The sequence below is a fragment of the Vicia villosa genome, linkage group LG6, assembly GCF_029867415.1.
Source record: "Vicia villosa cultivar HV-30 ecotype Madison, WI linkage group LG6, Vvil1.0, whole genome shotgun sequence".
Taxonomy (NCBI): domain Eukaryota; kingdom Viridiplantae; phylum Streptophyta; class Magnoliopsida; order Fabales; family Fabaceae; genus Vicia; species Vicia villosa.
In genome coordinates, this window is record NC_081185.1 from 137,361,386 (window position 1) to 137,433,474 (window position 72,089).

The 72,089-nt window shown below is 31.7% G+C and overlaps 5 protein-coding genes across 6 annotated transcripts; 4 read left to right on the plus strand and 1 right to left on the minus strand.

Annotated features, from left to right (window-relative positions):
* The first annotated feature begins 1,437 nt into the window (after positions 1-1,437).
* Positions 1,438-4,666, plus strand: LOC131610181 (uncharacterized). The gene is made up of 5 exons (XM_058882064.1): positions 1,438-1,691; positions 1,858-2,041; positions 2,465-2,891; positions 3,555-3,635; positions 3,965-4,666. Exons 1-5 carry the CDS (start codon positions 1,614-1,616, stop codon positions 4,455-4,457), a joined length of 1,263 nt encoding a protein of 420 aa, XP_058738047.1. The 5' UTR covers positions 1,438-1,613; the 3' UTR covers positions 4,458-4,666.
* A 1,635-nt stretch (positions 4,667-6,301) lies between these two features.
* LOC131610180 (elongation factor Tu, mitochondrial-like) lies at positions 6,302-10,859 on the minus strand. Its single transcript, XM_058882063.1, has 12 exons — positions 10,570-10,859; positions 10,418-10,493; positions 10,250-10,342; positions 10,074-10,148; positions 8,736-8,840; positions 8,535-8,625; positions 8,204-8,409; positions 7,749-7,832; positions 7,479-7,544; positions 7,340-7,402; positions 6,932-7,172; positions 6,302-6,722 (listed from the first exon to the last, which is right to left on the minus strand). The coding sequence occupies exons 1-12, from the start codon at positions 10,755-10,757 to the stop codon at positions 6,652-6,654; spliced, it is 1,359 nt and encodes a 452-aa protein (XP_058738046.1). The 5' UTR covers positions 10,758-10,859; the 3' UTR covers positions 6,302-6,651.
* Positions 10,860-18,817: 7,958 nt separating this feature from the next.
* On the plus strand, positions 18,818-22,345 carry LOC131610182 (sugar transporter ERD6-like 7). Of its 2 annotated transcripts, XM_058882065.1 has the most exons (18): positions 18,818-19,084; positions 19,231-19,293; positions 19,478-19,567; positions 19,667-19,726; positions 19,823-19,888; positions 20,005-20,070; positions 20,180-20,255; positions 20,322-20,386; positions 20,476-20,568; positions 20,675-20,755; positions 20,890-20,974; positions 21,131-21,174; positions 21,271-21,333; positions 21,425-21,484; positions 21,553-21,606; positions 21,704-21,763; positions 21,890-22,004; positions 22,086-22,345. In XM_058882065.1, the coding sequence occupies exons 1-18, from the start codon at positions 18,905-18,907 to the stop codon at positions 22,199-22,201; spliced, it is 1,437 nt and encodes a 478-aa protein (XP_058738048.1). In that variant the 5' UTR covers positions 18,818-18,904; the 3' UTR covers positions 22,202-22,345. The 2 variants fall into 2 exon arrangements, with proteins under 2 accessions (XP_058738048.1, XP_058738049.1); XM_058882066.1 differs by lacking the exon at positions 21,553-21,606.
* A 93-nt stretch (positions 22,346-22,438) lies between these two features.
* LOC131610183 (sugar transporter ERD6-like 7) lies at positions 22,439-30,563 on the plus strand. Its single transcript, XM_058882067.1, has 17 exons — positions 22,439-23,254; positions 23,380-23,442; positions 23,567-23,656; positions 23,766-23,825; positions 27,988-28,119; positions 28,252-28,327; positions 28,453-28,517; positions 28,615-28,707; positions 28,818-28,898; positions 29,040-29,124; positions 29,275-29,318; positions 29,407-29,469; positions 29,556-29,615; positions 29,702-29,755; positions 29,860-29,919; positions 30,048-30,162; positions 30,247-30,563. The coding sequence occupies exons 1-17, from the start codon at positions 23,075-23,077 to the stop codon at positions 30,360-30,362; spliced, it is 1,437 nt and encodes a 478-aa protein (XP_058738050.1). The 5' UTR covers positions 22,439-23,074; the 3' UTR covers positions 30,363-30,563.
* An 11,583-nt stretch (positions 30,564-42,146) lies between these two features.
* LOC131614777 (uncharacterized) lies at positions 42,147-43,379 on the plus strand. Its single transcript, XM_058886332.1, has one exon. The coding sequence runs from the start codon at positions 42,147-42,149 to the stop codon at positions 43,377-43,379; it is 1,233 nt and encodes a 410-aa protein (XP_058742315.1).
* Positions 43,380-72,089: the final 28,710 nt, after the last annotated feature.

Below are 72,089 nucleotides of genomic sequence, written 5' to 3' on the forward strand. Positions count from 1 at the left end.
TATTTTATAGTTAATATTGATTATGTGTCTATTTTTTTAATTGATGTGTGATTTATGAAAAGTGATAAATTATCATATAAAAATTTCTTTTTAGGTTCGGGTATAAGAGATGAAACCCACAATATTTAATACTTTAGTTCTCCCATCAGCAGTTTTCTTTACTTTTAAATAATTGACACCTTATCAATTTTGTCAAGAGGTGAAAATATTTATAAAGTAAAATATATAAATTATATGTTATTAAAAATAAACACATTATTAAATTTTAGTACAATAATTAAAAAAAAATAAAACCGTTTAAATTTAAAATATGGTGATAGTTATATTCTAGAAGTGAAATAAAAAGAATTAAAAAAAGAAAAAATAGGAGATGTATTGACGACGTACAATTAACTACAATGAACGATGTGCATTCTGACAAATCCTAAGAATATTTTTAAAACGAAATAGATAATTTGTCAAATTGATATTTTTTTATTGGACGACCGTGTAAAATTTCTTCATATTAATTATGCATGTCCATTAAACTCGTTAATAAAAGAATATAATAACCTCCTCTCTCATTTTTTTAACTTAAACATTTTCTTAGGTAATGCTAACTTGTGCCCCTAGGGCATAAGTTAATAATTAATTGAAAAAAAGAATATTTTAAAAATTGTACATTGATTTTAATAAAATTATATTTTTAATTAATTTTTTAATATAAATTTTTTATAAGTGAGTTTCTTAACTGTGTCAAGTTACCATTACCCTGTTTTTATAATAGAGAAGACCGTCCTAATTCCAAAAGAAGAACTACAATAAAACAAAATAACCCAAAAAAAGAAACTCCTAATTTTAATGAAGTTAGAAACATCATCAATAAAAACATTAACAAGTGCATTTGCACACTTGTTGACTTCCATACACGAATGAACTACTTTTACTTATTCTCGTCATGCTTGTCTTTTAGGGTATGCTTGGATTGATGATATGTGATGGAATAGAATAAGTAGAGTTGTAACTAATGAGATTTCATTATTTGAATTAGTTAATAATGAATTGAACATAATGGAATACATTCCACCCCATTCTATTAAATTCTTTCATTTTTTGTTCTATCCAATTTGGAGGTATATGTGATTGAATGAGATATTTTTAAAAAACTAACTAAATAATAAAGTAGAATATATATTTCATTCCGCTCCGTTGCGTTGTATTCCACTCCCTTCCTTTATATTCCATCAATCATCAATGCTTTAACTTAAACATGTTGTCCCTATAATAATCTCCTCCTATTTTCATTTTCTCTTTTTTATATTTATATATTAGGAAATATAAATAATTAAAATTAAAATTAAAATTAATTATTAAAAAATAGCAATATCGTCGACTCTAGGATTCCAATGCCAATGTCGACTCCGTCGCTCATACATACCCGTCACCGGTTCAACTTCATTGGAAGTTTGTGGAGAAACAAGTGGATGATATAAATTTATTAAAAATCCTATTCTTTTATAACCAGAGCCACCCAAATATGAATATCATAACAAAATCTCCCTCTGGAATTACAGAACAAGTGCTGTAAGGGATTAGTGGATGGGGTGCTGCTAGTTTCTCATTTCCTTCCAAAAATGGTGCCCAGACTCTCTCTAATGGCTTCTCACCATATCTACCCTTCACCCCTTGCCTTCCCCAAAACAAACATCAAGGTAACAACATATCCAAATCTCTTCATCTTTTCCAATTCTAATTGCTCCCCATGCTTTTCTTGTTATCGTAATGGTGTTATTGTTTTGTAAACTAGGGTTTTTATAAGCATACGTATAAGGTTTGTTTATTAATGCGTAAGTTTTCAATTGGTTCTTTTTATGATAGGAGTGTCAAAGTTTTTCACCTTCTTTGGCAAAACCAGACATGCTCAATTATCAGTATCCTTTTCTTAAGTCAAGTCTATTTGTAGAGCCGATGAAAACACAAAATACATGGTTTGATGAAAGTCAGTTTGTCAATGTTGATTCCTCACCTCAATGGCCTGTATCAATTGATGCACAATCACAAGGTATGTCTCATCTAACCATTTTGTGGCTAATTTTTCTGTAGTGCTGCTTGATTATCGATTCATCGTTATCATATATTAGACTCAATAAAGGTTGACTTTGTCCAGAGCTGTGGCCCTGTGTAGGTTAGTCACGATTCAATATTAACTAAACAACAAGCGGCTTTATTTGTACATGGTTTAGCGTTGACAAATCTATTATGAGGTCTTGTTTAGCCAGAGTTTAATCGTGGAAAATTTAAGGTCCTGTGTTATAGTCCATGTTGCGCACCCTCATACATTATTTATCTCCATTTTGATTCATTGATGTAAGAAATAGGAGAGAAGATGAATGCATGAGATTATTTATATTGCTAGGTTATTTGTTTTTTATGTTGTATCTAATTGTGTCTTCTGAGTAACATTATTTACCTTTCATTTTTACAGAATCCTGCTCAAATGCAGTACTTTTAGGGTTTGGCATTGTTGAGCGATGCACTAAGCACGATACAGTTTCAAATCTCCTAAAATCCGGAACTGCTGAATCGTGTACAGATGGTGCAAACATATCCTTGTTATTAGACTTGATGAAGTTGCAGTTGTCAGCCATTAATGAACCTCAACAACCATTCTCATCTGACTCCGCATCTCTTTTATACCTTAATGACGAATTCAACATCAAGAAGCCTTTGCTGTATTTTCTTCAAGATACAGCTCTTACTTCAAAGGTTACCGTTCATCTTGATGGCCAAATCACATTTATGGGTGCTGAGATTCAGATGAAAGATCTTCTTTCTGTAGTTGCTGAGTCATATTTGTCAAAGAGCTTACATAAGGGTGAAAAGCACTCAGTGCTTGTTCCACACTTCAGCAGGTAAAAACAGAATTATCATCTAATTTAGTTTGTAATCTATGTTGATTAAGAACTGCATTATGTTTGCAAAAGATATGTCTTTCTCTAGTATATTGTCAAATTTTATCCTTTTAGATGTTGTGCAAATATGGCAATCAAAAAAAGATGTTGTGCAAATATTAGAGTCGTCCCAAATAGGTGGTTCGGGGTTGAGATAAGAGACACTATAGGTATTAGAACCGACTATGATGTTATGTTATTTAAGATACTTTAATTTAAGTTAAATTAAATTATTGGTTCTTATACTACACACTTGTTTTCAATTGAACCCATCTGTGATAAAAAATAATGATCAAGTACCTGCACACAAACACGCCTACGCACACATGAATGTAGATATAAGAACTTAATTATAACCTTTTTCTAATCAGGAGTCTCATGTACTAGGACCAACTGTAGATTTTAACCTTTAAATCATTATAGCTGAATCAACTTGCTTCTAGAGCTGTTTGCATGGAATTGAACAATTAAATAGTTAAATACATTTGTGAAACTGTGGTATTATTATTTTATTTTATTTTTTATTCGGTAAAGGAAACTAACTTGACAGTGTCCTGATTTGACATTTTAACATTGTTAGTTTTGTTTCAAGAAACTGATTTTACTGAGATTCTATATGGACAGGGTGAGTATCAATGAAGTAGAAGTACAGAGTCATTCATCTACAATGAATATGCAATCTACCTTAACTGTTCCTTTAAGGAGGTATGCAGAATATACTTTTCCTTTTTGTTGATCTTATTTCTTGCTGTAATATGCTCTGACTCTGTTTAGGCTAGAGAAATCACATGCTAGAGAAAATAATTGCTGTTGTATTTAAGCTTAACTTGTGTTTAAATAATTGGGTAAAAAACTGCTTTTTAAGTCTGTATGGAAACAATGAAAAATATTCTGGTCACGGAAATAGCTTTTTATCTTCTATAGAATAATAATCAATTCTCAAGAACAAATCAAATGAGAAAGGATTATCTTCTTTTAGACTTTCTTTTGCTCAAGATATAGAAAGTTAATGTTTTTTTCTCTTTCCCCTGCAGCCCTGAGAAAGTCAAACTCAAACCATCAAAAAAGAAGAATAAGAAAAACAACAGAGAAAGAGATATCTACAAGAACTATTCACATGCATGTGAGAGCCTTCTGTCCTTGATGTTCAACAAGAAACAACATCGGAAAACAATAATTCCTTCGCTGAAGAAATCCGGCCCCGAGCTTCCTGAGCTTCTTATGCAAATTTCTGCTGGGATTGCTGGGACTGGCATTGCTGTCCTACTATCTGTTATGTGTAAGCTAGCTTGTGGAAGGGTTATTGTTTCTGCATCCAGTTTTTTCACTACCGGGTTGGGATTTGGGTTGGTTTGGCTTTCTTGGGCGGTAAGTAAGCTAAGGGCCACAATCTTTAGCATCAGCAAGAATGCGGGAAAGTCGGGTTTGAAAGAAGAGGTAATGATTCAGAAACTCGATAAGAGGATTAGAGATATTTACTTTGGCTCCGCAGCATTACTAGCAGTGGCAGTGCTAAGTATTGCTTGAGTAACATCTCCCAAAATGTAGTTTGTTGAACTGTAAATGTGGATGTCTATAGTTATGACTAAACAGTTCCAGTAAGAAATATTTGAAGGTATCAATTGATCAACAATCGAATGTAGTTAATGTGTCATAGTTTCAGGAAGCATTGTTTGGTATTGTAGTTTGTAATGTAGAATTTTGCTATGGAATCAAGCAATTGGCTTTCTCTAGTACTCATTACTCCAAGAATAATAAAATTAGTGCTAAGGTAAAAACTGAATTGTCAAAATATTGCTTAAAGTTGTTTGAGGACTCAAGTTTAACAGGGAGTACACTTGCTTCTGCTCCGAGAGATTCTACAATTAAATTACAAAAGACTATGATCCCACATTACAATATATAGCTGCTTACAGAAGGTTGATAGAGAGATTGTTGTATTTGGCTACCACTTCTCTGATTATAGCCTTTGCAACTCAATAATTGAGTCAATTCCCGGCTTCTCCAATTGAAGAGCACTATAAGCAATCTTTGAGAGTTCTCAAATACCTCAAACATTCACTAGACAGAGGCATTTTCTTTTCTTGTACTTCGAAATTTCATTGCTTGTACCACTCAAGATCTTCAGTGGGATATCCTTTTTATTGTGTGATCTGATGCAAAACGCCACTAACTTATCTGCTTTTTACTGGGGCTATTAGTTTCACATACAATTCATATTGTTGTAGATCCTGTGTTTCATGAGTGTACGAAACATCTTGAAATTTATTGTCATTTAGTTTATGATGAACTCCAATCTAAACTGAAAAAGTTGTTTCCAGTGGCTTCTCAGAACCAAATAATAAATATCTTCACCATGACTACAAGCTTGTAATGCTGGACATATAGCACCCTCTAACTTGTAAGGGGTATCAAACTATACCATCTAGGATGAAAAAATTGACTAGAGTGTGTACTCAGACTTTAACTTATAATTAGAACCTGTATAGACTGACTTATTTAAGTCTTTTTTACGACCATAAATAAGTTTTGCAACACTTTGAGAGACTTTATCAAAACATTAAGATATCTTTTGTGAATTATTTTTTAATTTATTTTTTAAAATTTTCAAAATAGCTTAAAAAAAATTACTTATAGGATATATTAAAACAATTTAAATTTATTTTATCTTTAATTGTAAAAATAACTTATACAAACTTAAACTATTTATCCAAACAATAACAACTAATAAGCTTATCATCCAAACAGTCTCATAACCACTAGTGAATTGAATGTCAGAGTATATATAAGTTAAATTAGGATTGTATTCATGTTCTTCTCTGATACTTTGAACTACCCTAAAAATGTAACCATCTGTAAAAAGATATTTTGATAAGTTAAGTTTCATTTATTTAAAATTGCATAAGTTGAGCACTATAAAATGTGAAAATCTCATTCCTCTCGAGTTTCGTCGCTGATGAACTTCTATAAATGACCAGATTCTATAAAACATTTACGTTACCCGGTTACCACAAATGCTAATGGTTCAAACCTGAGGATTAAACTACATATAGCTCAGATAGACAGATTCTATAAAACATTTACGGTTACCCGGTTACCACAAACGCTAATGGTTCAAACCTGAGGATTAAACTATATATAGCTCAGATAGACGGCCAATATATAGTAAAGATGAAAGATCTACAGACATGTTAGAATCAATCTTACAATCATGTTAACTTTGTTGCAGACATGTTAGAATCAATCTTACAATCTTACATAAATTTCAAGCTATATATATAGATGCACACTACTATATCCATAAACACTGTCTAACAATCATGTTAACTTATTGATATAACGGAAATCAATAGAAATAGAGAGCAATAGTCTTAAAGCACAATGAATAATAATAATTTAAGATAAAAAAGACTGCAAAATCCAACATCTATGACTTAGACTGTTAACGTATAAAGAGATTACTCATTCACATATTATTTTTCATAAAGCAGGAAGAGTCTGCAGCTATTGAGCTTCTTTTTTTTGTGAACCAATGTTGACAATATGAACTAAAAAAATGAACCATGAAGATGAGCTTCTCTATAATTTACTCAAATCATCATCCAACCACCACCGAGTATTAATTGGTTATCACAGGGATTGTATTTTCAATAGATTAATCGGATCCCGGGGTTGAAACCCCCCCTTTGCAAATGTGACGGACTAAATTTTTTTAATGACTTCAGTTCAGCACTTTTGATACCACACCTGCACCAACTGTTCTGCCACCCTCTCTCAAAGCAAATCTTTGCCCTGTAAAATCAAATGACAAACAGTAAACTTTCCATACTCCAGCATAATGTGCATAATAAATTCAGCCTATGTGAGGATACATCGCAGCATATTGGAAAATGTGTGTGAGGAGATTAACATGCAGAAAATAATGACATCCTTCTTCTCCCTTTTGTAAATTATAATTAAATAATAATAATGTTATCCTTGTAGTTAAATAATATACTGACCTGTTTCAAGTGGAACTGGTAAAATCAATTCAAACACAGCAGTAACATTGTCTCCAGGCATAACCATTTTAACATTTTCAGGCAACTCTACTTTTCCAGTAATATCAGCAGTCCTCAAGTAAAATTGAGGTCTATAGTTAGAAAAGAAAGCAGTGTGTCGTCCACCCTCATCCTTTGTGAGTACATATATCTCTGCCTCAAATTTCTTGGAAGTTTTTACAGAACCGGGTTTAGCAATGACCTTATAAAAACAAGACAAAGTTAGTAAATTGGTTTCTCGATTCTAGCATTTTAATATGAGAACTCGAAAAATATCTACTGAAACAAGTGAAGATTAATATAAAGTTCTCAGGAATCCTGCATCCTGCAACAGTGTCCAAGAGGAAAAGCTAGATCATTGCTTCTAACCTGACCACGTTGTATGTCTTCACGTTTCAGCCCACGGAGAAGAAGACCAACATTATCACCGGCCTAAGAAATGTAAAAAACCAAGTTTAATGTATGCTCTGTAAATATCCCTCAATATGAAGATAAAAAAAAGGCTTACTTGTCCTTGATCCAAGATCTTCTTGAACATCTCAACTCCAGTGACTGTTGTTTTAAGAGGACCACCCTACCATGGAAAACTTAGTTTTAGCAAACAACGTTGCAATGCATGAAATTTATCAAAACTCTAATACTAAAAAACAGACCAATGTCCAAACAAGAGCAAAATATTAATCTTTTGCCAATAGCAACTAAGATATAGAAGCAATCAATTGATTAAGGAACTATGAGAATTCAAAGGGTAATCCAGGAAATGACTCGGTCAACATACCTGCATCAGACCTAAAATCTCAACTTCATCACCAACTTTGATGATCCCTTGTTCAACACGGCCAGTAGCAACTGTTCCTCGTCCCTTGAACACAAATTAAAAATATAAATCAGCAGACATGACATTCTGGATATCAATGTTTCTAATTATGATTCTGCTTTGCAATATACAAGATGAAATCAAGGCAGATTGTGATACTTCGATATTAATATTTTTTAAATAAAACAAAAAAGAGACAACATTGTTTTTCAAGGTTTCATATCCAACTGAAATTAGCTTGAAGCCAGCAGTGTGTTAAGTCAACATCAACATCAAGGCTTAACAATAAATTATAAAAAGTACCTCACAACTAACAAGTATTGTAAGAATACAATAACCAAGCATGTACTTATTTCAATGAGTTGTCACTCTTCAAAAGTGTAAGAAAAAACAAAATAGAATCCAAGCCCTTTTACCTGAATTGAGAACACATCTTCAATGGGCATCAAGAAAGGCTTATCAAGCTGACGAACAGGGTCAGGGATGTATTCATCTACAGCATCCATTAATTTTAGAATGGCCTTGCTGCCAATCTCTTCATTAGTACCATTTAAAGCAGACAGTGCTGAACCTCTAATGATAGGGATGTCATCCCCAGGGAACTTGTAGAAGCTCAGAAGCTCTGCCAGATTAACAAAAATTCACTTCAAAATTTACCAAATAGGAGGACTACAGAAAGTTACAAAGGTGCGTTCTTATCATGAATACTAAAAGGGAGGGAAGGCACATTGTTAGAGAAACACTCACCACGAAGCTCCATTTCTACAAGCTCTAACAATTCTGGATCATCGACAGCATCAACTTTATTTAAAAAGCACACAAGAGACGGCACACCAACCTGCACAATTCATGTAACGGTAAATGAGTGTTAATCTAGAAGCAAGCAAGTAATGGTAGACCTAAAAGTTTACTTCTATTGTTTACAAACCACTTCAATAGAATACCTACTTGGCGAGCTAGAAGAATGTGCTCCTTGGTTTGAGGCATTGGTCCATCAGGTGCAGATACAACAAGGATACCACCATCCATTTGGGCAGCTCCAGTAATCATATTCTGCAAAGCAAACAATTGTTAAATATGTGCAATAACTAAACAAGCACAAAACAGAAGAAACATGTTTCATAAAATAGTGTTGATGGTTGAGTAAGAACTATTTTGTACTTTACTTAAAACTTAAAAGAAAACTGATAAGAGAAATGCCTAATAGTACATTAAGGCATGTTGTAGTACTAAAGTCACGTCAGACAAAGCAGTTTATCTGAGAGGAGCAGCAAAGCCATGGCAAATTTTTGAGTGACTAATTTATTTTTCTTTACATATTTTGGTTATATAATTAAAAATTGATACTAATCTGCATATTCAATTTCAATAGAGGATGGAGCTACACACGCACCCAACTAGACAATATCGAGAATTCTGTAATAACTTACAACAACAACAACAATAACAATCAAGTTGTACCCCCACTAAGATGAGTCAGCTACATGGATCAAACAACGACATAAATTCATTCATATATAGTATCTCCATTCTACTAACTAATCTCTGTCTTTCTTAATAATTCCTTTGAGTTTTTCTAGGTCTTCCTTTGCCTTTAGTGATTTGGCTACCCTCTATCTAATTTACCCTCCTTACTACATAGTCTATATATCTTCCCTTCACGAGCCCAGACCAACTAAAAGTGATATTCCACCATCTTTTCTATAACAAGTGCTACCTCAACTCTCTCTAATGTTTTTATTCATGATCCTATCTTGTCTAATCTTATCTTACCATACATCCATCCGTTGCAACATACATATCTATGCTACATTCATTTTATTCTCGTGATGATTTTTTCATGCCCAACACTTTGTCTCAAGACCTCATAAAAGGAAAGGGTTCTGTTAGGAAGTCAACAACCAACGCAAAGCTTAATCAATTTTCTCTGACATGGATCAAATACGTGATTCTGTCAAAGCTTAAAATCACTCAATTTCATTCCACCACCTTTAGATATTAACAATCCTAAGTAAAAAACATTCAACCATTTCTTAAAGCTTAATCATCGTGTTTCTATTAATTAATTAATAACATGTATACTAAAAATAAAAATGGATGACGTAAAACATGATGTCCAATCCTTTCTCATTGCCTTGAAACATCGTAACATGACTACTGAAAACCTATTTTCAATGTCCCAAGAAAGTGTAAAACATATTTATAAAGTCACTGTATAATTACTAATAAATTAAATCCTAAACACTACAACTCTAGGCTATGTTTAAGACCAAATTCAAAGCTTACTTTGACATAATCTGCATGTCCAGGACAGTCTACATGAGCATAATGTCGTTTAGCAGTCTCATACTCAACATGTGCCTGAAAATTGTAGCACCAAACAATTCCTTCCATTTTTATACAAATTGATTCACAGAAGCCCGGAAAAAAAGAAGTAATAAGCAATAAAAACAAATCCTAACCGTAGCAATTGTAATTCCTCTTTTCTTCTCTTCAGGCGCCTTATCAATTTCATCAAAAGCAATAGCCTTAGCTTTCCCTTCATCAGCAAGCACCTGCAATCAACCAAAACCACATCAGCTCAAAAACCTAATCGATTGAAACCTAAGCTTTATTTGACTTGATTTTACTCTGGTGATTGCAGCAGTGAGTGTGGTTTTGCCGTGATCTACGTGGCCGATAGTTCCAACGTTAACATGAGGCTTCCTGTAAGCAAAGCAACAAGACATCGTGAATAAATAATTTGCAAAATTGAAGAGTGAGAGAGAGATAAGATAGTTACGTTCTGGTGAAAGTAGCCATGGATCTCCACCAAGGGTTTGAGGAAGAAGGAGATGTATTGTCATTGGTGAGAGGGGATTGAGATTGAGGTGAACGAGTGAGGGAAGTGTGGAATTGAGAGTAGAAGAGAAGAGGAGAAAGACGTTTGGAAGATGAAGATGAGTTTCGGAGAAGAAGCGTAGTAGCCATTGATTTGGAGTGAAGAAGGTGAAGGTTGAGGAGGCGAGGGTTTTAGATGCAGAGAGAGAATAACGTTAAAAAAGTGAGAAATGAAATGACAAGGGTTTTAGAATGGGCGCCCAACACCGACCCGGAATATTTGCAAGGCCCAAATTATTTGCAGCTCTTAGTTTATCAGCAGCATCAGTCAACAACACCATTGGAATATTTATTTTTATTTTTATTTTTATGAGAAAAGAAAGAATTTGTCGATAGACCCCTTGAATCTCCTAGCCACCTGGTAAAATTCCAATTATGTCCCTTGCTTTTTAGATGTGCATTCTAAAGTACATTTTTTTCATTTTTTTTTGTAGGTGCATCTACGGAACGTGTTAAAACAGAGTGTTCCGTAGATGCACCTACGGAACAATCTGCGGTCTTTTAGGGTCTGTTTGGTTCAAATGAGAGGGAGGGGATGAGAGAGATTTTAATGGAGGGAAGGGAAGGAGAGGGGAGGGGAGGGGAGGGATATTAATAATAATTTACATTTTTATCCTTGTAATTTTATATAAGTGGGAGGGATATAATAATTTACATTTTTATCCTTGTAATTTTATATAAGTGATATGATATTCAATTGTAAAAATTTCATAAATATTTTTTTGGAAATAATATTTGTATAACTGAGTGATTAAAAAGTCTTAACTTATAGCATAATATTAAAAAAATTGAGCACACTTGATTCGTATTATATCTCTCGACACAATATAAACTATGCGTTGATAACAACTCCTGAATACATAAAATAAATTATAATAAAAAATAAAAAACTATAGTAGTTGTAAGTTTTATTAAATAAAAAAACAAAAAATAACTTGAAGGTGAAAAATAATTATAATAAGTTAATGGAAGGCTTGGAAGCAATAGAGAAAAAATCACAAAAAGAAAAGTAGGAACATGAAAGAAAATAATATTTTTAAAATAATAAAATAAAATTGAGGATATTTTAGTAAATATATTAATTTAATTAATATTAAAACTCAGATCCCCTCCCCTCCCCTCCGAATCCCCCCGATTCGGAGGAACGCAAAAAGTGTCATTTGGAGGGATTTTGCTCCCCTCCCCTCCTCTCCCCTCCTAAAAATTGAACCAAACACGTTTCATTTTAAATATTCCCTCCCCTCCCCTCCCCTCCCCTCCCCTCCCCTCGCTCTACCTCGAACCAAACACACCCTTAAAATCACAAAAACTCAATTTTTGTAACAACAATGTAAAACTCCATTCCAGTCAATCAAAGTAATGCGATTTAAAGGCAACGAGTAAATAGTACACCAAAAATAAATATAGTATAAATCGTCGGCCAATAATGTTGAATACATATATCAAATCCTCGTGCAAAAATGAAATCAAAATACAGAGATGAAATAAATCAGTCGGCATTACTACTATGTGTGACGTACATCATCCTGCGCCTCTCTGCTGCCTCTGGCCTCGCCTCCACGTCCCCCGCGCCGTCTGCTGGCTACTCTGCCTCTACCCTCGAGTGTCCCACATGTCCTGGAACGGTTTTAACAGTACAAAAATGCCTCATATGCCACCCTAAGGATACCCTCCTCAAGACGCAGACCAGCAGACCCCTCAGGGAATAAACCATCGGTAATGCCTGCCCACGCCATGTCAGCTATCTCATGACACCGAGGAAGAACATTCTAAGTGTGGTCCATCTAAGCCTCATGAGCCTGTAGAATCTCCTCATGGGCTGGTTTGGGCGGTGATCCAGGTGCGGTGGGAAGCATGTATGGGTGCGACACTTTGTAGTACCAGGTGATGTACCCGTCGATGCAGCTCCAGTCCCTCTTTGATGTGGTCGCCCGAGCCTCGGCAGGAACCAAGTGGTGCTTCCAGTCAATAAAGACCTCATCTAGCTACCGACGGGTCACAGCGATAGGAGCGGAGTCAGAAGGGTGGCGAGGTATTGTCTGCTGGTAGCCGAACTGACGTAAGACGCACTCCGGAAGATAATAGACAATGATGGTCGAATTGGCATCCAATCATCCAGAATATAGTACGAAATGGAACCGTCTCACGGTAATAAGCATAATAGTTACATTGGATGTCCTCAACAGCCACGCGGTCAAGACATTGCTTGTAAGGATCCGACACCTGGTTCCCTCTAAGGGGGGCATAGGCTCTGGCACGCGGCTTATCTTCAGTGTAATCCGGCACCTCTCCCCAGGTAGTCGGTATTAATGAGTCTTCTTGATGTACATATATTGTCATTGCATAAGTTGTTGTAGCATGTCGGTCTTGTATGCATTTTATAGCGATGTGGCTTTAATGGCAAAGGACGATGTGGCCTTAATGGCAAGTGACGATGTGGCCTAAATGGCAAATAGCAATGTGGCCTAAATGGAAAAAAGTGACGTGATATGGTACCACATGCATAGTGTTAGTGAAGTAGGTCTCATGGCATTTATGATGTTGTCGGTGAATAAGATGTGAATTGTATGAATACTTGTTGTAAATATTGTGTATGTGATGTGTATTGTTGATCAGTGTTGATGCGCGAAAAATGAATAATATGATTATGCATGTTATACTTTATCTACTTATTATCAAGCTTTCATTTATATTGTTATGATATCTCACCCCTTCTGTTTGAATGTTACCTTTACGTGAGTAATGTGCAGGTGATCCACAATAGATGAAGTTAGCCGTTATTTATTTCGAGTCGGCGTTTTGCTTTGATACGTAACACTGAGGATGAACGCTTGCTTGTTTTGCTTAGTTGTTATTTCTTTTTGTTTGAAGAATTGTGGGAGTGTGTAAACTTTCTTTTATTTGGTTAAATGTTGGTTATGATTAATTGAGATGTTAAATAATGAACATGATTTCTTTTCTGTTGCGATAATAAAGAAATTGAAGTTTGAGGACTATGTTGAAAATGTTGTCGGTTCATCCGAAAGTGTGTTATGTATCTATTTATTTACATCTGAGCAAATTTGTGATATGTTGGAAGATGTGACATCCTATTCTTGATGATTTAATTTAAAAATTTATTTACTCTGATTTTGTTAAACTACTGATGGGGAAAATAGGGTGTTATAGTAAATATTGGGAATACTATGAAGATCATTGTTGGCAGACCAAATCCCTTCATTCAACCAAGGTTCGGGTCTTTTTATATTTGTTTTGATGGTTGTAAAAAAGGATTCATTAATGGTTGTAGACCCTTTATTGGAGTTGATGGATGCCATTTGAAAATTAAGGATTAAGGAGTGTGGTGAAGATGTGCTATAAGGAGATTGCCTGGTTTGTCTTATAGGTGCATAAAACGTGACAAGTTTGGTCACAATGCTCATTCATATAAAAGCACAACACAAGGTCCAAATGGGCTGAAAAGAAATGTATAATAAGTGTATGTTAATTTATTGTGTATGTTGTATGTCAACATATGTATCTTAACTTATTATGCATGTCATGTAATCTCGTAGAAAAAGGTCAAGGCTATAACAGGCAATCCAACTAAAGTGGAATAAAAGTATATCAACCTTGTGAACACAACCAACCGAGGTATTTATGTGTTACCTTGTGTTTTGCCTGTGTTTTAAGTGATACCTTATTTTACGTGTTGCCTGGTTTTTAGATGGATGCAAATTAACCATGTGAAGGAACAACATAAACTGACTTCTTTGGTGACATTTCTGATGAGCTTATTTCAAGCATTCCTGAGATAAACACAACACATACTGGAATCCCACTTGTTGCAAATCAGCCACCTACTGCAGAAGAGAAAGATGCCACAAAGGCAAAAAAATGGAAATCTAAACTCAATCAATAAGGAGGCAAACCAATAAGAAGGAGGTCAAGTGAGAGAATCAAACTCATGTGGTTTCAAAAACCAATCACATGATATGGTTTAAACCCTGAATAACCTATGTATTTGACAGAAGAAGAGAGAAGTATTTTGACACAAGAAGGCATTGGATCTCAACATGCAAAGAAGAAAATTAAGAAGTAGTTTTATGTCTTTATGGATGTATTTAAGTTATGACTTGGTTTTATGTCTGTTTTAACCTTTATGTATGACTTTATTGTTATTTCTTTTGTAATGGCTTCTGCCGTTTTGAATTTGGCTTCTATCCTTTTGTAATGACTTATGCTCTTTTGTAATGAATTATGTTAGCATGTAATGACTTATGAAGTATTAATCTAGTTGCCTTTTTACCATTTTTATTAAATGACAGAAAAAGACAACTTCCATAAACTAACTCAACTAGAGCAATGTGGTTTACAACATCAGTTCATAATAGACATCAAACTTCCTATTTCATTACTGAAACAGTAAAATACATCACTGAGCCAAACATTAAACTTCATATTGCATAAACTTGTATAATACTGCAAACATAAACCAAGACACCAAAATTTCCATCTTGAAATGGAAATTTTTTCCTCTTCATAACAACAATCTTCAACTTGGTTTTTTCTAGCTTATTTGTTGTCATTTCTAACTTCACCATTGCCACAGTTTTTACAACAAGTTTCAATCTTTATGAATTCATTCATGGAGTGAGAAACTTCATCATCCCAAATAAATAGGTCACAACTATTCCCCATTTACATACACAAACAACATTAATGGCATAACCTTCAATAATCACAATGTGACAAATGTTTTTCGCAAAACTCATGGATTCAAGCACTTACCCCTACGTTATGACATTTTCAAAACATTCGATTACAGTTTTGAACAGTGTTCACACCACATCTTCATCGGACGATGGCATCCACACCTGGGTACTAGGGATGACAATGGGCAGGGTACTATAGTCATGTCCCCATACCCGCAGTTAATTTTTTTTGTACCCGAGCCCATACCCGTGTGGCCACCAATGTTCATACCTGTACCCGTACCCTATGGGTACCTCAATACTCGTCCCTGTCCCTGTGCCCGTTTACCCGCGTTTGTGATAAAGTTAAATTGATTAATTATAAAAATATATAATTTTAAGTTTTTTTAACAATATTAAAAAAAATATATGCATGTTATTGTTGAGTTCAGAAATAAATAAACACTTTTATTAAAATGTGTAATAGTTTAATAACGTTCTTGTGTAAAAACTTAGTATAGGTGGAGCTTGCTCTTTGAGGTAAGGGAAGCTATGGAACACGAGGATGTTGTGATTGACTTAGGGGATTTAGAAGTAGTGTACTGTATACTTTGTTCCAAGAATGAGTGTCTTGCTTATCCCTTTGGCAGTAGGCCCTTTTATAGCCTTGATTTGGTCCTTAGAACCTCATTAAAGAGGTGTCTTTTGGACTTTCCATCGTTACAAACGTTATCCACGTCTTTATGATCAAGCCATGAATGACATATTTAAGTTTCAGTTATGGCCGAGTTGTATGTAACAGCTAAGCGTTACGCCCAAGCTGTGTTGCGACCCCTCATGTATCCTTGGTACGCGACCTTCACATCTACCCCGCTTCATCTAGCCAACTGACTAGGGTACTCGCATACTGACCAAAGGATAGTCCTCGACTGGCTTTCGTAGATGTCTTTCCATCCAAGATTCAATCTAGACCGCGTCCTCACAAGCATCCCGAGTATGGAACAAATAGCAATATTTTTTTTTAAATTGATAAACATGCGTTTTTATATAATAATATAAATGATATTATATAAATATGTAGTGCGACTATGGGGCGGGGTGGGTAGTAAGATACTTGTGCCCGCACCCATACCCGCTTATTTTAATGGGTAATTACCCGTGCCCATGCCCAATTTGCGGGTTTTTACCCTACTTGTTATGACCATTTTTTGTGGGTACTCATAGGGTATGGGCCAAATTGCCATCCCTACTGGGTACAATTGAAATTTCAAATGAGTTATTGCTTCCAACACTGTTACTTCCAACCATTTTTAGGTTTTAGAGTTTCTCGAATCTAACACGAAAGAAGGATAGATAGAAGAAGTAGCAGATAAAAGAATTTTTTTTATGGAAAAACGATAATGAATAGATAAAAGAAGAAGGTTCAGAGGGAACCCTAACATTAAACAAGGTCCAACGTGACAAAGAAAGCACAGTCAACAAAACCTAAGTGGCCACACAAGATAATTATAGAGAATCTTGAACCAAATTTTGCATCAAAGTGTTTTTTTAGGGAATATGAAAATGTTGAGGGATCACAACAAATTTTTTTATTGGACATATAATTTTTTGGATGGAATTTAAACTATTTTTTTTGAAAAATGGATGGTAATTAAAATAAATAATATATTCGAATATACATATATGAATTAATCTTGAATGAATTTAGAGATGTATCTTCAAACTAATTTTTTTTATAAAAAATAATATATTAAAAGATATATCTCTAAATTCATTCAAAGATATTTTCAAATTTTTAGAGATGCTCTCTATTGTACAAGGGCGCAATATTTGCCTAAGGGTGGAATAATTGCCAAATAAAAAATGTTTACTACAACAACATCTTGATTTGCAATAAAATTGAATGGTGATAATGAATAGCACTTGAGGTACTGAAGCAATATTTTGATTTATTGGTATCAAATTGACATTATATATTTTGTACTAATTGTTTATTTTATTTTTTATTTATAAATTATATTTATTTAAAAATGTTATATTTATTTTCTTTCTACAATTTCAATTTTTTTTACTTTTTAATTTCTCTCACAATCTTTTCTCTCTATTTTTTATTTTCAAAATTTATTTATTTTACTATTAATTTAAATAAATTAAATTATTATTTTAAATTAATAAAATTATATATATATATATATATATATATATATATATATATATATATATATATATATATATATATATATATATATATATATATATATATATATATATATATATATATATATATATATATATAGCATATCTTATGAGAATGAATAAGTTATATGAGAATGTGAGAAAGAATCTGAATATATAGCATATCTTATGAGAATGAATAAGTTATATGAGAATGTGAAAATGAATCTGAACCATTAGATTTTAAAATAAATGGTAGAGATTATTTGTCATTGTTTTTTTTTCTCTCCTCCATCATTTATTTTAATAATGGAAGAGAGAGAAAAAAAAATTAACACATAATCCCTACCTTTTATTTTAAAATCTAATAGTCCAGATTTATTCTCATATTTTCATATAAAAATGTCATTCTCATATATAAAATAAAAATGTGAGACTTTAAAATTGTACACTTAAAATTAAATGAATTGTGTTAACATGATATACAAGTTGTACAACTTATTTGTTTAGTTTTTTATATTTCAAAGTAGGTGGCAATCCTAAATTCTTTTTTAGTTTGTTCATCACAACTATTTTCAATTAAAAATATCATCAAAGATTATGTCAAACTTATAATTATAATAATTTAATCTCCATAACTACACTAATTTATTTTTTTTTGGTTACAATTTTTTTTTTTATAAATTTTTTATTAATGTCGATAACTAGTAACTACACTAAGTTATTATACATATTAATGTCGCAAACATTGTCAAATATATGTTTTTTCTTTTATATAAATTTTGGTTTTAATTCCCATTTAATAATAGGGAGAAATAAATTTAAATATTTATTAAAATTATTTAGCTCAACCATATACATTTAGATTTCCAACAATTTTAGACATATGATTATAATTTTTAGGGTTAATAGGTATTTTTGTTGGTAATATATATATATATATATATATATATATATATATATATATATATATATATATATGGTTGGTATTATAATTATAATATAATTTAAATATTATAATATATATATATATAATATATAATATATATAATTGAATAGAAGCAAGCAACCAAGTGGTAGATGATATCCCTTGCAATCATTGTTCAACATTGGTGGGAGACAAAATTTTAAACTTTTATATTTAACCTTTTTATCATGAGGTGGCAAAACGGAAATAAGGTGATTAAAAAGGATAATTATAATTTTTTTAAAATATATTTACCATTTAAATTTTATTCTATAATTAAAAGATTTGCAAAGTAATCCACCATAAATAAATTGCAAAAAATTAGAATATGGTTCCTTGCAGTCAAGTGATTTGGTTTTTCTTACTATATATAGAGAGAGTCACTATCATAGATTCATAGTTATCAGTCCCCCAAGGAACTAATGATGATGGAAATCAAAGATGATGTTGAGGATGGTAAACACAAAGGAATTAGAGAACCATTGATAGGGGAAAACAACAACCAACTTCTCCATGAAACCAAAGATCATAATCATCATCCATGGATGCTTTACTTCATAACATTCATTGCAGTTTGTGGTTCTTTTGAATTTGGTGTTTGTGTAAGTCTTTACTTACTATAAAGTTGTTCCATAGATGAAAATCAGCAAAAATAAGCACTTTTCTTTGTACAAGATGTGCTTGCTAGTTTAGTTGACCAAGATTTTTATACAATAATTGTTGTTTTTGTTTTTGTTTTGTTTTTCAGGTTGGATATTCATCTCCAACTCAAGATGCTATCAGGAAGGATCTTAATCTGTCTCTGGCAGAGGTTAGCCAAAAATGCTTGAAACTTAGATTTTTCTTCACTATCCTTAGATTAATGATAACATAGGAAAATGATTAACTATTTTAAATAAACATTGTCAAGTTTGCATAACTTCTACTCAGTGGATCTGATTCCTGTGGTAGATTTGATGTTGTTTTCTTTGCTTTCTCTGATTGAATGTATGCAGTACTCCTTGTTTGGCTCCATCTTGACATTCGGTGCAATGATTGGCGCAATAACAAGTGGTCCTATTGCTGATTTTGTTGGACGAAAGAGGGTAATTTCCAGCAAAATGATGATGGTTGTTTTGGAATTAACTTCCAAATTTTATTATTTGGAGTATTCATAAAAAGTTGGTTTTGGAATATATATGTAGGCAATGAGAGTATCAAGTGCTTTCTGTATTGCAGGATGGCTTGTTATTTATTTTTCAAAGGTTCTTACTACAAAGCCTATGTGATTTTTTTGTCATAACTGTTCTCCAAGGATTAACTGAGTGGCTTTTCTCTTGTTCTCTTACATATATATTTAGGGTCCAGTTCCTTTGGATATTGGGAGACTAGCAACAGGATATGGAATGGGAGTCTTTTCATTTGTGGTTCGTTGTAGTTCTACTAGTTCAATCAATTGATTCTCAAATTTTCATTTTTAAACAATTGCATATGTTCAACTTATTCAAGTGTGCCTTTATATTCAATGTGTTATTATATAAAGGTTCCTGTCTTCATAGCAGAAATTGCGCCAAAAGAACGCCGAGGAGTCTTGACTACCTTAAATCAGGCATAGTTTTACTACAAATTGTAACTCTAGTGTCATGAAAACAACTTATATACAAGTAATTGCAATGAAGGTAGCACTGACATATAAGCTTGTTTTTCTTCTTTTGTAGTTCATGATTGTTATTGGGGGATCCGCGTCATTCATATTAGGAACAGTACTTTCATGGAGGGCTTTATCTATAATCGGTAAAAGTTTCTTTGAAATTTGAACTTAGATGATGGCTGGTACTAAATAAGTGTTTGCAATTGTAGGCCTTATTCCCACTGCTGTTTTACTTTTCGGTCTATTCTTCATTCCAGAGTCTCCTAGATGGTTGGTAAGTAATAAATTCTCGTACCAAAATTCTCGTACCAACCAAGCAGTTAACTGATTAGGTGCTAAGTACCAACCAAATAATGACTTCAGGCAAGGAGAGGTCGCACGAAAGATTTTATGGCTACATTGCAAATACTTCGCGGTAAAGATGCTGATATATCTCAAGAAGCAGCAGAAATTCAGGTTACTATATGTTTGTGACTTTGCCATCATGTATAATACTAAAGAGTAAAGACGAAGCTTTCCAATATAACGCAATTAAGCTTATGTATATGTTACTGCCGCATAGGATTATATAACTAGTTTAGAGCTGCTTGCAAAACCGAAGATGCTGGATTTATTTGAAAGAAGATATTTGCGCTCACTCACGGTAGGTAACTATAACTCCACTATTGATATGAGTTCATTTTCTTTAAGGGTGTGTGTGGAAAATGATAGTTCAATTTCCACCTTGTCATGTTATTGTTGTATTAAGAAAAAAGTTAAGGATGTATTCATGACTAGATTGGAGTAGGGCTTATGGTGTGCCAGCAATTTGGTGGAATCAATGGAGTTGGTTTTTATGCTAGCAGTGTTTTTGACCAAGCAGGTAGTTACTTCTCTAATTGCAAATCTTTATTCAAAGTCTGTCATTTGCATAGAAACGGTAGTTCCCAATGAAAATCATGTTTTAAAACTTAACTTCATGAAGAACTCAGATTTTTATTTTTGTTTTGGCGTATTGTGTAATTTAATCCTGTTGTAGGATTTCCTTCCGCGACCGGTACTATACTTTTTGCTATCCTTCAGGTTCTTATTTCTAATTTATCCAATCATTCATGAAAAATCTAATTTTTTTCACCCTTCAAATTCCAACCAACTCAACTATGTTTTTTAATTTCGCAGATTGTGGTCACAGGTGTTGGAGTAGCCCTCGTAGACAAAGCAGGCAGGAAGCCTCTACTATTGGTAAATTCAAAACAACTTATCTTCAAACTTTACTTATATACTCTTCATGTATTGTATGATATTGTTATTGTTATTTCTTTGTTTCAATTAGGTATCTGGATCAGGACTGGTTACAGGAAGTATATTTACCGCAGTTGCATTCTATCTAAAGGTACATCCCGACTAAAAATATTACAGCTTCAAGTTTTTAATCCAGATATTTATGTAAAATTGATATAGGCTCATGATGTGTGTGCTGGAGCAGTTCCAGCTCTTGCCCTAGCCGGTTTACTGGTATGGCTGCTACGTTTTCTCTAGTGATGTTTTTTCTATGCATCTCAAAAATATGAACTCATTCTCCAAACGATATTTAATCTTTCTATGATATTAGGTCTACATAGGATCATTTGCAATAGGAATGGGAGCAGTTCCATGGGTTGTGATGTCTGAGGTACGTCCCGATCCCTTCGATTCGTCAGTTATAAAATATGTCTGGTATATCAGAATTAGTATGATTTTAATTGGCTAAAGGATGGCACAAATTTGACTGAATTATTACCTTTATCTTGTGTTGCAGATATTTCCTGTGAATATTAAAGGACAGGCTGGAAGCATAGCCACATTGGTGAACTGGTTTGGTGCATGGCTATGCTCCTATACTTTCAACTTTCTCATGAGTTGGAGCTCCTATGGTAAATGCATTTTTTTCAGCTTTATTTCATTTCAAGAAAGCTACAGAACATGCATGTTTACTCTGTATTCATGATTTTTAGGTACCTTCATTCTTTATGCTGCAATCAATGCACTAGCTATATTGTTTATAGTTGTAGCAGTTCCAGAAACCAAAGGTAAAAGCCTTGAACAGTTACAGGCAGCCATTAACGCGTAGGAAGTTTGCGATTCGTAGTGTTTGGCCGTAGAACATCAAAGGATACAAGTTGAAGATCAAATTGTTAGCATTATTTTTTGTCTGTTTGCTTCTATATTTGATAATTGAATTCACTATTGTTTATAATTCACATTGCTTGTAATCCTTGCTTCAGTGCTTGCTTATATTGACTAGCTGATGTTCCATTCTTGTTAGATAATTTTGATCACTGATCAAAAGCTTGCATTATCAACCATCACAATCTTTTAGTTGATGTCCTAAGACATTATTTTAAAAAAACAATTACTCTAATTAATTATATAAAAACATTGGTAAGTTGTAAATGATTTATTTTTCCATTTCATTAATTGAGAACTGAAACTAAGAAATATTTATATAAAAAAAATATAATTTTTTAAGTGAAGAGTTCAATTAAGTCCCTAATCCATGTATCACTTATTTTGGCAGCCATTAAATTAAAAAGACCTTAATGGCTGTGTTATTCTTTACCACACTAAATTTTTAGCCTTTTATCTCTGTACGTACCCACTTATTTCTCCCATAAAACAGATCTCACGTTTTATGTACCTCTCATGGTTGTATCCCTTTTTCTGTTCTAATTCCATGCAAAGAAAAACTATATCAACATAAACAGATCAATAATTCCTCAAATCACTAACTTGTGTTATATAGTACCCTATAGAAATTAATAATTCAATCATTCTCCAAACAAACAATTATACAAAAACATATAAATCCGGAATAGAGGAAGAACCATGCCGGAATGAGAGCTTGCTGGTGTTTACAGCGGAGGAAATAAAAGTGGTTCATCAATGAACCATTTATTTGATATCTACATTTAAATTATTAGATTATTAAAGGATAGAAGTGAAGATGGAAACCAAAGAGGACGTTGAGGGTGGTAAGCAGAGAGGAGTAAGAGAACCATTGTTAGGGGAAAACAACAAACAACTTGTCCATGGAACCAAAGATCAAGATCATGATCATCATCATTGGATGGTTTACTTCACCACATTCATTGCTGTTTGTGGTTCTTTTGAATTTGGTGTTTGTGTAAGTCTTTATTTTACCACTTCTATCTTTATTTACTATAAACCTGTTCTATTCTTGAAAATCAGCAAAAATAAACAATTTTTGCTCGCTAGTTTAATTGAATAATTGTTATTTATATTTTTCAGTGCGGTTATTCATCTCCAACTCAAGAAGCTATCAGGAGGGATCTTAATCTGTCTTTGGCAGAGGTTAGCCAGAAAATATTAAAAATTTGGTTATCATGATTATCATGCACTAAAATTGTTTGTATTATTTCATACTTAATGGATTTGATGTTATTTTCTTTGGTTTTTTCTGATTGAATGAATTCAGTACTCCTTGTTTGGCTCCATCTTGACTTTCGGTGCGATGATTGGCGCAATAACAAGTGGACCAATTGCTGATTTCATTGGTAGAAAAGGGGTAATTTCAGTAAAATGATTATGATTGTTTTAAAATTAGTTTCCAAATCATTAATTTTCTTTGTGATTTGATGTATTCATAAAAAGTTGGTTTTGGAATATAAATGCAGGCAATGAGAGTATCAAGTGCTTTTTGCATTGCAGGATGGCTTCGTATTCATTTCTCTAAGGTTCTTACTACAAAACTTAAGTGATTTTTTTGTCGTAACTGAAATTCTGGTACACAAATGTTAGATGTCAAATCAGATATCACGACACTGATATCAGATAAGTCACAATAAGAACAATTATGCAAATAGGATAAACTACTGAAAGTAAATAACACAGATAATTGTTAACTCAATTCGGTGCAACATCACCTACATCTGAAGGTGTCCAAGTCAGAAAGGAAATCCACTAAAATAGTACATTAGTTAAAACCTAAGGAAACAACCTCTGGTTTACAATCTTCTCACCTATTAACTACCTATGCTATTTCTATCTAAAATACTCCTAAATATGAGACCCCTCTCACTTCCCTTCAATCACACAACAATGGTAAACTAACAATGAAAACAGAAAAATGAAGACAGTATTCAAAAACACATAATTAGCCCTGCTTAAAAGCTTATGACTGATTAACAAATTACAACTCAAACTCAGTCCAACTTTAATATCAAAGTGATAATAGAGTGACTCAGAATAAGCAATGAACAAACTAAAAACCCTAAAACTCTCTTTGATACGCACAGATATTTTTTTTTGCATTAGGTTTAGAATGTCATTTTAAAAGTCTTTGGCAGGCACGAGCTTTGGACTTTTCAATCAATTTGATACAAATCCACAACTTGATTGCTACATAATTTATGCAGAAAACTTCTCTTTAAAATAAGGAACAATATCACATGTTTCCTAAAATGTCTCAACATTCTATTTTATGAAACAAGTGCATAGCTGGAATAGAAACAGTTGTTCTAAAAATAACCCTTCTTGAATGCGAAAATATGTGAGATAAAATAGCAGAGAATCTCACACTTAATCAAATCATCCAAGAAGTAAAAATTGAACCTGCTATGATGTATGATCAACATGTCACGACATTTTGCTTAACATTTGGCTGTGATACATGTTTTAACAAAATTGCTGCCAATCATAAAATCACCGATCTAACAATCACCCCCTTCGACAAATTTTGACTAAAACAACCTTTGCATAATATAGCTGGAGATAAGAAATAAAAACAGCAGCAAACAACCACAAAACACAAGATACATAAATCACATGCATACTTGGTATATCAGCAAAAACAAATCAGAGGCACACGCAGCAAAACTAAAGAGAGATCCAGCCTTACACAGAGACAAACACACAGAGAGAAATAAACTCTCACACTCCAGAATTTCTTCATAGACCAGTAACAACATGACATCACAACAACAAGATTACAACACCACAATACAGTCACACAGTAAGCACTCAAGAGAGAAATAAACTCTCAACACACCAGCACAACCCTATCACACATGATCATTACTCCCCCTGTCCCATAAAATCAAAACTCCCCCTCAAGAATAGATTCAACACACATAACTAGTGGTGTGAGACTTGATGTCTTCTAAATACGTCTTAACCCCTGTCATATGTTTTGAGCATCCACTGTCAAAATACCACTCTTATCTTCATGAAGCTCTAGAGAAGTATGAGCTATGAGACTAATATTCTCACTTTAGGTTTCCATTTCCTTTTTGCCTTACTCACCTGATAATTCCTATGTTGAATATAAGGTTTAGGATAACCATGCAACTTGTAACAGAAGGGTCTTATGTGACTATGTTTTCCACAAAAGTGACATCTCCAGGGCTGATGCTTGGATCTGATATGAGATTCCCGATGTTTCACAAGATGTCAAAATTTCTTTCCTGACATCATGGTATCATTCTTCTTTTCAGGATGAACAAACTTTGACCAAGAGGCTTTTCCTTGTTTATTTAGAGATTTGTAATTCAATCCAATTCTTGTTAAATCTCCAACACCTTTTCCAACTAGAAGTATTTCATCTAGCAATTCTTACAAATTTGGTCATGTTTTCAAGCTTAGAAGTCAATAAGGATACTTCACTATGAAGGTCAGACACTATGGTCAGAAGTTTCTCTTTCTTAGCCTGTAGTTGAGATATGGTTACCTTATACTTTTCTCCAACCTTGCACACCTCTTCACTTTTGGCACACAATTATTTGTAAGAGGCAGCCAATTCTTCATATGATACCTCATCAGAATAACATCTCCCAAAAAAAACCTTAACATGCTTAGTAGTTTCATTATCTCCTTCACTTTCAGAATCCTCATTAGACCAAGAGACAGACATCTCCTTTTGTTGTTTCTTGAGGTATGTTGGAAACTCTGATCTGATGTGACCCAAACCTTCACATTCATGACATTGAATTCCCTTTCCTTGATTTTGCTTCTCATCTGTTCTTGCTTTTCTATGAGAATCATAATTCTTACTGATGTCACATGACATGTTTTTAACATTAGGTCTTTGTCTTCTATCCATTCTCTTCAGCACTTTGTTGAATTGCGTCCCAAGTAATACAATGGCATTTGACATTCCTTCATCAGTATCCAGGTCACATTGACCATCTTCATCTTCAGTGTTGGATACAAAAGCTATGCTCTTGTTCTTCTTTTCAGATTTGTCACTAATAGCCAATTCAAATGTTTGAAGTGACCAAACAAGTTCATCCACTTGCTGATGTCTTTGGCTTCTTCAATGGCTGTCACCTTCATGTCAAATCTCTTAGGTAGAGACCTGAGAATTTTTCTGACAAGCTTTTCTTCTAACATCTTCCCTTCTAAGAAACTATATGAGTTAGATATTTCAAGAATATTCATGTGAAAGTCATGAATGCTTTCATCATCTTTCATCTTTAGATTCTCAAATCTGGTAGGGAGAAGCTGAAGTTTTGACATCTTCATTTTAATTGTGCCTTCAGGAGTGGTTATGAGAATTTACCAAGCATCTTTGGCCACAGTACATATGTTTATCAACCTGAATATGTTTTTGACACTCCATTGAATAGGGCATTCAAGGCTTTGAAATTTTCAAGAGCAAGTTCATCTTCATCTTTAGACCAATCCTCTTCTGGCTTCAAAGTCTCCTTCCCATATTTGTCCTTCACAACACGATGGTCCCAACCTTTTATGACAACTTTCCAAGTTCTGCTATCCATAGATTTTAGGAATGCTACCATACGTGCCATCTAATAGTCATAGTTGGTGCTATCTAAGGGTGGTGGTATGTTGTTGAATTCTCTTTCCTAGTCCATAGTACCAGAAAGTTTCTTCCCTGGAGCTCACCAAAAATAGAATATAGTGTCTGCTCTGATGCCAATTGAAATTCTGGTACACGTGTCAGATGTAGAACCAGATGTCATGACAACGATATCAGATCAGTCACAACAATAAGAACAATTATGCAAATAGGGTAAACTGCTGAAAGTAAATAACACAGATAATTGTTAACCTAGTTCGGTGCAACATCACCCACATCTGGGGGCGTCCAAGTCAGGAAGGAAATCCACAAAAATAGCATTAGTTTGAAGCCTAAGTAAACAACATTTGGTTTACAATCTTCTCACTTAATCACTACCCGTGCTATTTCTATCTAAGACACTCCTAGATATGAGACCCCTCTCACTTTCCTTCAATCACACAACAATGATAAACTAACAATGATAACAGAAAAATGAAGACGCTCTTCAAAAACACATAATCAGCTCTGCTTAAAAGCTTACGACTGATTAACAAATTACAACTCAAACTCAGTCCAACTCTAATATCAAAGTGATAATAGAGTGACTCACAATAAGCAATGAACAAACTAAAAACCCTAAAACTCTCTTTGATACGCATGAATATTTTTTTTTGCATTAGGTTTAGAATGTCCTTTTAAAAGTCTTTGGCAAACATGGGCTTCGGGCTCTTTAATAAATTTGATGCAAATCCACAAACTTTGCAGAATTTATGCAGAAAACTTCTTCTTAAAATAAGGAACAATATCACATGTTTCCTAAAATGTCTCAACATCCTATTTTATGAAACAAGTATATAGCTGGAATAGAAACAGTTGTTTCAAAAATAGTCCTTCTTCAATTGCGAAAATATGTGAGATAAAATAGCAGAGAATCTCACACTTAAACAAATCAAATCTTCTAAGAAGTAAAAACTGAGCCTGCTATGATGTCCGATCAACATGTCACTACATCTTACTCAACATCTGGTTGTGATACATGTTTTAGCAAAATTGTTGTCAATCATAAAATCACTGACTTAACAATAACCATATATATTTAGGGTCCAATTTCTTTGGATATTGGGAGACTAGCAACAGGATATGGAATGGGAGTCTATTCATTCGTGGTTCCTGTCTTCATAGCAGAAATTGCGCCAAAAGAACTCCGAGGAGCCCTCACTACCTTAAATCAGGTTTATTTTTGCTACATATTGCGACTCTATGATCATGATAATAACTTAATAATTAGTATTACATAAGTATCTAAATCAGTATGCAATGAAGGTAGCATTGTCATATAAGTTTGTTTTTCTTCTTTTTTGTAGTTCATGATTGTTACTGGGTCATCCATGTCATTCGTAGTTGGAACAGTACTTTCATGGAGGGCTTTAGCTTTAGTCGGTAAGTTTTCTTCGTAGTTTGGATATAACTTCAGTAAAAAGAAGACTACATGAAGAGCACATAAACTCAGAACAATATAAATTAATTGAAACTTGTAAGGGCTAAATAATTTTTTGCAATTGCAGAACTTATTCCCACTGCTGTGTTGCTTTTGGGTCTATTCTTCATTCCAGAGTCTCCTAGATGGCTTGTAAGCAATAAATTTCTATATAAATGTATTTAGAGTAAAATATAAAGTGTTTAGCACAACACCGAGAGTGTCAAGTACCAACCAATAATGGCTGCAGGCAAAAAAAGGACGCTCGGAAGATTTTTTGGCTTCATTGCAAATACTTCGCGGTAAAGATTATGATATATCTCAAGAAGCAGAAGAAATTCAGGTTACTATTGTTGGATACCTTTCTGTGACTTTGCCTTCATGCACAATATTAAAGACAGAATTCTAAATATAATGCAATTTTAAGCTGGTGTATTTGTTACTGTTACACAGGATTATATAACTAGTTTAGAAAAACTCCCAAAATCGAAGGTGCTGGATTTGTTTCAAAAGAGATATATGCGCTCACTCACGGTGGGTAACTATGGTTCCACTATTGATATGTTCATTTTCACTAAGGGTGTGTGTGGAAAATGATGGTTTATTTTCCACCTTCTCATGTTATTGTTGTATTAAGGAAACCTCGTGTACTAATTTTGATGTATTCATGATCAGATCGGAGTAGGGCTGATGGTCTGCCAGCAATTTGGTGGAATCAATGGAGTTGTTTTTTATGCCAGCAGTGTTTTCAACCTAGCAGGTACTTGCTACTTGAACCATAACTCTTCATCCAGAATCTGACATTTGCATATGACCTATAATTCCCAATGAAAACGCGTTTTAAAGCTTCATGAAGAACTCAGTTTCTTATTTTGTTTTGGTGTATTTGTGTATTTTAATTTTGTCGTAGGATTTCCTTCCACGGCCGGAAGTATATATTTTGCTATTTGTCAGGTTCTTATTTTTAACTTGACTAGTAGTCATTGAAAAGTTTAATTTTTTTCCTTCCAAACTAACTCAATCATGTTTTTTAATTTTGCAGATTGTAATCACAGGTGTTGGAGCAACCCTCATAGATAAAGCAGGCAGGAAGCCTCTACTATTGGTGAATTCGAAACACAACAACAACTTATCTTCAAACTTTACTTATACTCTCCATGTATGATATTGTTATTTCATTGTTTCAATTAGGTATCTGGATTGGGCCTCGTTGCAGGATGTATATGTATCGCAGTTGCATTCTATCTTAAGGTACATGAATCCCAACTAAAAGCATTATACAGCTTCAAGTTTTTAATCCGGATATTTATGTAAAATGATATCCTTGTGAGTAACAGGTTCATGATTTGAGTGTGGGGGCAGTCCCAGCACTTGGTGTAACCGGCATACTCGTATGTCTACTACTCTTTCTCTGTTGATGCTTTCATGTTTTACGCATCTCGGAAATATGAAGTCATCCTCCATGTGAAATTAATCTTTCTATAATTGATATTAGGTCTACGCAGGATCATTTGCAATAGGAATGGGAGCAGTTCCATGGGTTGTGATGTCAGAGGTACTCCCTGATCCCTTCGAATTCGTCAGTTATAAAACACGTCTCCTTTATAGAATTAGTATAATTTTACTTGGCAAAAATATGGCACAAATTTTGCTGAAAATATTTATTATTACCTTGTGTTGCAGATATTTCCTGTGAATATTAAAGGACAGGCAGGAAGCATAGCCACATTAGTTAACTGGTTTGGTGCATGGCTATCCTCCTATACTTTCAACTTTCTCATGAGTTGGAGTTTATATGGTAAATACATTTTTTTTCAGCTTTATAATGACAATCATTTTGTCATTTATGTTCAAGAAACCTATGCATGTTTATGATTTTCAGGTACCTTCATTCTTTATGGTGGGATCAATGCACTAGCCATAGTATTTATAGTTTTAGTAGTTCCAGAAACCAAAGGTAAAAGCCTCGAACAATTACAAGCAGCCATTAACGTGTAGGAAGTTTATGATTTGCAGTGTTTGGTGGAACATCAAAGGATGCAAGTTGGTGATTGAATAACTAGCCTTATTTTTTTAGTCAGATTGGTTACATATTTGATTATTGAGTTCACTATTGTTATAAGTAATTCACATTAGTTATGCTCGAGAAAGTAATTCACATTCATTGTGTTGATGTCATTGATTAATGAAATATACTCCAAAGACAACCTAAGAAAAATCCTATTAGAGTTTCTTATTTTAGACTCAAGAGTATAATAAGAAAAATCCTATTAGCTACAAATATTGAGATTTTGTATGTGGCTCTTTTTTTAATGTCAAGAGTATAATAGAAAAAATTGAGATCTGGGACTAGTAGAATGAACTCGACTTAATAATTATTGAACTTGACTAACAATTTTTTCAAGTTAATATTAATTCATTCTTTGGTATTAATTAGTTGAACTTGTTGATCTAAGTTTAATCGTTGAGAATATTATTATTATTTCCATAGTATATTAATGACTTAAATTGTTTTTTTAAGATGTGTAAGGAGAGAGTGATCAAAATTTTTGGGATGACCGCTAAGGTAAACTAAAAATTATAGATAAATATAAAAAGTAGATAAATATAAAAAGTATAATATCTAAAATATTTAAATTATAATTAAATTGAATAATATATTTACAAAACATAATTATATATTGAGATTGATTTGAGATAAATTTCAATTATAGATATTTTTAAGATAGATTTTAGAAAAATTATATAATTGTTTATTATTTTATTATTTTATAAAGAAATTTTAACTAAAATTCGTGTAAAATATTGAGACGGATTTTAAACGGAATACCATTGTATATATGGACTTTGAAATGAATTTTAGACATAATGCAAAACTATAATCATTAAGACGAATTTCAATTCTTTATATATTCATTAAAATGTATTTTAAACACAATACACAACTATAATCATTAAGAAAGATTTGAAAAAAAAAATAATTCAATTATATAGAGCATTTGAGATAGATTTTAGACAAAATATAGGGTATAACTTATAAAAAATAATGCAAAATATCAATAATAATATAAATAATTAATTCAGTTAAATAATTAAGAATGATAATAATGGTTAATTTTGACATGAGGAGTGGAGTTGTAGCTTATAGAGTCAAATATAAATATAAAGCTATATAGTTGAGTGTGTGTATAGTTGTCATACCCCTAAATTTGCTTATCATATTTCAGTCCATCTGACTTTCAAATGCTCAAAGATCTCCAATTTGCTCAAAGCTACATATCTCTCAAACAAATGCCTCTGAACTAGGGTTTTGCCTTTCTTAAATGAGACTCAGGTTCTGATACCTCAAATGGACTTCATGGCCTCTCATATGCCTCATAGTATACTCATACCAAGTTTCAAGCTTTGACTCATAAGATTGCTCGGTCAACAGTTCAAATGGTCAACAGTCGACTAGTTTGACCTAAAGGTTAACTGTGGTCAAAATACAGTCAAAACTCTTGATTTTTGGCCAACATCCTCATTTTGAAGTATCATTCATCACTTGAGCAAGGATTGATCATGACTTATCAAGGAAAGCTCAGAAATCAACAAAAGTCCAAGTTACTAAATTAGGGTTTTGAACCAAAAGTCAACTGAACTTTGACTGGTCATATCTCCTACATGGTTCATCGGAAATTCCCCAACCAAAGCTCATTCTCAAGGAAATTCAATTCTATACACGCATATGAGATATATCTCAAAACATTACAAGTCCTTCTAGAAGCTCGCAAAAAGCTGTTTTTTGTCAGGAGCCATATCTCCAAGATAAAATCTCCAAATGCAAAAAAGGTTCCAAGGTGGCTTGTAGAGGACATCTTGGGATTTCCAAAAAGTCCTAGATCACTTCCATATGATAAAAATTGAATGAGTTATGGCTTGCACAAGTTGGGTAAATTTCAAGAGATGCATAAAAACCTAACTGAGTAATTTTGCATTTTTGAATCAATGGGCTTAAGTTTTGAATTTCAAGCACCTATATGATCCCTAAAAGGACCTCTAAATCCATTCCCACATTTCTTTCATTTTTATTTTTATCTATTTGAATTTTATTCAATTAAAACTCAAATAAATCAAGTAAAATCACAAAAATAAATATAATAAATTACAAGGCTTTTGTTTGGATTATATAAAGGCCCAAAAACCACCCTTAAAGGCCCATAATTTCGATGGAATATGGTTCATGGGGAGATTTGTCAAAGTTAGAAGGTTTCAATATAATGTTCAAATCAAATCTCCATATCCTTCCAATCAAAGATTTGATCCATGTTAGTAAACCTAATTGAGTCCACTATATATGCATACCATTCCAAACCTAAAGGGACACGTTCTTGCAGCCAAGAGGAGTAGGGTTTCAAGAAGTAAAAATTCAAGAAAAAGGTGCAACTTGAGAGCTTATCCTATAGCCAATTTCAAACAAAACCAAGCGCAAAATCATCTCCTTGGAGCGTCCAGGAGGCCATGCCAAACATCTGCAAAGCTCAGAAGAGGCCATACACTCTTCACCAAGGTTGCACCATTGAGGTTATGACTTTTTAAATTCGAAATCCTTAAATACGCAATATGAATCGATTCTATCCATGTACATGTTGTTATAATGATGTTTAGGACTGCTTTAAACCCTTTTTTGTAAGCTTGAATGCAGGAAGGAGAAGCTACCATGGCTAGGGAACCAAGCTCTCTTGCTTCGGTTTCTTAGTTACAGGTCGTTTCAATCCAAGACAATGCCTCCATGGTGTTTGCAAGAGTTGGAATAGGGGGTCTGGGTACTCTCGAATTTCATTTAACTTGTGTTTTCGTGAATTTGAATTCGTGCAGGGATGGCCATGGAAGGTCGCAAGAAAATCCGCAGCAAATTCCAAAGGGGAATCCGTAGGAAACAGGGAAGATGATGATGAATAGTTACCTGAAACGTTTGAATACGCGTGGCCTGTTTTGATTTTCCAGTCAAAAGTCTCTTTCTCTCTCCGCACGCGCGTCCGCGTCCCAATGGCTGGTCAACACTCTAATCCTCTCTTTCCAATTCTCATTGGTCTGGGCATGGGTACAGGGGGCCTCAGTTTGACTTGGCTTTTGAAATTTACATTTAGTGTTGATTTTTATACTTATTGTTTGTTGTGCATATTATTATTGATTAACATTGTAGCACGCCTGGTAAGAGGGAGTATTTTATGATGCTTAATTCCTGAGTTCGAACGTGGCCCAGGCCATGCGTTTTTTTCAATTTTATTTGCTTACAGATCCTCCGCAGCTCACTAACACACGCACACCATAAGCTCTCACATCCCAGCCATCCGATCTCCCTCAAGGCTAGATCCAACAAATTTGAAAGGGTGGCGCACCATGGTGTAGCAACCTGCCCTAAAAATTAAAGGTTTTAGAGTCACCACCTATTCTACCAGGGCGAATAGGAAACCCTACGAAGTTAAGAAATCTGGGTAAGTTATTATAATCAGGTCAAGGGAAGGTGTTAGGCACCCTTAACCCTTTCCTAAGGTTTTGAATTAAGGCAAAGGTTTTATGGCTAAAATTATTAAGGCTAATAGCTAAGGAAATGAACAGGGTAAAAAGTGAAAATTGGGATGAATTGAGGTTTTGGGGAAGGGGACTCGCCTTGTTGCCAAGTGCCTACGTACCTCCTTATGGAGGATCAGAGTCTACGTAGTTCGGGGCAGGGCTGTACGCCTTAGAATTTAGTATGGGGTTGTTTGAAGGTATTTTGAGTTACCTTATCGTAGTTTTGAAAATCGCAGTATTGAAGAGATTAGTTTTGAGTGTTTTAAGTGGCGTACAACCCTGATTTAATATGTTACCGTTAGCTGCGATGATCAATAGGTTTGATCACTATAGTTAACGGATTGAATGAAGGATTGCTAACCATTCTAATCGATAGATTCGATTATCATGAATAGCAAATGAATCTATTTTAAATAATTATTAATTTATCGTTATCCCTCATAATCAATAGGTTTGATTACAAATAATAACGAATTTAATATGCTAATCATCGTATTGGCAGGATTCGAACTGGCGTGTGGATGGTTACAAGGGAACGTATTGACCATGAGAGCTGCATATGTCATTTGAAATATAATAACTGTAGAAATAATATATTAGAAAATTAAATATTTGATTTCAAAAAGCGCGCGCTCCCCAGATCTTCGTCTTCTCCGTTTAGACTCAGCATATGACTACGATTTTACCGCCGTTTTGCTATGGTGCCTTCATAGCTAACCATCTGCAAATCCTCAAATCAACCATATATGATATAAATTCAAAAGAAAGCCGTGGATCGACTTGCAATCGCCTCCTGAGTATAACGGTACCAGTTATTTGGCCTAATTTTGCTTTAAACGAAAATCCCTAATCTGAAAACTCAAGAACCCTAAATATGGTGGATTGCATAATCTGTGACGAAACTCTAATTAAATGATTCAGAAACATCGCAGACATGATAACAAACATAAATACACACTTAAAATTGGTTTATAATGCATGAATACGCGCAGTCGAACGTAAAAGGGAACCACCAAACTGTGAGCATGTTCTTGATGATTCTGAATGCCTCGATCATTGGTAACGATAGGTATCGCCTAAGAGAAGGCCGAGGAAGCGTTTTAAATGTCTAGAGAGGCTTGAATCGCCTTCAAACTTTTTCTGCCATGGCCACCTGATCCATGATTTTTTGAGCTCGGGAACATGGCTCTGCCGCAGCCAAAAATCCCCTTAAACCTTGTGAATACCTTCCATACTTATAGGGGATCAGTTAGGTCATTTAGTTTGGATCCACACTCCATAATTATCCAATTGCAAGTTTGATTGATTCTTGAATTGAAACTTTCCAATTTTAGCCAATTTGCACCAATCTTGTACCAATAATTTGTTCACGAAATTTGCTTGATAATATGGAGTAAATACTGATTGGAATTGATAATTACAAAGCCCCTATCCAAATGTTTGATTTTCCATTGATTTATATAACTTTAAATCATTATTTAAATGAATAAAAAGTCATATAAAATCAAATAAAATTCAATAATTCGTGGCAATTGGTCTTGATAACTTAGATAGCTCATGGAACAAGATTAAGGCTTAGAAAGTTGGGCCCATTTGCAAAAATATCCATTTTGAATCACTTTTGTTTCACATATTGCCTCCAAAATCGACCAACTTTGACAAGTCATATCTCCCTCAATTTTTAAGATATGGAAGAGTTCTATGACTTTTTGGAAACCTCAAGATGTCCTCTATAAGCCAATTTGGAACATATTTTTCATTTGGAGATTTCATCTTGATGATATGACCTTTGAAAAAAACATGCTTTTGATTGATGTTTGAAAAGGACCTGTAATCTTTTGTACCATATCTCCCAAATGAAGCATTTCTGGCCTGGCTTGTGAGAGACAAAGTTGTATAGTATTCAATTTCCTTCAAAATAGGCTTTGGTTGGGAAATTTTTGATACTCCATGTGAAAGTTATGGCCAGTCAAAGTTGAGTTGATTTTCTCCTATAAAAAACCCTAATTTGAACCTTTTGAATTTGTTCATTTCTGAGTTTTTTTAATGGATCATGATTAACCTTTGATCAAAAGATGGATATAACCTCAAATACTTGATGTTGACCAAAAGTCTTGTAGTTTGACTATATTTTAACTATAGTTGACTTTTAGGTCAAATTAGTCGACTGTGGGTCATCTGAGCCGTTGAGTGAGCAAACCTTGGATTTGAAGCTTGACTTTTGACATGGAGATGCTTTGAGACATATGAGATACCTTGAGATCCATTTGAGGCCTTAGAGACTCAAACTCCTTTGATAAATGCAAACCCTAATTTTGAATAGGAGAGAGTGACTTGAAAACCCTTGAACCTCGAGTCATTGAAGATGAAAAGAGGAGGGCAAATTTTGGGGGTATTACACATGGACCTCCCATAATCGCACCACACTCAATTATACGCCCCAGGTTTTCTGTTTATTTTATTATTATATTTGTTTCTCTTTTATTTTTTTCTTTTCTTTAATTAATCTTTTAGTTTTTTATTATTTTTATAATTAGGATATATTAAGTAGGATTAATTAAATAATTCTAGGAGTTTTTTATTAGGTCTTATTTTAGGTTTAATTAATCAATTCGGGTTCAGTAATTTAATTGAATTGGTAAACCTAGGTTAATTTAATCGAATGAGGGTTTTTAGGCTAATTAATAATTTAGGTTCAATACTTTAAATTAATCTTAGTCTTAAAATTACCTTATCAAGAACCACATGTTCATCTTATACAACATAGCTCCTCAAATCTTAGACCTAGGTTAATTTCATCACTCTTCACATAAATATGTCTTATATTTACCTTATCAAGAACCACATGTTCATCTTATACAACATAGCTCCTCAAATCAAGTAATCACATTTCAATTATCAAGATCGTCAAATATATACTCAAAAAATTATTTCCAAAATCCACATATATGCATGTTCACCAAAATCATATCCATACAATCATACCACATAAATCATTACCAAAATCCACATATATGCATGTTCACCAAAATCATATCCATACAATCATACCACATAAATCACACAACATTAACAATTCACAGTGACATGTGCGACTCAGGTGTGACTCAATGCAATATTCTCGGACTAGACAACCATCTCTAAAGCTCCACTCGGTGTTAAGCTTTCAAACCCCATCCCGCGTTAGGTTTGGGACAAGCAAATAATCTTCGCAAGATTATCTGACATTGCCTCTTTCAAAGACTCATGCTAGTGTAAGTGCGCAACAAACAAGACTCATGCAAATAAGACAATTTCAACCTCTTAATTACACAATCACATCTCTTCCAACATTGCACAACATACACAACATGACTCCAATCCCAAACATTGTGTCAATTAGCACACAACACTCAATCACATGTATTCATATATAGTATAACATGTATTGCATCATTATTCATCAATTCACATCATAATACATACATATTTCAAGTATCATGTTCTCATGTAAATCCAATCATAAATCACTCACTACATGTTAAACAATTAATCAAAACTCGTAATAATTATTTATAAATCAATAGCAAGCAATTCCACAAGTCAATTCAAGAAAAAAAAATATTTATTTTTCAGCTACATGTCGTGCTACGCGCCCTAGTTCCCCGCGATGCACGCTACCTTTTTCCAAGAGGGTTTCCAGATTTCCAGAAGTGCGCTACACGCCCTATGTGTTTTCTGCAGAATATCTGCTGCGTTGACAGCAAACCCATTTTTCCCCATTTCACCCAAAATCAGCTCCAGTTCAGATTTTATCACGAATATCATGCTTATATCACATATATAACACATATAATCAATGATAAACATCAACACATAACTTACAAATCACATTTATGGATTCTATCATAATCTCTAAAGTTAATGTTTCACAAAATCAACATACATAAACTAAATCTTATGCTATTTTCATACCCATTCACATAATCACACATAGAATCATTAATACAAATTAGATTTCACATAATTTATGGATTAACATACCAATTCCACAACAAAACTTATGAAATAGTAATCTCCCAACCTAAAATCATGCATTTTCTGACCCCACATACATTACCCAATTATATCTATCCCCATAATCACTTGGATTCACACCCTTACCTTGACTTAGATGGAATCTCTAGTCCCTCTTCTTCAAAAATTCGCTCTCATTCTCTTCTCCTCTAGCCTATTTTTAATCTATTTCTCTAATTTAAGATTTTCTAACATAACACCCGTACTAACTCTATTTGTTATTTGGGCTTAACCCACCCAACCCTGCATTCTAATTAATTAGGCCCATTAGCTAATTATTAATCTTAACACATCTACCAAATTATTCAAATACCTCATATACTCAAATAATCACAAAACACACCAAACAATAAATTATCACATAAATAATAATTAATAAAAATAAACACCTAATAAATAAATATGGAAATAAAAATCGAGTTGTTACAAGTACCTCTTTCAGTAGAAGTAGGATCTTCTGTAACACTGGACATCTTGAACAAATATTTTTCTCATGATCTTTTTTTACTGTATCACTATTAGGTGCTATGCCTAGGCCGTGCTCTAATACCAACTGAAAGTGAGAAAATTTGAACCAGGATTTAAATCGAATAGATCACATAATAAAGACTTTAATATGAATAAACTGAATTGTCATAATTATGAATGCTCTTATTGTGAAAAACTATCTTGTTAGATGGTCATATCCATGAGTTTTACCTCTCTCAAATTCGAACCTGAATTACCATATTTTTACTTCTCACAAATGTCTAATTGGATACGGGTTGACCATTAAGCAAATAAAAAAAATTGTGTTTTATGCATATTTTTCTTTGGGTTAAATATATTTTTGGTCCTTCTAACTATTCTGATTTTCGTTTTTGATCCCTCAAAATATTTTCTTCAATGAATGGTACTCTTAAAATTGTTAATTTTAACTTTTAGTCTCTCCTGCAACTTAGTGACGGTTTTTACAACTTAACGACAGAATTAGCGACAGTTTTTTAATTAGCGACAGTTTTGGCAGGAGGGACCAAAAGTTAAAATTAAAATTTTCAAGGGAACCATTCTTTAAAGGAAATATTTTGAGGAAGTAAAAACGAAATTTGAGATATTTAGGAGGGAAAAAAAACATGTTTAACCCTTTTTCTTTTGAATATGAAGCCTAATAATCATATTAGGCTTAAAGCATCACAATACAATTATTCACTAATAAATTATTTAAATTTAACTTTTTTAAATAAAAGTTTATTTTAATCATAATTTTTTTATAAAAATTATATACATGAATAATTCATTTTACTAAAAAATTACTTAAAATAAATATTGGTTTTTAATATTTTTACCATAAAAAGAAAACATTTATAAATTTTGCATATTTTATTGTTATTAAATTATTTTTCTTTAAATAATATAATAAAAATATCGTTGAAAAATATAATTCATTCCCCTAACAATCATTTACCTCTAATTAATTAATTGGTTTTAATATTTATTAAAATTTTAAAAATAATTATAATATATTAACAATTAACAATAATCATACAATAGAATAATGCAAGATGAGTATTTTGGCAAATTTGCCACTTGACACTCTCTCATGCATTTTTATATTTTTATTTATGCTATAAAAGGAAACTTTCATTTAATATAATTATATTTATTTTATTAAATCTATTATTAATATAATAATCTACTATAATAATAAGAAAATTAATACTCACTGATTCTTCATTAATGTCCACTTAAAAACTAATTAAATTAAATTCAGATTTTAATTATGCATTGGAAGACCAATTTACACGCTTTATGAAGGTAAATGATCAATTTGTTGCCTTTCCATTTTTCAAAGTAAAATGCATGCATTCTTGCCTAGTGGAAAACGTAAAGTCACTTTGGTTACCAATGCAAACAATTCAAATCATCCACAATATAAATATCTACCATATGGAATGTATATCCAACAACAAAATTCACGGTACCATACTTTTTGGTGTCTATTTTTACAAATTTCTTATTCATGTCTGCTTCCATTTCGCCATCATCATCTTCCTCTGTTTCGTTTCTTAACTTACTTTGATTCTTCGAATATGAATTTATGTTATTTGATAAACTGAGTTTTAAATTTTTTCCAGTTTAGTTGTATCTTTCTTTGTTAATGCCATAAACTCATATTCCCAACATTTGAAGTTATGTTATTTGAAAAACTGAGTTTCAAATATTTTATATTTTGATTCAAATGTATATATTTTTGAGTTAACTTTTTTATGCATGTCAAATTTGAAAATATTTGATTTTTTCTAAAGGTAACTTTTTGATATGTTAGAAGTTTCAGATTTGAAAATGTTTGATTGGGTGCATGTAAAAGAAGCTAAGAGGAGATGACAATTAGATTAATGTAGGGTTCCAAAACATTAGTTTGTATTAAATAAAATGAGATTTTTTTGTGTCATATATTTTTGATTCTATTGATCAGTATATTTTTTTTGTTTAATATTAATTATAAAATTATTATTATCAAATTTAATACAATATTAACGTTGAAATTAATAATATATTTTCTTCGTCATTATTACTGCCTTACACGTTTATTTCTTCTATTACCCATGCAAAAACTTTCTCTTACCGATGCAAATGCATCCACTATAAATATTAACTTTTGCTTTAATGCCTAAAAATCTGATAAAGTTAAAAAAATTCAAAAACTAAAATCATCATTACATTTATGGCATGATTTTTTGATCTACTCATTAATTATAACCTATTTAACCTATTTGATTTCAATTTATAGTCTAATTTATTTCTATTTTATTGCTTCCAATACATATATTATTTTATTTGATTTCCTATTTTTTTCGTTCATTATTGTTCTCAAAAGTAGAAAATTACATATGTTTTTCAACCCTATTCATTTTTTTATTAAATGTTTTCTTATTAATTGAATTTAAATTTAAATTTAAATTCAGAATATGACAAATCACACTTTAAGACATTTTATTAATAAGTTATATTAATTTGAAATTAAATTATCTTATGATTTTTTATTGTAAATAATAAATCATAGAAAAATATTTTATAAAATTAATAATTATTATGCTGCTTCAATATTAAAATTAATTATTAAAATTAATTATTAATATTATTTATTATTCTTTTTGTTTCATATTATTTGTCGCAATTGAGTTTTTCATATGCATTAAGAAAATATGATAAAGAGAAGAAAGATAACTTTGTTTTTAGTATATTATCCTTATTCTATTTATTTTTCTTTTAATATTTATTACTTATTTTAAATAACCATTCATTAATACAATGACTTCTCAATTTCAAATTATTAAATATTGTCATAACTCATATTATGCCAAAAGATACATTGAAAATTGTTTGTTTGTTTTACGTGGAAAAAAATTGACAAAAGTCATTAACAATATTCTCCCTTCAAATTGTTAAACTTTCCCATCAAATTTTATTCTATAAATTTCCCATTAAGTTGATAATGGACAATTTCTCAGTTAAATTAGTTTAATTGGAACATAATAAAAATAAATATTAATTAAAAATAAATATTAATAAAAATAAATATTAATATTTATTTTTATTATGTTCCAATTAATCTGATTTAATAATTATTTTTATGTCCTTTATTTTAATTTATTTTACTTTATAAAATTTGTTTTTACATATCATAAAAAACACCAAAAGATATCTATTTTGTTTCATTATATAAATTTTTGGTTTTATACCAATTATAACTGATATCAATTAGGATTGAATATTAATATTTTGGTTTTATACCAATTATTATCGTATAAATTTGGTTTTATACCAATATCAATTATATTCAATGATATAAATTTTTCTTCTCATTTTATGAGCGCATCAAAAGAAAATTTATTGTCATTTAATTCCATTAAGAAAATTATTATAATGCTTATAATTATTGTGTAATTGATACAAATACAAAATGTAGACGGAGTAAAAGATACATATCCTTACATAAAAATATATTAAAATTTAAATTTATGATAATAAATTAATTATTTTGTACTATTTTATTAAGGATTACCATTAGAATCATTAGAAATAATTATACATTATTTAAAAATCGTAATACTACTATACATATACGTATGTTAGGGATTTTTATTCTTTAAAACTGTTTTTCATTAAAAAGAAATCGTAATAACATACATGAGCTCTGCTAGGGTTTTAGGGAAGTGTCATCGACGATTACGGTGTGAAGTCCGGCACCACCACCGAAACCACCACAAGGAAAGGGAGGACAATAATAGGCCGCCAGGAAATAATAAGAAAATAAATGAAGGGGTTTCTTATAGGAACATTGTAACAGGTGAGCATGGAGGGGAGGAAGGTGATAGCGAGAAAGAGGAGAACGAGATGTTAGAAGATGAGGAGATAGAAAATATTACTGATGGGCTGGAAGGGATAACGGTGAGAAAGGGCAAGAGAGGAGGTTATGAATACCCTCAAATCATACTATCAAAACATGAAGAGAGGAGGATTCAAAAACCATGGAGAAGGGGAGTGATTGTGAAGCTTTTGGGAAGGAAGATTGGATACAAGGCATTAGAGAATCAGTTGCAACAAATGTGGGTGAGGAAAGGTATCATACGCATAGTTGATCTAGGGCATGACTACTATTTGGTGTGTTTTACTCATGAAGAGGACAAGAATGCGGCAATGTCGGATGGGCCTTGGTTCGTATATGATCACTACTTAACTGTTAAGGAGTGGACACCGGATTTTCACCCTGAAAACGACTCCATAGTGAATGTTGCGGTGTGGATCAGAATTTCAGGGCTTCCCGTTGAGTACTATGATCCAAAGGTTTTGCAGGTAATTGGAAATCTGGTTGGTCGAACAGTAAAGGTGGACAAGAACACAATGCAAAGTGTAAGAGGGAAATATGCTAGAATTTGCGTGGAGGTAGATATCTCGAAGCCACTCCTTGCTATGTTCGAGTTGAAAGACAAAAGCTATAGAGTTGAATTTGAGGGACTGCATTTGCTGTGTATTATATGTGGCAAGTTCGGACATTATAAGGAGGGGTGTTCCATGAAGAAGAATGCTGACGATGATAATCTGAACACAAGGAGTGGGAAAGGACCGGCTGTTGATAATAGTTTGGCAACGAGGAACACGGCAAAAGATGATACAACAACTGATGAGGGTCCGTGGCAGGTAGTGCAGAAACAACGACGGAGTAAAAAACCACCGGAGATAAAAAGGAAAGCACCGGCGACAGGATCATGGTTGGCAAAGGCAGGATCTAGGTTTCAGGCGTTAGGCGATGGAGGAGGAGAGACAAGTGGAACCATTAAGGAAAGCTTTAATGAGTTAGAACTGATTAAGGAAATTAGTGATGGCAATAAAAAAGTTACTAAAAAAATGAGGAGATTTTGATGGGAGCAGACAAGAATAATAATAATAATAGTAATATGAGGAGAGACAATACAAATAATGAAGATATGATTGTGTTGGCACATGATGGAGCGATTAAGGAAACATTAAATGGTAACGAACAGAATGCAATAAATGTGGCAGAAGGTGTGATTGGTGCAAAAAGAAATAAAGGCAAAAAGATTAGTGGGGAGAAAAACGAGAAGCACGTGGATCAGAAGGGAAGAAACAAAAAGATGAGCAAACTGGCGACACGTGGAATTAAAGTCTTTAAAGAAAAAGTTGAGGGCCCAAGGAAGCATACAATTGAGAGTTTGTTTGAGAAAAATCAGCATGTTGACTTTTTAAAGAGCACACACATAAACATGCAGTTGGACAAGAGAAGGGCTGAAGGAAAAAAAGAGGGTTCGAGGGTGATGGCTTTGGAGCCAGTAAATGAGAAAGATTGCATGGAGGAAAATATTACTTCTAGGCAGGTTCAAAGTGTTGTGCATGGGGTGTGTGGAAAGGATGCAAACACGATAACATTAAAGGATGCTGCTAGACCTCCGGATTTCAATGATACTGAAGGAGAGAGATATAATGATGAAATACCATACATGGATAAAAGGGAGGAGATAGATCATTTATGTCATGGAACTGAACATAATCAAGATATAGATGGTGCAATGGAAGAAGACAAAGTTCAAGAAACTCCTGAACTAAGTTTGAAATAGAATGCGGTTTCGTTATTTTAGATGTTTTTAATGATGACTGACAACATTAAAATCATCCTTTGGAACTGCAGAGGAGCTACTGGGAAAGATTTTTATAGATATAGTAAAGAATATGTGGAAGCATGTAAACCTGAAATTTTTGTGCTGATGCAAACTAGATGTGATCCTACGAAGCTTCACAAACCAATGAAGAAGTTAGGCTTCAGTCAATTTTTCTCGGTGGCAAATGATGGTTTTGCTGGTGGTATTTTAGTTGCATGTAGAGATGAGACATTAAAAGTAACGTGGTGTGCACAAAAGGAGCAATGGATTCATTTAAATATTCAAAATGCAAATGGTATTGACTGGAGATTCCCTTCAGTCTATGCTAGCCCCAATGACCAGAAGAGAATAAGGATGTGGGAGGAGCTGAATTCTATCGCTAACACAGAGAAGTTTCCTTGGATTGTAGCTGGAGACTTTAATGATATAGCAAATGCGATGGAAAAGAAATGTGGAGCTCAAGCTTCTTTTAGAAAGTGTTCCTTGTTCAGAGATAATATGGATAAGTGTAAGCTTAATGACCTTGGAGCTAGTGGGCCGAAATTCACATGGAGGGGAGGGATATATCATGGTGGCCGAAGAATATATGAAAGGTTGGATAGAGCTATAAGTAATGAGGAGTGGAAGCTTTTGTTTCCTGATAGCTACATCAAAGTGTTAACAAGAGTGAGTTTCAGTGATCATCATCCTATAATGATAGCTCTTTCCAATTTCAGTTCGGTTAGGGCAGAGAGAAGCTTTAGATTCGAAAGCGCTTGGCTGGAAGATCATAGCTATGCCAATCGAGTCAAGGGTTGCTGGAGGAATGGTGAAGACATTTTCAACAACCTAAAGAGAATTGAATGTGACGCTAAGGAATGGAACATGTGCAATGTGAAGCAAGTCCAACGTATCAAGAGGAGATTATTGGCACGTCTGCATGGCATCCAAGTAAGCATGCAGTCGAATAATAATACTCGTGGGCTGAGTCGTATGGAAAATAAGTTGCAAAGGGAGATGAATGTTATTTTGAAACAAGAGGAGCTAATGTGGTTTCAAAGAACAAGAACTAAATGCCTGGCTGATGGGGATCGTAACACCCGATACTATCATCTTAAAACAGTCACAAGAAGAAGAAACAACAAAATTGTGATGCTTAAAAATAAAGAAGGGCACTGGATTGATAAGGAAGATGAACTTAAAGATCTAGTGAATCAGTTCTACAAGGATCTTTTCACGATAGGGGAGAATTGGAGCAACTGGTTCCAAACTAAGTATACTTTCCCAAAGATGAATGATGAGGAGGTTAGGAGGCTGGACGACGCAGTAACTGAAAATGAAGCGAGACAGGCAATTTTTGATATGAAGCCATGGAAAGCTCCTGGCCCAGACGGCTTCCTGGCGGGTTTCTATCAAAGGACATGGAGTATAGTTGGAAAGAGCGTGTATGAGTTTGTGAAAAGGGTTTGGGAACAACCAGACATTATAGCTCAGGTGAATCAAACCAACATTTGCTTAATTCCGAAGATTGATAAACCTACGCTAGTATCACAATTTAGGCCTATCTCTTTATGCAATACTTTGTATAAAGTGGTTAGCAAGGTAATTGTGAATAGGCTTAAGAAGCACATGAACATGCTTATTTCGCCTTACCAAACAGGTTTCGTCCCGGGGCGCATTATTCATGAGAACATAATTATTGCCAGAGAAGCAATGCACACAATGGAAAAGATGAAAGGTAAGACTGGTTACTTTACTATAAAGGTTGACTTGTCTAAAGCATATGACAAACTCAGGTGGGACTCTGTATGGAACACTATGCAAGAAGCAAACATTCCTGAAAAGCTGAGTAAAATCATTATGCATGCAATAACAAGCGTGGAGACAAATGTGAATTGGCATGGTGCTCAAAATGAGTTTTTTCGACCACAGAGAGGCATACGCCAGGGAGATCCGTTGTCTCCATACCTTTTTGTGATGTGTATGGATAAACTCTCTCATATTATTGAAGAGGAAATGGATGCCAAGCATTGGAAAAGTCTGAAACTCGGCAAGAATGGTGTGAGAATATCGCACTTAATGTTTGCGGATGACTTACTTTTATTTGGGGAAGCCACTGAGAGGCAAATCAAATGTGTTATGCAGACTTTAGAAATCTTTTGCAAACTCTCGGGTTAGGAAATAAGTGAAGACAAATTAAGTATCCTCTTTTCTAAAAATGTGGGGAGAAGTATGCAGCTGAAAATTTTGCAGATTTCAAAGTTTCGGCACACGAGGGGATTTGGGAAATATTTGGGTGTTCCACTGCATGGCAAAAGACAAAGAAGAAGTGATTTTCAATATTTAATTGACCAAGTAGCGAACAAGTTGGTTAGTTGGAAACGTGATAACTTATCGTTAGCGGGAAGAATGACTCTCGCTAAAAGTGTTATTGAAGCAATACCTTTGTATCCAATGATGACAACAAAGCTACCTAGAACTTGCATAGAAGAGATCCAGCGTCTTCAGCGACAATTCGTGTGGGGAGATACTGAAGAAAAGAAGAAACTTCATGCTGTGTCATGGGATATAGTGACCAAATCTAAAAAACAAGGTGAGGTGGGTCTGAGAAAGTTGGATGTGTTAAATGAAGTGTGTCCCATGAAGATGGGCGGGAAGATTTACAACAAATCCGATGAGCTATGGTGTCGGGTTTTGCGTCAAAAGTATAACATAAAGGAAGACAAGGACTGCATGATGATTAGGGCATCAGATTCAAGTTTATGGAAAGATATTGCTAGGGCTGTTGCAACAATGATGAATTATGGGCAGTGGAGTGTCGGTGACGGAAGGAGAATATAAGCGTGGGAAGATAACTGGCTGGGGGAAGAATTTCGGTTATGTAATCTTGATGTTCAAATTCCTGAAAACTTTAGAGGAGCAACCGTGCGCGATTTGATGAATGTGAATGGCGAGTGGAATTTTGAGTCACTTTCTGTGTTGCTTCCTCACATTTGGCTGGATAAACTTCGTGCGTGTGTACCACCAAGCACGGATCAATTTGCTGACACTCTTTGTTTTGCAGGTACAACACAAGACAGGTTCTCGATCAAAGTTATGTATCAGGAGATGGAAGAAAGTAAAGTGGATACCGCAGACAGGAATTGGCAAAAGATCTGGAAAGCTAATGTCCCTGAGAGGTGCAAAACATTTCTATGGTTGTTAAAGCACGATAGGATTCTAACGAATCTTAACAAGGCAAAGAGAGGTCTAGGATATGAAGGCTGTTTGTTGTGTGGTAGTGTGTGTGAGACAACAATTCACGCACTAAGAGACTGCATGAAGTGTGAGTTCATTTGGAGAAGTGTTGTTCCCAGTGACTTAATGATAGAGTTTTTTGACTCAGATCTAGATGAATGGATTCATCTTAATTTGAATTACCGTAATGCGAATATGCATTGGTGGAGTGACTTTTGGATCATGGCTTGCCATACACTATGGTATTGGAGAAACCTTGAAGAGCATGATCATAATTTTGAGAGACCTCCCAATCCTATAAGCTACATTTTCAAAAGGAAGCAGGAATATGCCATTGCAATTATGGAAAGAAGACAAAGCAATGGAGAGGTTTGCAGCAACAAATTTATGGGGTGGAAACCACCAACCAATGATATGTGGAAACTAAACACTGACGGGGCTAGCAAATTGGGCCAGGAGGCTGGGTGTGGTGGAATCATTAGAGATAGTAATGGCACGTGGCGAGGAAGTTTCTCAAAATATTTGGGGAGGTGTAGTGCTATTGTCGCTGAATTTTGGGGAGTGTTTGAAGGGCTAAAATTTACCCTCTCATTGGGTGTTAGAAGAGTGGAAGTGAATGTGGACGCGTTGATAGTTGTTCATGCTATTGAGGAAGGTATTACTGGGTTAGTGGATTGTGTTACAATCCTAAGGAGGATAAAAGAACTCATTGAGTTACATGAGTTGGTTATCATATCGTATGCACCTCGAGCTACAAACATGTGCGCATATGCTTTAGCTAATAGGGGTTGCTTAGATAAGAGAGATCCGGTTCATTCAGATACACCTGATTTTCTCTGGCCCTTGTTGGCAGCGGATTCTCTAGGGATTAGTGGACTTTTTGTCGATACCGTGTAATTTCTTTTTGTTTTGGGCTTAGGCCCTCCATTGTACCAAAAAAAAATTAATTTAGTTTTATACCTCACTCAATCTTATTGAATAAATCCAAATTTATACGGGTTTTAGTTTATAATGGGTTTTAGTTTATAACTAAAGGACAATTTAATATTTATGATATATTTTAATTAATATTAAGATTATGCAAATTGAAACTACACATAATTATATACCTATGCAAATAGTATTTTTTTAAATGTGCAAACGGGTTTTAAGTTATGCAATCTTAATTTTTTTATTATTTTAATATTAGTTTACTACTAAGATTACACGGTCGAAGTTGGTCTGATCGTAATAACAAGTTGTGATACACCATAATTTATATTTTAAATTACAAATGCAACTTATATCAAAATAGGAGAATACATATGAGTAAAACAATATCTCATAGCATCAAGTCAAAGACAATAAAACCCAAAAGCCCAAGTGTTATATTGACCAGAGCACACTAAGAATACCTAGTCAAAATACACTAAAAGAGTTATAGGCTTCCAATCTAGACCTCCTCCGAAGCACCACTATCCTCGAAACCTGAGTGATGTCACAATAGAACATCATTCTAACAGAAGGGTGAGAATTCAAAACATTATAGATAAACATAATAATAGGAAATGCATCAATAGAACAATACATTCCAATAATTCATCACTCTTCACATAAATATGCCTTATATTTACCTTATCAAGAACCACATGTTCATCTTATGCAACATAGCTCCTCAAATCAAGTGTCATACCCCAAAATTTCCCCCTCATTTTTAAAGACAAAAATCTTCAAGTGCGAAAATAATTGAAGAGGACATCCTAAGCTTCCCAACAAATTCAAAATGATTCTCAAATAATGAAAATTGAGAAAATTATGGCTGGTAAAAGTTGGGAAATTTTGAGTCAATGCATAAAGTCCAAATTGAACAAATTCATTATTGGGCCATATTTTTAATCCAATCACCCCTTAAATTGTTTTATTTTAGTTGTTTTGATTTATTCATTTAAATAATTCAAAATAAAGAAAATAAAATAAATTAAGCTCTTAGTGAGGTCCAAGCCAATCTTCCTTTTAACCTAATGTTTCTTATAAATAACTAACAACCCTTATTTTTAACCATTCACCTCTACCAAATTCTCCATTCCCCTACACTAACAATCAACAACTCTCATAATTTTACATCCATCCACACAAAAAAACCTTTACCATCGTTTCTGACCGTTACGAATAATCAAAAAACACACCAAATAATAAATTATCACATAAATAATAATTAATAAAAATAAACACCTAATAAATAAATATGGAAATAAAAACCGGGTTGTTAGAAGTACCTCTTTCAGTAGAAGTAGGATCTTCTGTAACACTGGACATCTTGAACTAATATTTTTCTATGATCTTTTTTTACTGTATCACTGTTAGGTGTTATGCCCAAACCGTGCTCTAATACCAACTGAAAGTGAGAAAATTTGAACAAGGATTTAAATCGAATAGATCACATAATAAATACTTTAATATGAACAAACTGAATTGTCATAATTATGAATGCTTTTATTGTGAAAAACTAGCTTGTTAGTTGGTCATATCCATGAGTTTTACCTCTCTCAAATTCGAACCTGCGCTTAACCGGAAATAAATACCTCACTAAACATTATAAAGAAAACTGCCTTGCAGACACTCCTGACCACTCTTATATCTATCCTTAATGGGGGATTCACTTACACAAGGAAAGCCTTGCTTCTTTCCTCTCCAATATATTATTTTCTTAGTCTCGTTCTCGTCTCTATCTCTTAGGTCAAGCATCTTCGGGAATACCCGTCCCCGTCTTAGTCGAATACCTTTTCATTCCTTCCGCAAGTTCGTATCTTAATTATCCCTTGTCTTTCTCCCGGGCGAGCTTCTACTTTCTATTCTTACTCTCTCTCAGCAGCAAGACCGTAGAATAGGAGAACCTCTAGATCCGCTGCAATCCCAGTTGCCAGTTGACTCAACAAAGAATCTACTTTGTTTGCTTTGGTGCTTTCTTTTATGCCCTTCCTCGCCACCAAACCGGATATCGTGATCTTTGATCTAGGTACTTGACTTCCCCCTCTTCCTATGTAAGGGGCGAGTAGCCTAACCCATCTCCTCAGACTAGACTGAGCTGAATTGCCAATCCTTTGAGCCGCTTCGCTCCTTGGGATGCCGGTTTCAGAAACCTTGAGACCGATGTCGCGCACGTGGGAGCTTTCAAGAGCTCTGGAGTGGGAGTTGGGGTGGGACCCCTAATGCAGGTTGGAAACAGTAGCCCCGAGGGAAGACATCTATTCCCTGAGGTAGCCCCCTTTTCTCCGTATCGATGACATACTTCAAGGATAGGAGGGCCGGAACTGGAAGTTGCCGTCGAGTCATTACTACTGATGACTCGTACCTTCCGTATTACTTTGTCTCGAACTTCGTGAAGAACTCCATTCTATCTCTCCCTCGTTACAAACAAAAAATAGGAGCTGCGCCCCAGTTGTACACTCCCTTCGTTCTACGAACCCTTGTTAATTCTGAACTTCGTTCGCAAAGGAACCGGACGTTTGACGGGCCAGCCCTTTTTTATGCGCCGCTTTACCCTGAAAGGATAATTAGCTTTGCTCCTCTTGGTGCTAGGCGCTCCCGTGGTTCGCGAGAAGGAAAAAGAAGGACTCATCCTTTGTTGCATCTGGCACGATATGATAAAGAGAGAGCTTCGTCTATCGATGAACAACGAATTGACGGAGGTAGGATAGGAGAGTGGATAAAGGGAATAGAGATGATGATAGAGATCATACTGAGAAACAGAAAAATTCCGTACGGGTACAACTCTTATTTGAACGAAGTGAAAAAAATGCGATCTTGAATTACCATATTTTTACTTCTCACAAATGTCTAATTGGATACGGGTTGACCATTAAGCAAATTAAAAAAAATTGTGTTTTATGCATATTTTTCTTTGGGTTAAATATATTTTTGGTCCTTCTAACTATTCTGATTTTCGTTTTTAATTCCTCAAAATATTTTCTTCAATGAATGGTACTCTTAGAATTGTTAATTTTAACTTTTAGTCCCTCCCGCAAATTAGTGACGGTTTTTACAACTTAACGACAGAATTAGCGACAGTTTTTTAGGAGGACAAAAAACATGTTTAACCCTTTTTCTTTTGAATATGAAGCCTAATAATCATATTAGATGTAAAGCATCACAATACAATTATTCACTAATAAATTATTTAAATTTAACTTTTTTAAATAAAAGTTTTTTTTAATTATAATTTTTTATAGAAATTATATACATGAATAATTCCTTTTACTAAAAAATTACTTAAAATAAATATTGGTTTTTAATATTTTTACCATAAAAAGAAAACATTTATAAATTTTGCATATTTTATTGTTATTAAATTATTTTTCTTTAAATAATATAATAAAAATATCGTTGAAAAATATAATTCGTTCCACCAACAATCATTTACCTCTAATTAATTAATTGGTTTTAATATTTATTAAAAATTTTAAAATAATTATAATATATATTAACAAATACAAGAGACGAATCGTCGCGCAAATGAGTTAGCTAAGGCTGATAGGAAGATGAAAAGGAGGTTATCAAATTTATCAAAAAGCTCTGGAGTTTATTTGTAAGTTTCTCGAGGATGACATAAAAGAAGATTCCATTCTTGAGGATGACAAATTTATCAAATACATTGAGGATACAAATTCATAGAACAACTATTTATTATTGATTTTAAAAAAAAAATGTTTTGGCGGATATTTATTGGATAAATATTTATATACAAATTACTTGTTATTGATAAATATAATAAAAAAATTCAAGACAAAGTTGTTGCTAATAAATATAAAAAATATATGAAAGTTTTGTTGAAAAATATAAAATAAAATACAAAACAAATATTTGAACTACAAATCAAATCTATTTTAAATTACTAAAAATTAATCTTAATTAATACATAGACAAGTATCAAATGTTTACATCTCCAATTTGATAAATATAAACACACACCGAATGTTTACATCTCCAATTTGATAAATAAACAACACCAAATGTTTACATCTCCAATTTGATAAAATAAACACACATCAATTTGATAAATAACCACACATCAAATGTTTACATTTCCAATTCGATAAATAAACACACATCAAATCAAATGAAAGGTTTACATGTCCAAATTTAAAAAACAACCAAGGTCAAATGTTTACATCTTGATAAAAATCAACTATGTTGGAGACCTGGGCAATGAGATAAAAATCAACTAGTATGTTGGAGACCTGGGCAATGAGATAAAAATCAACTAGTATGTTGGAGACCTGGGCAATGAAATTAGACTGTGGATGTGAAGCCATACCTGCTGATTGCCAGGGTCCACACCCTCCATCTTTGTGAGTTTTCTAGTCTTGACATTGTAACTAAAATGCATGGTGCACATGCCAGTTCTACTTACTTGAATGATGATTTGATCATAGATCCAATAACGAAATAAGACATAGAAAACATCAAATATTTGACCGGAAGTAGCCTCGAAATCGAAAGGTCCCATCTCATGATAAAGAGACCATTCTTTGGAATCGAAATCCAAAATGTAGATTTGAAAAATTTGACTTCCAAAATGTACAAAATCCACATGTTTACGCCCAATGGAACAAAGCTGATTTCTCTTCCATAAGAATATGGGACGAAAAAGGACATCCATGGGCATAGGGGGAACTGGAAATTTTGTAACAGTAATTTCCTTGTCAACATCCAGCACAGTTATTCCATGTATAGATATGAAGTAAACATAATTTTGTCCATCATAAAGTGGTTTATAAAAGCTATGCTTGATATGGGTGGCGTCTTTTCTATCAATCTCTCTCCATGAGTTATCATTTCCAATTGTTAGTGTATAGAAAACATAATAATAAGCACTCGAAACCCGTAGGATGTCAACGAAGAACACCTTGAATTTGGTAGTGCGAGGAACACACACTAGAGCAAATTGAAACGGAGTTAGTGGTGTAAATCGGGAAAGAGATAAAGGAGGAGTTATAAACCCAGACTTAGTGATGGGGTTCAAGAGAAAGATTTTGAATTGTGTAGGACATGCATGATTCTGATTAAGCATCAGAAATATGCCATTACAGGTATCAATAACCTTTCCACGTATTCCAAGTCTAACCCGATTTGCCAAATGAGTCCTTTCAAGTTGAAAGGACCCATTGATGCAGTCTTTGACATCCAAGAAATAAGAAATAAGTTGTCCGTTTTGATTTTCAACGAAAAGAGTGGGTTTTGAATGAGGTAGGCATGCTTGAGCAAATTGGGAGGTTCGGATAGTAGCGAGCCAAGGTTTGCAAACATATATTGCAGAGTTGACAACAGATCTCATAGGAAGGAAAGTAAGTATATAAAACATCAAGTCCTGATTGGAAATGAGTTTACAAGCCTTACTAGTATTTGATGAGTTGGAGTCTAATGATTTAAGTTTCTTCTGGCTTCTAGTTACTGCTCTATCCATTATTATTGATAATAATCTGAAACCCTGTAAAATTGAAAAAAATAAACACGATAGTAAAACGATTTGTGTTTTTTTTTTTGGCTTAATACCACCGGTTTAGTCCGGTTCGGGGCGAGTTATGGCATCAAGTGGTTCCATACCCCTCCCGATCGTAGTTGCGGGGGATCGAACCGCGGTTCTCCCTACCAAGTCCAGCACCAATCACCACTGGACCAACTAACGATTGGTAAAACAATTTGTGTTTATTAAAGACCAAATGATGTTTAGCATTTTCTCTCGTGAATGAAAAATTGATTACATGAATATTAAGCAAAATCGAAGCAAGAGAAAACAGTTACCAGAGTGAAACGATTTGGAGAATTTCACTTCTTCTGCACTATCCCGGCGTTACGGTCGCATTTTCCAATCTTTTTCTCTTGTTGTTTGTTACTCCCATTTATACTCGAAAATTTAAGATACTTTATTTTTATTTCAAATCTAATAAATTTAAGAAATATTTCTTTAACTTATAAATCAAATTATAGTAAATAATTGTCATAATGTTAATTTAAATGTTTACATTTATTATAGTAATAGAATATTTATCAAATAACTTTATTTTTTGTATTATTTATTTTAAACATTAATTTTATATCAAATTACATATTTAAAAATGTATAGAGAAGAAGAGACTAAAATATTATAGATTAGAATCAACAATATTATCCCGGTAGAAAATCAACAATATTAAGTTTATATTAAATCACATATTTAAACATTAATTTTATATAAAAATCACATCTTATTAATGAAAATGTAGGAAATAATATACAACAAGGGTTTTTCTAACTTATGCAACATTGCATAGGATAAGGGACAATTAATACACCACTTTCTTAAATATAAATTACCATATTAATCATTATTTATGTTGATCCATTAATTGGGTGGGAGAAAGAAAATATAAAAGATTATTTTTCAAAAGAAAAATATTTAATATGATAATTTATATGGAAAGAAATAATTTATTAATTGCCCTTATCCTATACAATGTTGCATAGGTTAGAAAAACCCATACAATAATATATATATATTAGGCATAAATACAACACTATTAAAGTATAAATGTATAATAAATAATATGAAAATTTTAATTTATCAAAAAATGTTACTCCCTCAATCTCAAAATAAATGTCACATTTGTAAAAATTATTTGTTCCAAAATAAGTGTCACTTTTAGTTTCCAATGCAATTTTAGTTTTTATCTTCTTCATTTACTATTTCTCTTACATTGCATTAATGATAAATAAGTGTCACTTTTAGTTTCCAATGCAATTTTAGTTTTGGTGAATTCTTATCTACCCAACTCAAAAAGTTGGGTAAGGTTACCTTCTGTGTAAAATGCCTTGAAAACAACAATCAATTGTAATATTTAATAAATAATTAATTGTGTTAAAATTAGATGGCATTATATGATTGGTTGAATGTACACTACCCAACTTTTTGTGATGGGTAGAGAAGTTGTCCCCTTTAGTTTTTATCTTCCAATTACCCCCTCTAATTAATACTCTTGATTTACTATTTCTCTTACATTGCATTAATTGCATTAATAACAATAAGAATATATCAATAACAAATAAGGATAATTGGCTAAAATTGTCATTCTCTCTTTCATTTAGGTTTTTTCTTTACCCACCTCCCTATGGGGGGTCACCCCCAGCGAAAATCCCATTTTACCCCTGCTTCGGAAATGCATTTCCGAAATATTTTTTTTTCTAAATTTTTTCAGACTTCGGAAGTGCATTTCCGAAAAAATCTCAAAAATTGGGATTTTGATTAATTCGGAGATGCATCTCCGAAAAAACAAAAAAAATCTAAAAATTCCAAAAATTAATTTTAGGATATGAATTAATTTATATATTATAAATTTGATATAATTAATAGTAATAAATAATAATGATTATATATTTTGATATAATTTATTAGTTATGAATAATAATTATTATATATTTCTATTTTGATTTATATTTTAAAATTTAAAATAATTTTAATTAAAAAAATTAAAATAATTTCACTTACAAAATGAGTTATAATATTTTATTTATATATTTATAATAATCATTATGTATTTACAAATAAAATTAAAAAAATGAGTGTTTTAATTTATATATTTATGTAATAATTATAATAATTATTATATATTTATAAAAATTATTATATATTTATATATTTATATAATAATTATTATATATTAATTATAAATATATTTATATATTTATATAATAATTATAAAAATTAAAAAAAGAGTGTTTTAATTTATAATAATTATTATATATTTATATATTTATATATTAATTATTATATATTTATATATTTCACTTACAAAATTAACAATTATTATTATATATTTATATATTTCTATTCTGATTCATAATTAAAAATGAGATAATTTTTTATTTAGTTTAAAAAAATTAAAAAAAGATTTTGTCTTAATTTTATTTAATGAATAAATTTTATATTTAATTCTATATAATTCAAAATTTACTTATGGAATTAAAATGTTTTTGATTTATATAAGTTAGTAAAATAATTTTTAACTTTCAAATAGTTTAGGATGTTTTGATTCACCTTGATTTTATTGATTCACCTTGATTTTATACCTATTAATTGTATTGATTCACCTTGATTTTAATTTTTTTAATAATTATTAATTATTTCGGAAGTGTATATCCGAAACATTCCAAGACCAATTTGGTCTTGGAATATTTCGGAAGTTCATTTACGAATTCCTCCAAAGGGGGTGCGTTCGGAGATGAACTTCCGAAAACACCACATTTTCTGAAAAGTAACTTTATTTCGGAGATGCATCTCCGAAATCAATATTTTATATTAAAAAAAACATGTTTTCGGAGATACATTTCCGAAAACACCTTTTTTAACAAAAAAAAGGTACATTTTTGGAAATGAACTTCCGAAACAAGGGGTAGTGTGGTAAATTCACCAGGGGTGGGCAAGAAGGTTAGGAGGTGAGTGAAGAAATTTTCTTCATTTATCCAATTTTCCTAATATGTGTGAAAGTGTCAACTATGACACTTATTTTAGGACGGAGGGAGTAATATTTTTATGACAAAAGTTACTACCTTCATCCCAAAATAATTATCATGATAGACACTTTCACAATTATTAAGAAATATAATAAATAAATGAGAGAGAATAGAGATTTTACCAAACAAAAAACTTAAATCCAATATATCATTTTCTAATGAAAATATGGCAATGGATAGTATAAACCACATATAAGGATAGACACTTTCACATTTATTAAGAAATGTAATAAATGATTGAGAGAAAATAGAGATTTTACCAAACAAAAAACTTTAATCTAATTCTTTAGGTGTGGTTTATATCATTTTCTAATGAAAATATGACAACTAGTAGTATAAACCACATCTAAGGAATTGTGTCTAAATTTTCTTCATAAATTATCCTAATTATTGGTTTATTTTAATTATCATTAATGTAAAACGAGAGAAATAGTAATTCAAGAGTATTAGTTAGTGATATAATTGAAAGATAAAAATTAAAAGTTCATTTGAAACTTAAAGCACTACTTATTTTGAATTAAATCATTTATGTAAATTTGACATTTATTTCGGAACAGAAGTAGTATTTATACTATAAAAATTATATTTATACTATTAATAAAAAATAGGGGGATTAATTTCGTGAGCAGAACACAATAGGAGATCAAATATAATTAGTACTAATAAAGTTTTATGTTGAATTACAATTTTGATCTCCTATTATGCCTTGCTCACGAAATTAATCCGCCTATTTTTTTATTAAGCAGTTTTGATTCCTCATACTCAATTTGTAATGCAATTTGATTTTGTCAATTACTAAAAAAAAAAGGATACACTTAGTGTAAATTAAAATTGTCTTAAAGGGTAATTTAGGAGGATCTTAGGCATGTTCCATTATTAGTTAGCTAGTTGATTAATGTAAATTAAAATTGTATTGAAGGGTAATTTAAGGGGATAATTGATAAGGATCATCTTCATTTTTGAAAAGAAATTGAAAACTCCATTACTTTTATGTGTATAAAGTTAAATAATATTAATTATATATTACATGTCTTAGATATGTGTGTTTTTTATTCACAAAATTATATTAATAGTGAAAACAAATAGACAAAGAAATAAAGAGGATCTTAACCCAATTTAGGAGGATCTTAGGCATGTTCCATTATTAGTTTGGTAGTTCATTTTTACCTTAATTCTTTTGTTGAGGGTAGGGATGTACTATTAATTTGTATCTGTTGATGGAGATCTTTGTGGATATTATCTGTTCGGAGCATTGAAATTGGGGCTTTTTCCCCTGTGGGGATGAGGATGGAGGGAAAATTCTCTGATGACACTTTTGGACGGGGATTGAGAAACTACCCTCCGCTCTGTGGATTCCCCGACTCCGACCATATTATTTAACTTTTATATTTTATATATAATATAATATATAATTATATAATTTTACATAAAAAATATTAATGCATTAGTAAGTGCACTCAATACATAGAATGTACACACTGTCTTCTCTTTTTCTTTTCTCAATTATCTTTGTTATCTTCATTCATCATCTCTTATATATTCTCATCATTACAACAACCATTCTCATTTGTTCGTTGTGCTTATGATAATTACTCTTAAAATTCAGTGTACTTCCGTTAGTAACATGTTTTTCATTAAATTAATAAATTAGTAGTTATGAATTTGTCACACTCACACATAATAAATGTGTTTTTCAATGATGTATTTTTATTTTTAAAAAAAGAAGGATGCAAAATAAATGTATTTTTTTAAAAGAAAAAAATAACGAAATACTCATAATTTATTTTAAACAAAGGAAAAAAATATTGAAATATTCATAGTTTTGATAAGAAAGAATAAGAAAAAAATTAAGATTCAATCTGTGTGGATCTCCGTGAGAATATGTGAGGATGAGAATGGAGGAAAATATTTCTCCATGATAGAGATTGGGGATGAAGAATAAATTTGAGAGTGGAATGGGGAACGAGAAACATCCTCTGAATATTCTTTGTCCTGTTGACATCCCTGATTGAGGGTAGGATAGTTAACACTTATCATAAGCAGTTATTCTTGTCAATTCAAATTGTGATTTTTTATTTTAATTCTCCTACAAATTGAACACTTTATATTTTTTTTCATTTTGTCTCAAATGCATATTTTTATTCATATCTTTCAATTATATTCTAATTAATATTCCTGAATTACAATTTCTTTCAATTTTTATTAATGATAATTAAAATATACCAATAGCTAAGATAACTTGATAAAATCTCTACTCTCTCATTCATTTATCATCTTATCTTAATAGGTATGAAAGTATCTACTAGACAATTATTTTGGGACGCAGATAATAACATTTATCATCTTTAAGGGGGAGTATTTCAATTTATTCAACTCTTAATTGAAAAAAGTATTTTAATTTTAAAAAATGTTATAAATATTTATTTTTTATAAAAAAAAATGAGACAAGTATGATAGATGATACACAAGTTTGTTATGAAAAAACAAATTTATTATTATTTTCAAATTTCAAACTCACCAAATGATTTGAATTAATGTTTAAAATGATCGTGTCAAAAAATAATTGCTCAACATATGCAATCTTTTAATAAAATTGTCTTGATCCTATAAAAATTGATTCAATCAATTATGTGTCGCTTTTTATAAATTTATTTAAAATATTTCATAAAATCTATAAAAATATTATATATAATATTATAACATGATACACGAAAAGAAAAAGAAATATTTAACTCCTTCTAATAAGGATTAAAAATGATTCTTTTCATTTCAAATTTAATAATTAAAATAAATATTATTTAATTTTAGTCCAAACTACCTCAAACTAATTAAGATATTATTAATTTGACTATTCAAAAACTACTAGAATTATAAAGGATTTATCGATCAATTTTGTTTTATTTATGAATTTACACATTAATATCATGCCAAATCATTATCTATTATTTTTTACCCCAAAAGACAATTTGTATTGTCATTTTAATGGTTGTCCTATTTAATTAGTATTAATAAAATCTTATCACCACATTAAAAGTAAATTTTGTCTTTTTATTATTTTATACTTTATTTTGTAGAAAATAATATACATTATTTATATCTATCAATTTTATTTATTTTTCATCTTATTTATGATAAGATATATAATATATTAACTCTAATTACAAACATTATTAAAATATAATCGATAATATTAAATTTTAAGTTTGTAAAAAAATATTAGTATTTTTTAATGATAAAATATTAACATTTGTCATTTATAAAAAATGTTACTCGGTTTTTGATAAAAAAAATATAAAACAATTATGATATGTAAATATACAAATTTGTTATGAAAAACACAAATGTGTTATTCTTTTTAAATTTTAAATCACACTAAAAGAATGTTAATTAGCTAGTAGATTCCTTCCGACCAATTTTGTTGATTTGGGTTTTCCCATAGTAGAGCCAATATATGTTTCTATAGCCTCAGAAGTTTGTTGATGTCGTGTATCCTCAACAGATCCTCATTTCCCCAGGAGGAAGGTCTTTGTCTTAGACGTCTAAGCAGAAGACAAGCTTTGCAGCATGGTCTCCGTCTAATTGAGAACTGACCGAGTATTTAGCTTGTTAATCTTTTGTCTCCCCAACTGCCGTCCGTGTATCGTTTTGTCAACATAAACATAACATGGCATATATTTTAACATTCATATAAACATTGCCATGCATAGCCGAAGGAAGTTTCGCGCTCATTTTGCATTTTTTTTTGTGTGTTTTCCCATCCGCTTTATTTGGTGATATGTATCCCAATATCAGAGTGTGTATATTTTATCTCCCCATCACAGACTTCACATATTGGTGAGGCTAAACATTAAATTATATTGTCAATATCTACCATCTATTTCTAGGACTGATCAGTCAATTCGGAGACTCTTTTCAAGTTTAAAATTGAGTTAATTACTAGATGAATCTGATTATAGTATAACTTTGAAGTGGATTCATTCTCATGCTTCAAATATCGACTTTTTAAAGAATTTTTTTTTATAAAAATAACACTAATTACTTTTTGTAACACTTAATTCACTTTTAAATATTTTATTAAAGAAATAATATTTAAAAATTTAATTATTTGTTTAATAAATATAATAGCACACATAATATTTGTTTAATAAATAAAATATTATTTAAGTATTTATAATTACGTGGATCTATTAGCACAAATCACATTACTAATAAAATATGGGTAATGTTAACATGTGCCCTTAAGACACAGGTTAAAGAACTTAAAAATAAAAAAATTGTGTCGGCGAAAGCAATAGAAAAATTAATTATCAATTTTTAATTAAAATAATGCACAATTTTCAAGAATAAGTTTCTACATTTGATTCTTAGTATGTGTCATAAGGGTACATGTTAGCATATAAGCACTACTTGTTATTGTATAAAATAATTTTTTTTAAAGAAATTAAAAGTTAAAATTCATATCATCTATAATATAAGAAAACTCTATCTTTTTGAAGAGTTCCTCTCATGCTGCCAAGTGGCTTATTCTGAGAGCAGGAACTGTTGCTTATGGATGTTGCTTATGGATGCGCCATGTGGACTGTTGATTTATAAGGTATGTTCTTCCATCTTCCACTATTGATGTGTTACATAATTGGCATTAAGGTAGTCTGTCCATGCATCTTCTCTGCTGCATAATTATGTGTTACATAAAGAACTTAATGATGACTTTGTATTCTTACATAATTGGCATTAAGGTAGTTCTGTCCATGCATCTTCTCTGCTACATAATTATGTGTTACATAAAGAACTTAATGATGACTTTGTATTCTTCTTTCCATTCAGCTTCTGCACCGGTTATGTAATGAAGAGTGTAATGAAGAGTTTGTAACTCCTACATTCTACCTTATGATTTTGTTATTTATAGTATTTATTGACGGATCGGTAATGACGTATCGGTAATGAAGTGATTTCTTTGGTTGGTTTTTCCTATACTGTTTTTGGTTTGTTGTCTGTCTAATATTATTTTTTGTGTTGCACAGGGTGGTGACATACATGTTGTTCCTGCATCACATGTATCTCTATTATATGAAAAAATGGCATAACAAAACTCATCAGGTATGTTTGTTTGTTATTGTTTTGATTTTGATGAGGTTTTTTCTTATATTCTATTATTTTGGTCTTATGTTGTTTAGATACGATGGTGGAATGAGATCAAGCAACATCAGAACAAACCAACTGACATCTTGGTTTGATTTTCTATATATATATATATATATATATATATATATATATATATATATATATATATATATATATATATATATATATATATATATATATATATACTTTGCTTGGGTTTTCATCAAAACTCATCTGATCAAGGGAAAAACTGTCATCAAGGTTTTGTAATCAGAGTGCAATTAATTTTTGTAATAGGATGAAAAGAAAATAGATAAATTATACTGTGATAAGTGTGATGATTGTATGTGGTTTGTTTGTTACTGTTTTGGTTTTAATGAGTTTTCATTTTCATTTTTTTTATGTTGTTTTGTTCTTATTGTTGAACGGTTCCGTTGGTTTTCTACCTTAGAAATGATTCCACTTTTATAAGTCCTGTCTTTCCAACTTTAATTTTGAACCGTTCTTCCAATTCTTCTGGAATTATAAGTTTCCAACTTTACTGTTGGACGGTTCTTCCGGTTCTTCTGGAATTATAAGTCCCATCTTTTTGAACTTTACTGTTGAACATTTCTTCCCATTCTTCTGGAAATGCGGTGATTTTGGGTCTCAGTTTTTGTTGATATATTTTTTGGGTCTCAGTTTTTGTTGATATATTTTTTGGGTCTCAGTTTAAAGAAGAAAAAAGAATAAGAGTAAAACAAGAATAAATAAAATTTAATCCATTAAATCTCATTATATCTAATGAATTTTGATTTGTTTTATTATTTCTGTATATTTTACCGATCAAAAAGAGAACATAATCACGATTTGATCATTAATAACCTATATATTTAGTTAATTTCAAAATATTTTTATAAAATTTTTAACCCAAAGAAATTATACTGTACTTTAAATAAAAAAAAAATATTCTCTATAAAATCCAAATCAAAAAGAAGAAAAGTGAAAATAAGAAAAATATAAAGAAGATAGACATAAAATATAATTTTTGTTTCAATTGTTGAGTTGAGAATTCTATTTGTAAAATTATTATTATTGCTACATTAAAGTCTAAAATGGATAAACATTTATAAACTTGATTTTTCAAAAATATTTAAAATAAATAAAGTAAATATATATTACAATAACTTAAAGGGAATAAATTACAATACCTTACATATACGCGGAAAAAAATATAATAATGATCAAAATAAGAGAAAAATAGAATGTGATGTTTATTATTGATCTAAATATGAAAAAACATGTTACTATTGAAATTTATGTCATTGAAATAATGATTTAATAAATATGTACTAATTATCTAAATACGAGAAAAGTATTAAAATTGTCATAGTAGGGAAATCCGATAGAGCAAAGATATAGTGAAATCTTGGACGAAGGGGAGACCCAACATGATTTTTTTTAATGGAGGGAGATAAGATTGCAAATAACTTGCTATTATGTGTTATATTTTGATAAACAACTAATTATAAATTTTAATTTATTATACGTATTATTTAATATTTATAAGATTTATTTTTATACTAAGAAATTATTTATTTTGAATATAATTATCCATATAGGTCTATTAATTTGTCTATATTTAATATTTTGTTAATGTAATAGTGTTATTAGATAGCAAAATCGACCAAACAGTAATATAATATGCATTTGATTTGTTTCCTTTTTTATTCTTTTTACTTTTAAATGATAATAAATTTGTTATTTTTTTATATTTTCTAATATCTACTGTATATTTCATTTTTATATTTTAAAAATATTAAATGTTACATTCAATTAAAAATAAATTATAAAATATTATATAAAAATGATTTTATATAAAAAATACAATATAGACAAAGTTATTTTTATAAACGGGAACAATCGTTTTTATAAAAATTGTGATCCAGATATTATTTATATAAAAAAAAATTTATAGGCACATGTTTTGTTATTCAGCTAACATTTCAACTTCTATATAATGCTTATTTATATATACTCTAATTATTTTTAAAATAACTATATTAGTTATAAAATAAAAGATAACCATATTAGTTATAAAAAAATTAGTTACAATCATTTAAATTGATTATCATCAATATTACTCTAATTTTTAATTTATATTTTTTAATATTTATTTATATTATATTATTTAAACTATATACATATGATGTTAAAAAATTTAATGCGACGATTTTAAAATATAGGAATTTGCTACACATAAATTTAATACGGGTTAGAGTTTACAATTGTTTTTAATGTTAACATATATAATATTCATTCTCACATAAAATATATGATATTTGTGTTTGTGAATGAAATGTATGAGAGTAAAAGTTGTATTTAGTTTATGAGAATGTGAGTAAATCAATTGTGTGTTTTTTTATAAAATAATTGTGTTTTATCTATTACTTAAAATTGTTTTTTTAATTTGACTCAACAAAAATGGTTTTTTTAATTAAAATTAATTAAAAAAATTTAGTACAAAATTAATAATATATTAAGTGCATGTTTTTATCTTTTATTTAATTAATTAATAAAACACAAATGTGTGTAATGGTGGAGTGTTTACGGAAAAAGTTTTGATTGAAATGAATTTAAGATGAAATCTTTTATATTTTGTATCTTGAATTATTTTAAAGGTTGGAGACTTTAATATATATATATATATATATATATATATATATATATATATATATATATATATATATATATATATATATATATATATATATATATATATATATATATATATATATATATATATATATATATATATATATATATATATCAAGTAGAAGAGAAGAAAGGGAAGAAAAAGAATATAGAAAGACATCAATATCTACATTACCTGCGTTCTATTTTTTTAATACATATCAATTTAATGCTACTTGATTTTCTTTTATGGAGGGTTAATTAAATAGTCAACACATAACATATACTCCCTCCGTTTTTTATTATAAGTCGTTTTAAACTTTTCACACAGATTAAGAAAAATAATAATTGTTGTATGAAAATGAGAAATTATGAAAGTTTTTACAAAATTATCCTTCATTAATGACATGTGGAAGATAAATTTATATAATTAAAAGGAGAGAGAATAATAAATATTTAAGGATATAATAGGAAAAACAACATTAATTATTCATTGGAATTGTAAAACGACTTATATTTAAATACAAAATATTTTTCCAAAACGACTTATAATAAAAAACGGAGGGAGTAAAAGTAATTTATATTCTTGGAGAATTGATTTCTATTAAAAGCAATCTTTATAATCTCTTAAAAAATTAGGCATGTTGGAAGGGAGGGAAAGAGAGATATCGTGGAGTCAAAATATTGTTTTAATTATTTATAAATCAATAAAAACTTATTTCTCAACCTATTAAAGGTTTGTATTATTTTCAAGATTGAACTTTATTTTTTTTTAAATATTTTCTAATTTAAAGTATTCTCATATTATATTATTCATATCACCTTTTTTTTCACCTAAATAATTTAATTAAAATCAAAATTATTTATATTTTTACCCTTGACCTAGTTATAACAATGGTGTATATCACAAATTTTATAGAAACGCCGATCATGATCTTATTTATATTTACACACGGGTACTTATATGGTACGCGTATATGGTACTGATATTAACACATTTAATTCAAAATTATTCGATTGAATATTAACAGAAAAATAATGTTTATTGATCAAAATATTTAATATTAAAACAAATGAGCCTACCACACTGGTCCCAGTGTGAATGCACATGTATCACGTTAATATTCAAAATATTGAATATTAACTGGAGCACGGAGTTATTGATTAAAATATTGAATATTAACGGGAGCACGAAGTTACTGATCAAAATTTTGAATATTATTGAAAACATTAAGTTACTGAACCAAATTTTGAATATTAACGGGAAAAAATATTGAACATTAACGGGAACATAGAGTTACTAATCAAAATAATAAATATTAACGGGAATACGGGGTTATTGACAAAATATTGAATATTAACGAGAACACGAAGTTACTGATAATTTTTTTGAATATCAACATAAACATTAACTTACTGATACATTTTTTCAATATTAACGGGAACACGGAGTTACTGATCAAAATAATGAATATTAACGGGAACATGACGTTACTGATAAAAATATTGAATATTAACGGGAACAAATTTGGAATACGTTGAAAGTAAATGTGACTAAGTTTATTGCATTAGACAATCGACATTGTGTATTCTTTATTGATCTTCTCAATTTTTATTGCATATTAATAAAATAACACTTCATTATTCTATTCTTTATCAATTTTATTTTTAATTTTATTATGTATCTTTCATGAACGAAATGTATCATAATAATAATTACATCAATTTCTTTTTTTTATAAAAAAAATATAATATTGAACAAAATAAGCAAGAACATGAAGTTACTAATCAAAATATTGAATATTAACGGGAACATGAAGTTACTGAATAAAATATTGAATATTAACGAGAACATGAATTACTGATCAAAATATTGAATATTAACGGGAACATGAAGTTACTGATCGAAATATTGAACATTAACGGGAACATGAAGTTAGTGATTGAAATATTGAATATTGTAACAAATGAGCGTACCACACTGGTCCCCGTGCGAATGCACGGATATCCCGTTAACATTTAAAATATTGAATATTAACGGGAGCACGGAGTTATTGATTAAAATACTGAATATTAACGGAAGATAAAGTTACTTATCAAAATTTTTAATATAATCGGAAACATTAAGTTACTGATCCAAAATTTGAATATTAACGGGAACACAAAGTTACTGATCAAAATAATAAATATTAACGGGAACACGAAGTTATTGACTAAATATTGAATATTAACGAGAACACGAAGTTAGTGATATTTTTTTTTAATATAAACGGAACATGAAGTTAATGATAATTTTTTTCAATATTAACGGGAACAAATTTGGAATATTAACGGGAACACAAAGTAATTGATCAAAATAATGAATATTAAGAGAACACGGAGTTACTGATAAAAATAAAGAATATTAACGGGAACATGAAGTTACTGATAAAAATATTGAATATTAACGGGAACAAGTTTGGAATATTAACGGGAATACGAAGTTACTGATCAAAATAATGAATATTAGCGGGAACATGAAGATACTGATCAAAATATTGAATATTAACGGGAACCTGAAGTTACTGAATAAAATATTAAATATTAACGAGAACATGAATTACTGATAAACATATTAAATATTTACAGGAATATTAAGTTACTGATCAAAATATTGAATATTAACGGGAAAATAATTTTTCTTGATGAAAATATCTCAAACTTTGCCCAAACCTTTAAAAAGAAATTTCTATATTTCACATATCTGGTTTTATGACATTTACCTCTAGAATAATATATATATATATATATATATATATATATATATATATATATATATATATATATATATATATATATATATATATATATATATATATATATATATATATATATATATATATATATATATATTGAACAAAATAACACGGCCACAACGGGTACCCGTGCGGACGCACGGGTATCACGCTAGTTTAATATAAGAATTTACAATAACAAAAATACGTGATCATAAAATAATACATGATAATGTCATAAAATAATACTAAATTAGACAACTACAAAGAAACTAGTGTATACACTTGAAGAGATTTTTCCTATTTTCAGCTAAATCTATTAGCTACAATAGTGTTGATTGTTGTCATTTCATCAATATAACAATGTCATTCTTTTTTTTTTTTACCACAAGAATGAATATATTAATAATATTCACAAGATAGGCAAGAACCATATATGTATATGATAAAAAATATTAAAAAAATTGGTGTGGCTATAGCCACACTCAGCCTTAACATAGGTCCGCCCATGCTCGCCACTGAGTTTGTTCTTTGTGGGAGAAAACATGTTTCGGTTTTCCTTCCCAACTCATTATCTGGATGGAATAAATCTCTGGTTAATTTCATTCTTTATCAGGTAGAGTCTTATTTGACCGTTTTTTCTAACTCGTTCCTGGATTAAATTTTGGCCCCTTGCAACAATTTTTTATCTCTCTAAGGTAGAAACCTAGATGATGAAGAAGGCATTATTTTGCATCCATGTGGATCCTATTTTCCTCAGTAAAGAATTTTTTTATGATGTGATTGCATCCCTAGTAGTGGATGAAGATTTTCTTCCCATCAGTTATTGCTACAACAATCCCTTGGAAGCTTTTGTGCAACACAAGTGGAGGTTTTTTTTTTTTGTTTGAAAAGCTTGTATGTACCAAGTATATCAGTATTTATCTTCGTAACAAGTGACAACCTCTTTAGTTAATCCTCAGTAGATAAGTTAGTTATGAACTCCTCAATTCAAAGTTAGCACCTGTTTATTTCTAACAGGTGGTTAACTCTTTATTTGAGAATTCTGTTGCAATTCCCGGCTAAAATTTCAAATCTTAATCCTCAGCAAGTGAAGATCGTTTCAGGTTGAAAACCAGAAGTGGAAAGAAACTTGTATGTTATCCCTTCTAGGTGGAACAATTGGCTAAAGAAGAAACTGGGACTCGTTCCAGGTTGAATACCAAAAGTTTTGGGAAATTTGTTACCCTTTCCAAGTGGAAGACTTAGTTAATGAAGAAACTAATACCCATCCCAGGTTGAATACCGGAAGTTTTAGGAGGTTTGTTACCCTTTCCACATGGAATACTTGGTTAAAGAATAAGCTAAGCCCCATTCTAGGTGCAAGGTAAGGGCTTTTCATTAAAGGATCAAGATTGTTCCTAAATTAGGGTTTTGATTCCCAAAGTCAAAAGCAAGGTCAACAAGGTTTCTCTTCAAGGAATGACCTATAATCTTAGGCCATATTCATGTCAAGTATTATTCAACATTATTTGATCAAGAGAAGTTCAAGTTTTAGGCCTGTTTTCAAGTGGGTTTAAGTTAGGGTTCATGTGTTTATTTCCATACGCTTTTCGTTTAAATTATCAATCATCAAGTTTCTTCAAAAGACATTCAAGCTTTAATCATGTAGTGTTCATATGTTAACCATTGTGCCTTGGTATGCAAGAAACATAAAAAAATCATAAGTTGGTATAAGTTTGGTTGACCTAAAATCAAGTATGGCATGTCATTTTGTCCAAACACCATAACTTTTTCATTTCTCAATATTCTTGGGCACTTCTTGGAGCCAAATGTCACTGTTGATGTCCTCTGCAACTTTGATTCAAAAGTCAAACATAAATTCAGGCTTTAAGTCCATCAAATTTCAAAGGCCACATGTGCACAAAACTAGGTTCATGACATGTTTGACCTAATGTCAGACCTGTTTTTCAGTGCCACGACCCCAACTTTCTCATGCCATTTTTAACTCAAGCATCCTTTTGAATTGCTTCTTTTTTCATTGTATTCTCCCCCATGAAAGGAACATTTGGCTCAAATAAAATCATAAAATGCGCGAGTGAATTTCATTTGGCCTAAGCATGAAGATAGTGACCTAAACTCTGTTTGTACTGTATGACCTATAATCGGTAATAATGTAAAACTCTCTTGGGACCACCCAAACCATATGCAAAACTTGTCCTTACCACAAAACGTGTTTCACCACAATGAAAAACAACCCGAAGAGCACCAAAACTCATACATTTCATGCCATTTTTCACACAGTTTAGATCTAGAAATTTCTCAACTTGGTTCACACGTTTGGGGTCTCATTTGGAACGTACCATGACCTCATTCATTCTCCAATAAATGAAGCTTCATTTTCCCTTCATTTCCAAGATTAAATAATCTTATAAACTTTGATAATTTCTTTAATTGATTTACGCACAAATATGTTAATGATTAGCATTGATATTAATATTTATCTTTACAGGAACGACTGCCCCTAAAGTCCGTGAACCACCACTACTACATTTTTGGCCTACGGCCACGCTAAAATTTTCCACAGCTCAGAAACTGTGGCCACATATATGATTTGGCCATGGTTTTAAAAGCGTAGAATTATGTTATAAAATATTAGATCCGGAGTATGAAACTGTGGCTTTTACTTCAATTGCCACGGTTATACAACTGCGGATATTTTAAGCCACAAAGGAAAACTCTGTGACATAAGTCCAAAAAATTAGTCCCCGCCATTTTTTCCCTCTTTTCTTTTCGTTTCCCTCTTCTTAATTAATTTCTTTATTTATATAAAACAATATTAAATGATTCATATATAAATAAATTAAAAATTTAGATTAAATTTGATTTTTCCCTCATGTTTTTTCGATTTAAATGAACATTTGCTCTCTCTTACTACTACATTGTCTCCGTGTTCGATTTATCTCTCTCATAGGGCTCTCTCTCGACCTCCAACGATTTCAGCTATTTCTAACAACAATTTCAGTTGTCACCGTCAACAATTTCACACCATCAACAACGCATCGCCGTCAACAATTTCACACCATCAACAACGCATCACCGTCAACAGTTTCACCATGGGTATGACTCTGATTTAGGAACCCTAAGGCTATGTTTGGGAGTTTGGAGGGAAAGAGAGGGGAGGGTTTTGAAAATAGGAAGAATTGGGTGAAAAAAATAAAAAGATTTTGGGTAGGAGGGTTTTGGAGGATTTGGTTTTATTCATAACACCAAAAACCCCATAAAATGGGAGAACTCAAAAATTGTAGTGAAGGAGGGTTTTGGAGGGCTTACGTAAATTTTGCAAATATCGTTTAGGTTGTTATACTATTTTGAAAATTAAAAATTTTGTAATGATAATGAGTCTTTTATCATTCTAAACAAAATCATTTTTTCAAAAAATGTTAAATATTTTTCTATATTATTTTAAAAATTCGATTTCGGAAGCCTTCCCCTCCCTTCCTCTCCAAACTCCCAAACATAGCCTAATTGTTTTGGATCGACGAATCACATCTAGTAATGGCTTTTCCTTCTTATTTCTCTTCAGATTTACTAACTTTTGATCCTTAATAATGCATCTAGATCTATATTTTCACTTTCTTTCTTATACAAATTTATTCGATTCTTTTCTTCGTATTGATCTTTTTGTTGTTTCTAACTTGTGAATTTTTTATAACTTTTTCGTTTTAATTTCTTTGCTTAGGCTTAAACAAATTGAAGATCTAATTAAGGTACGGAATTGATTCAATATGTTAATCATGTGTTTATTTGTCACTTGATTTTAATTTTGCATTCTCAACTTTACATGCCACTGCTTCAAAAGCTCACGTTGATGTGTTTATCTTGAGTGGGGCATGCAGTTGAGTTGCCCACGATGATGGTCATTCATTTCCTTTAAGCTATAATAAGTTGGCGGAGAGGTATTTACAATGCTTTAGTTTAATTTGTACCGCTTGTGTTGTGTTTTCCCTTTAGCCTCTACCTTGTTGGTGATTTTAGTATCATCATTGCATTTTGGTAGTAATGTGATTTACTATAGGCCAATGCAATTATGCGTTATGTTTGAAACGAGTTAGGGTAGTGCGGAGTGCACGCTCGTCGAGCCAAACGCGTAATTGAAAATGAATAATAGAAACGGGCATAACGTTTCGTTTGAATAGTTGCACCCGTTCCCAACGGACATAACGATTCGTTTGAATAGTTGCACCCGTTCCAACAGACATAACTGTTTTCCGAAAATGTGTGTCTGTTCGTTTCTATTATTGGTCTCCTATATAAGGAGTCTTTTGGTCTCGATTTGAAATACGAAATTACATACTTCCTCTCTACATTCTGATCTGTTCTCCATTGTCAGAAACAGATCGTTCTTCAAGAATTATCCCCGCAAAGATTTCGTGAACCCAGACAAGAATAGGGTCGAAATACTTTGTTCGGAAAGTGAACAAACACGATTCTTGAAGATATCCAGGATTATCATACCATTTATCTAACAAACGAACAAAGTATTTTTCTGATAATCATGGCTAGAGGAGGAAGCACCGTCAAGGAGATGACTAAGAGTTTCGGAAAATTGGACAAGTTTCAAGGACAATTTACATATGATGCCATCCTATTATACAAGAACTTAT

Coding starts and splice junctions, on each gene's coding strand:
- LOC131614777 (XM_058886332.1), top strand. CDS start 42,147: ATGAGCTCTGCTAGGGTTTTAGGGAAGTGTCATCGACGATTACGGTGT.
- LOC131610182 (XM_058882065.1), top strand. CDS start 18,905: ATGATGATGGAAATCAAAGATGATGTTGAGGATGGTAAACACAAAGGA. Junction 19,294..19,477: donor TTAATCTGTCTCTGGCAGAG/GTTAGCCAAAAA, acceptor GAATGTATGCAG/TACTCCTTGTTTGGCTCCAT. Junction 20,387..20,475: donor CAGAGTCTCCTAGATGGTTG/GTAAGTAATAAA, acceptor TAATGACTTCAG/GCAAGGAGAGGTCGCACGAA.
- LOC131610183 (XM_058882067.1), top strand. CDS start 23,075: ATGGAAACCAAAGAGGACGTTGAGGGTGGTAAGCAGAGAGGAGTAAGA. Junction 23,657..23,765: donor ATTTCATTGGTAGAAAAGGG/GTAATTTCAGTA, acceptor ATATAAATGCAG/GCAATGAGAGTATCAAGTGC. Junction 23,826..27,987: donor TTCGTATTCATTTCTCTAAG/GTTCTTACTACA, acceptor ATATATATTTAG/GGTCCAATTTCTTTGGATAT.
- LOC131610181 (XM_058882064.1), top strand. CDS start 1,614: ATGGTGCCCAGACTCTCTCTAATGGCTTCTCACCATATCTACCCTTCA. Junction 2,892..3,554: donor CTTGTTCCACACTTCAGCAG/GTAAAAACAGAA, acceptor CTATATGGACAG/GGTGAGTATCAATGAAGTAG. Junction 3,636..3,964: donor TTAACTGTTCCTTTAAGGAG/GTATGCAGAATA, acceptor TTTCCCCTGCAG/CCCTGAGAAAGTCAAACTCA.
- LOC131610180 (XM_058882063.1), bottom strand. CDS start 10,757: ATGGCTACTACGCTTCTTCTCCGAAACTCATCTTCATCTTCCAAACGT. Junction 7,833..8,203: donor AAGATGTGTTCTCAATTCAG/GTAAAAGGGCTT, acceptor TTTGTGTTCAAG/GGACGAGGAACAGTTGCTAC. Junction 7,173..7,339: donor AAGACATACAACGTGGTCAG/GTTAGAAGCAAT, acceptor TGTTTTTATAAG/GTCATTGCTAAACCCGGTTC.